The sequence below is a fragment of the Diospyros lotus genome, chromosome 3 (assembly GCF_014633365.1).
Source record: "Diospyros lotus cultivar Yz01 chromosome 3, ASM1463336v1, whole genome shotgun sequence".
NCBI classification, from domain to species: Eukaryota; Viridiplantae; Streptophyta; class Magnoliopsida; order Ericales; family Ebenaceae; genus Diospyros; species Diospyros lotus.
Window position 1 is genome coordinate 23676535 of NC_068340.1, and position 70305 is coordinate 23746839.

General features: G+C 34.9%; 4 protein-coding genes across 5 annotated transcripts; all 4 read left to right on the top strand.

Annotated features, from left to right (window-relative positions):
* The first annotated feature begins 31110 nt into the window (after positions 1-31110).
* Positions 31111-32406, top strand: LOC127796886 (uncharacterized). Its single transcript, XM_052329290.1, has 2 exons — positions 31111-31981; positions 32105-32406. Exons 1-2 carry the CDS (start codon positions 31111-31113, stop codon positions 32404-32406), a joined length of 1173 nt encoding a protein of 390 aa, XP_052185250.1.
* A 1070-nt stretch (positions 32407-33476) lies between these two features.
* On the top strand, positions 33477-35733 carry LOC127796887 (uncharacterized). Its single transcript, XM_052329291.1, has 6 exons — positions 33477-33716; positions 33810-33897; positions 33986-34664; positions 35087-35377; positions 35482-35670; positions 35720-35733. Exons 1-6 carry the CDS (start codon positions 33493-33495, stop codon positions 35731-35733), a joined length of 1485 nt encoding a protein of 494 aa, XP_052185251.1. The 5' UTR covers positions 33477-33492.
* Positions 35734-41309: 5576 nt separating this feature from the next.
* On the top strand, positions 41310-42749 carry LOC127796888 (short-chain dehydrogenase reductase ATA1). The gene is made up of 3 exons (XM_052329292.1): positions 41310-41362; positions 41812-42356; positions 42493-42749. The coding sequence occupies exons 1-3, from the start codon at positions 41310-41312 to the stop codon at positions 42747-42749; spliced, it is 855 nt and encodes a 284-aa protein (XP_052185252.1).
* Positions 42750-43671: 922 nt separating this feature from the next.
* LOC127798113 (SUPPRESSOR OF GAMMA RESPONSE 1) lies at positions 43672-53534 on the top strand. Of its 2 annotated transcripts, none has more exons than XM_052331432.1 (6): positions 43672-43835; positions 49409-49550; positions 51531-51717; positions 51791-52290; positions 52668-53060; positions 53173-53534. In XM_052331432.1, the coding sequence occupies exons 1-6, from the start codon at positions 43828-43830 to the stop codon at positions 53227-53229; spliced, it is 1287 nt and encodes a 428-aa protein (XP_052187392.1). In that variant the 5' UTR covers positions 43672-43827; the 3' UTR covers positions 53230-53534. The 2 variants fall into 2 exon arrangements, with proteins under 2 accessions (XP_052187392.1, XP_052187391.1); XM_052331431.1 differs by lacking the exon at positions 43672-43835 and adding an exon at positions 46344-46402.
* The last annotated feature ends 16771 nt before the right edge of the window (positions 53535-70305 follow it).

Below are 70305 nucleotides of genomic sequence, written 5' to 3' on the forward strand. Positions count from 1 at the left end.
ACCTAACCAAGCTAGAATGTTCGTGTCCCAAGCATACTCAATAAATGAATATCTCAACATGCAACCCGTACCCATGTGCATATCAAATCATGAACAGTAATATAATGAATCTAATCGTGCAGTAAATCACATACTGGCAGAGCTAGTCAGCAGTGCCCGGCACCGGTCAACGGCCAGTGACTAGGAGTGTCCACCTGACGGTCCACATCAGAGCCGTACAATAGTCTACCCCAACGTCACCAACAACCGACCCCTGCCCTACTGCTCGATAGCTCTAACCGAACCATAAATAAATCCTAGAAAAACCATAAATAAACCTGCACGTCTAGGAACCTAATCCCCAAACTGGGTCAGTATCATTCTGAAAGGAATGGGGGCGGTACAAACCCCCGTAGGCACACAATAAATAAAACTCTAGAAGTCTCAGATTTAATTTAAATTAAAACAATGAATAATCCTCAATAAATAATGCCAGACGCCGAATTAGAGTAAGGGAGGGATATAAAATACGAGAAATCACGGAGTTTCTCACGGGAATTAAAGAACACGAGGAGAGCGTTAGGAGCTTGCCTGTAATCGACTGATTTCTGCCTCTTTTGTGCTCCCGTTGTGAAGTAAAACGTTTCTCTAGCAATTAATAAAATCACGAGTCACACTAATTAAATCTAACCGTTTAATATAAATAATTTAACCGTCTAAAATCCCACGTAGGCGCACCGCAAATAAAATCCCAATAAATCTCATATTTAATTTAAATTAAATCACGCTAATAAAATACTCATTTCGTATAATTAATACGCAAAATCGAAACGAATTAAGGGAATGTAAGGGGTTCACAAAATGGAAAGAGATTGTAAGGGTAGATGAGAGCTTGCCTGTATCTAGTCGTTTACAGCGTTTTTACGCTTAAATGCCACCAAAATAATACACGCTGTAAAATAGAATAACTCCCAAAATTAACAAAATTGGACCCAAAACAAAATTTCAACTATAGAGAATGTTTAATACATAATTCTTTACGTACCTGGCTAATTAAACCTCGATTATACCTCATTAAATCTTGGATTTTTCCTCCCAAATCTCCCATTTCTTCATCACGTCGCGCTGCTCTTTTTTTGTTCAATTTTTTCTTTTGATTTGTAGCTTCAGAAACTCCTGAAATGGGCTTAAAAAGGGAAAAAATGGATGGCCAGAACGCGGCCACATGGCATCCTTTGGGCTACGCTGGGAGGCCACCGCCTCAAGGGCCGAAACGACGTCGTTTCGGTCCCTCCCTTGGCCAAATTAAATCAGCAAAACCCAGCCTCACATGCGCCCACGCAGATTCGATCCCGCGTCCCCCGCATGGGGACCCTCGCGCGCGACCGCCTGCGCCACACACGCCTTCACCATATATATACACATGGTTATATTTAAGGTGACCCGTGACCCATTTTCGACAATTACTCCAGCGCCTAGAACTTTCAAAAATTGACACTTTGCGCCCCCACTTCACATTTACCCCTTATTTCACTTTCACCCTGACATTTTCAAAATTCCACCAATTTAATTTATTTTCCTATTTCATAAATACCCCCAATTTAATTAATTAAACCTAAATTTCCTATTTCCAAATACCCAAATAAATTATTATTTCCTTTTAACCCACAAATATTTAATAATCACCACAAATACAATAATTAATAATTATCAACCATTTTTAAATAATTTAATTAATTACCTTTAATTCCTTATTTTCCTCATAACCACATAAATAAATACTTCCTCTTAAATTCCCAAATATTCAATAATGTCCTCAAATACCGGTTCGAATAATTATTATTTATTTTCAAATTTTGGGATATTACATTATCTTTTATCCATATTCATACTCCAAATAGAGGCAAACTTAATCCCCATGCCCTCAAATGTATCTTTGTTGGATATTCTTCCACTAAAAAGGACTATAAGTGCTATCATCCTCTTACCAATAAGTTTCTTATCTTAGCTGATGTTAGCTTCGTGGAGGATACTTCCTACTTTGATCGTCCTTATCTTCCAAGGGAGACTGCCTTCTTGGAAGACAAGGACAGGCACATATTTCTTTTGGACTTCCTCCTCCTTCTTCTTCTTCTTTTCCTCATATGGTCTCTACCTCAAAGGACTCATAGGGCATGATACAAGGGGAGAAACTACCAATTCCCTCATGTCGACTACAAGTGTATTCAAGGAGAAAAACACCAATTCCTCCACTTACGTAAGCTACACCATCTGAATTGTCATGACCCAAAATCCAAAGCCGTGATTGGCACTACGCCCTAAAAGGCCAAAGACTCCAATAGGGGATAGCAAGCCTACAATAAGCATATTCCTCTGACATTTGAACATCCAAATAAATTATAGAAATATTGTCATCCTCTTAATGTAGAAATTGAGATGCCCATTCAATGCTTACAATATTCAAAATAATTTACCTATTCACATATGAAAAAAAACATTTAACCTCCCTATACTCAACCTGCAAAATGAGATGTATGTGTTGTAGCTAGAGCGTGACTAAAGTAAATGTAGTAAAATCGTTTACCACAATTCCTACCATCAAAATTGATGCCAACCTATAAAATCTGAAACATTAAAGGGTAAACCTACCACTAGCTTAGTGAAGGGTAAACAAAATTATAATGGGGGAAATATAGAATCAATACAATGAATATAAATCATCATGCCATGACATTCCAAGTAATATTTAATATCGAATAGGAGATGATGAATAAATATGCACATTAAGAGTTACCATTTAGAACCAAAATTCACATATTTCATTCTCTTGGTGCGGATTATCTCTACACCACCAAGATCCACTTCAGCGGACTCACGCCCATCTAGGGTGGTCTATCTCACACCCTAACATATACATGGTGCACCAACGGCTAACATTTACTATAGTTAGCAATACAGGGTTATTCGATTTAACACACATTTCATACCATCATTTAGTATCATCAAATGCCACATGTAATATATCACTTATAAGTACCACCATCCACAGTCCACCATAACATGAATCTTATCTTTCCCAAATGTACATTAATAGAGATGCAATCAATCACAAGTGTTAATACGCGAAAAACAGACAATATGGATTCTAATTTCTCATATGCAATTAAAGAATGAAATTGTGAATAATATATATAGAATACCAAAACAATAAGAGATATGAATGCAACAATCACCACCATAATACAATATACCTATTCACAGTGTAATGAAAGATTCGAGATTCCCTCAAATGCCCCTTGGTTGGGTTGCATCAATGTCACTTAACAAAATTATCAAATTACATGAGAATTAAATAAATACGAAATTAAGTCCCCTAAGAATTTAACCAACCCAAGGCTGCCACAACTGGCCAAACCCCCCCCCCCCCAAAAAAAAAAAAAAAAAAAAATAGCTTGAACCAGCCACATCACTGTCACCGCCAACATCCACTTCCAGACACCGTTAGCCAAGTATTCACAAGATCAGAACCTACCATCAGAACCGTCAATCTAAGGAGGTCAATATATCCAAAAATGGGTTAAATCTAATAGCTGGATTTTCGTAGATTTGGTTTTTAATTTCTGGTCAGATTTGAAAAGCACGTGGTCAGTCTCCGCTGGCCACTGTGACCGGCATTTTTCGGTGATCCGAGGAAACCACTCAACTCCCCTACCCCCAACGACCAACATACCCAAAAACCAGCAAGATCCAACAGCTAGATCTTCGTAGATCTAAACTTAAACTTTCAAGCAACATAACCACACGTATATACATGCACATCTTACAAATCTATGCTAAAAATAAAGCTAATAAAACTAAAAGACTTGCCTTCTTGTAGATCAAGGTTGCTTTCATGGTGAAAATGTGGTCGGATCTAAGATCAACAGTTGGATTTCACAAAAAGGGTGATTTATCGAAATGCTCTTGGAAGAGAAAATAAGATAGAGAGATTGTAACAGGAAGAACAAGGGAGGGGGGAAGAAAGGAGTTGGGAGCCCTAGTGTCTTTTTATTGCCACATGGCCTGGCTCCTACTTGAGCCTTCTCAAAAATAAGGCCCAAATGTTGGGCCTTACATGAACCAAGTTCTGAATGTAATGTTCCTATTCCAGAACCTAAATCATCCATTAAACATGAAACTGATCCTAACTTGAGTGACTATGATCAGCCTAATCTCAATGATCTTGATTTTTCTATTATCATCAAGAAATGAACAATGACCTATACTAAACACCCTCTACATTTGTTCATGTCCTATTCAAATTTGTCTCCTAAGCATAAAGCTTTTCTTACCAACCTAAACACAATCCCTATACCAAAGACCTTTTCCAAAGCAATAGGCAATGAGAATTGGAAGAGTGCCATGGAGGTAGAGATGGCAGCACTAGAGAAAAATCAAACTTGGGAGTTGTCAAACTACCAAAGGGAAAGAATCTCATAGGATATAAATGGGTGTTCATTGTGAAATATAGATCAGATGGGTCCTTAGAAAGGTACAAAGCAAGGTTAGTTGCTAAGGGATATACTCAAACATATGGGGTGGATTATCTTGATACTTTTGCTTTAGTAGCAAAAATGAATACATTAACGATGTTATTGTCCTTGGCTGCTAACTTAGGCTGAAAATTACAACAGTTTGATGTCAAGAATGTTTTCTTGCATAGGGACTTAGAGGAAGAGATCTATATGCAAGAGATTTTTGCCACAAGCACAAGCAAATGAAGCTCGTTTAACAAGCTCTCAAAGAAGATCCTTGCAATCATTTCCTGGTGTGCATTGTGGTGTGAAAAGGAGAAGCAAACTGAAACCAAAGCTTTCATCCTTCCAAGCTCTCTTCACTCCATACCAATAGGTTTGTAATAACTATTTGGTAAGGTGTTTATTTAACATTCAAATTGTTGGGTTGTAAAAGATAAGTTTTATTTATCTTGTTGTAAGGTTTGAGTTATGCCCGTTAAAAACTCATTGTGTAAGGTTTTAGGATGAATCGTGGTAAAACCCTTGGTGTTGTTGATCGCTAGTGAAAATGATTGTGATTTGCAAATCCTTCAAGTGGGTAAGCTTCAAGGTAGTGGAGTAGGCAAGTGTTGAACCACTATAAATCTTGTGTGTACTTGATTTCTCATTCTTACATATTGTTATACTTGTTCGTGCTTTTAAAAGAATCATATTTGAAAAACTAAAGGAGTTTCAATATTTGTAATCAGAGAGTAAGGTTTCGAAACATACTATAAGTAGGTTTCGAAACATACTCATCTATATTTTGAAACATACTTAACAGAAAGGTAAGTTTCGAAACATACTTCCTCAGGTTTCGAAACATAGTGTCCTGAAAGTAAAAGTTTTTAAGTTATTAAAAAAATTCCTATATCCCAATTCACCCCCCCTCTTGGGATATATTTGCCATTATATAGAACTAACAATTGGTATCAGAGCACAAAGTCTCTAAGTGTTTTGTAGGTTTAACCACCAAAGAGCAAAGATCCAAATAGCATTCAACACCGACTTCAAGTTGGAAGGATAAAACTGTAATGACCCTAAATTGGGTCTAGGTGTTTTTAATATTCAATGTTAATATGATAACACTCTAAATGTGGATCTAAGTATTTTAACAATTGATGATAATCTATTTTGATGGCGTAAAAATAATGTTGGATTAGTATGAAACTTTCTTCGGGTCATGAGATCATGAATTTAAATGAATGGGCCACAATTAATTAGTTAAGGAGTTCGTGGGCTATCAGATGGGCTAATAAATTGTGAGTTGGGCTTGGGCCCAATGGTAAAGGAAACTTAGGTTTTATTATGTTAAATAAGAAAAAGAAAACTTAAATAAAAATAAATGTCAAATGTCAAAAATACCCTAAATTGGGGCAGATCTATCAATTTCTAATGCGGGCGCAGCCTGGAGCGTGTAGCCTTTTCCTCTCCCTATTGTTCTTCTTTTTCTGTGCGTTGATACTCCTATACCTTTGCAACGATTTGTTGCTGATTCTGTCTCCTGTTCCATTGGCCATCACTTTCTTCTCCTTCTCCAGCTGCTACATAGCCTCCTTCTTCTCTGTGCTCTTCTTCTTCATCCGTTTTGTTGTTGGCGACTGAATCTCATTGAGGGAGTTTCAAGTTCTTCTGTTGGAACATCTTCAGGAAAGTTCTCTTACCCATTTTTATTCCAATTCAAGTTCTTCTCTTCATCTATCTCGTCTTTGTCTTCTGTTGAGCTTCTGTGTGGAAGAATATGTATATATATATATATTGGTTTGCTACCATTGTTTATTGTTATATTATTGCATACACTTAGATCTTTGATTCTCGATGAGTTGTGGGTCTAGTTGATGTATCTAAAGGGGATTTAATCATCTCCAAGTTCTTTCAGTGAATGGCATTTATTTGGGTTTGAATCGATACAGAATCCTTGTTCGTTCTGTATCTGTGTAAAAATAAATTTTAAGCTATAACCGAATGTGTTTTTCCCCCCATGCCTTATTCGAATCATACACATATACATATATCTAGTACCCCATTCGAACTACCCACTTATATATATATATATACATACGTATGTGTAACCAGAGAAGCTACAAGTCTGGGAGCTCTCCCATGTTTCTAGCAGCCTCCTATAATGTTGGGATAACCGTATGTATACTCCCTATTTGATTTTAATAGCCATCTGAGGTATGCATATATACCCATGATCCAATAGCTCCTCACCCACATATATATCTATACATATATACATACCCAACTAGCCTTCGGATACCCAGGCCCCTGTGCATATTTGGAAGCCCACACACACACACATATATATATGTACATATAATTACCCACACCCAAGTTACTGGATGCTTTGCTCAAAGCAAACCCATTTACATTCACTTATATATATTCAAAACCCACATACATAGTCACTAGAGAAAATTTCATAGTCGACAGATCATAACCCATAGTCGACTATCCATTTAGAAAATCTGAACACTTAACATTTTCTAACTTCGTTTCTTTTGAAAGCAAGTTGAGATTATCAAAAGAATATTAATTTTGAATCTTAACACTCAACCTTACTTCCTATAGAATTCAAGAAAGATTGATTTTCATAACTTTGCTTCAACTCAATTATAGATTTGAAGATTGATTTTCATATAGTCATTATCAAAACTATTTTATTCTCCAAGAGTAAAACATCAATTGATTTAATGAATTCTTGAATAAATTACTGTAGCGTGTGCATGCTTGATGTGAGTGAAAAGCTACCTAGTATTGTGGGATGGGAAGAAATTATTTGTATAAGCAAGGCAATTATTTGTGAGATGAGATTTCGTGATATTTATATATATGTGAAAGGAATGCATGATATGTTCCGTACACGTTTAGCATGTGCATGTTATGATACTTTGTATTATTTATCTTTGCACACCTATTATTTTCGTGGAAGGAAAGGGTACCCCAGAGCACCTAGCTCGGGACGAGGTGGCCATAGCCCGATAGGTTGGCTCCATATTTATTTGTGAGGTTTTATTGAAATTATCACTTTTGCATACATTGATTTATGGCTTGACAGCCGGGGAGATCGATATTGATAATGAGATGATGCACTCTTGCATGTATTGATTGATGACTTGCGAGCCTTGTGAGAATTGATAATGACATTGAAATTTTATGCACATTTGCATAGTGATACATGGTGACATGATATATTAAGTTGAATTGATAAATTCATGAATTATGAATCTTGTATATAATTGTGGAGTCCTTGATTACTCTTCTTGGTGTCATCATGTTCTTGGATCCTATACATTGTTCCTTGTTTCTCAAACTGGCTGAGTCTTGTGGCTCACTTGATCTTCTTTACCATTCCAAGTGAATGAAAGGATGTTATTTGGGGTGAGTCCAGTGGGACTACAGTCCAGGGATAGTGGTGTACGGAGACGTATCCTAACTTCAAAGATCTTAGTTAGTGATTTGGTGAGGTTTTATAGTGATGAGAATCTATTATGTTTATTGGCACTTGTGCCTCTTATTATTTTGTATGGCCATCGAGCCTAGGGTTATGAGATTCTGAAAATGTAATTGAACCTTAATTTAATTTTCACTACTATAAATGAAATGAGTTGTTAATTGAGTTCAGTTTTGTTCTATATCATCTCTGTAATGACCTTCTTTCGAATTTCCTATGTTAAACAGGAATATTCGGAAGCGGGCCCTTACAATTTACACCTCAAGACCACCCTATTTCGACGGTTCGAACTACACCTACTGGAAAACAAGAATGAGGTATTTCTTAATGCAAAATACTGAACTATATACATGTATATCTAGTATGGTTACACTTCCGAAACCTCCTACAGAAACTTGGAATGAACAACAAAAACAAACTAACGAGATAAGTGCTAGAGTTGTCAATATATTACATTGTGCATTAAGTCCAGCTGAGTTTAATAGAATAATTTCATGTACTACGGCAAAAAAATTTGGGATCACTTAGAAGTAACACATGAAGGAACCAAGAAAGTGAAAAGCACTAAAATTGCAATCCTTACTAGTAAGTATCAAAATTTCATAATGAATGCTAGTGAATCCATTAAAGAGATGTTCACAAGGTTTAATGGCATTGTAACGAACTTGCAAGCTTTAGGAAAAACAATAACAACTGAAGAAAAGGTTCATAAGATCTTAGGAAGTTTACCACCTAGTTGGGAACCTAAAGTCACAGCCATAGAAGAAGCTAGAGACACATCTACACTTATAATGGATGATTTATTAGGCTCACTATTGACTCATGAGATTAAGTTAAATAGAAAAGAATCAAATGAGCTAAAAATGAAATCCTTAGTATTCAAGGCCAAAGAAGAAGATGAAAGTGAAACAAGTGATAAGATGAAGAACTTACTCTACTCACAAAACGTTTTAACAAGTTTATGAGAAAAGGAAAATTTCCCAAGAGAAAACCATATGAAAACAAGAAATTTTCTAAAGATACTCCTTATGAATTAAAATGTTTTGAGTGTAAGAAACCAGGACATATCAAGGAAGATTTTCCTCAATACAAAAGCTGAAAAAGAACAAGAAGAAGAAGTCATTAGCCACATTGAATGAAGAAGATTCCTTCTCCTCCGATTCAAGTCAACAAGAAGAGGCTGCAAATTTTGTCTTATGGCACAAGAAGAAAATGAGCTAACTTCATGTTCATCTAGTAGCAACTCTCTTTCATTTAATTCCTTACAAGATGAATACAACTTACTTTTAGAAACATATAACAAAGTGTTGGCTAAAAACAAAGTTCTGAAAAATGTCTTAATAGTCAAAGAAAAAGAATGCAATGATCTTAAGATTGCTTATGATGACATAGAGCAAATTATTGAACAAAAGAATAATGAAAATGCAAACTTAAAGATTAAACTTTCAAAATTAGAAAAGAAAAACAATGACTTATTAGACTCATTTGAAAAATTGCTAGAAGGAAAGAAAAAGCTAGAAATAATTTTGGGAAATCAAAAACCATTTGGTGATAAAAGAGGTCTTGGATATATAAACGATGTACCATCTACCTCAATAACTAAGTTTGTTAAAGAAATGGCTTTGAACAAACCCCACTCATTTAGAAAACACGTTGTTCAACATAATCAAGGTTTCTATAGAAAAACAAGTTTAACTTGTCATTATTGTAACAAGAAAAGACACCATATCAAGCAATGTTTTTATAGAAAAAATGCTCATAGATTAAATTTGAATTGGATTCCAAAATTTAACAATGATGTGTTTACTAACATTGATGGACCCAAAAAGACTTGGGTACCAAAAGTACCAATATGATGTGTTTCTTGTAGGTAAGCTTGGCATCCAAAGAAAGAAAGAAGAAGTGGTATCTTGATAGTGGATGCACCAAGCACATGACAGGAGACAAGGATCAATTCTTCTCTCTCACCTATAAAAAAAGAGGTAATGTTGTTTATGGAGACAACTCTAAAGGTAAAATCCTTGGATATGGCATAGTTGGTTTATGTAGAACAAAAGTTGAAAATGTATGCCTAGTTGAAGGTTTAAAACATAACTAAGTATAAGCCAATTATGTGATAAAGGACATAGAGTCACTTTTAAATCAATCAAATGCAAAGTCTATGATTTGAAATCAAATGAACTTATCTTTTCTGGAAATAGACATGGTAATGTATATGTTATTTGGCTTGATGATGTTGTGCTTAAATATGAAAATTGCCTTATTGCATCAAATTCAAACTTGTCTTGGTTATGGCATAAGAAATTAGGACATGCAAGCATGAGCTTAATTGACAAATTGGCTAGAAAACAACTAGTTAGAGGCTTACCCGACATCAACTTTAAAAAGGATCATGTATGTGATATGTGTATGAAAGAAAAACAAACTAGATCCTTATTCAAATCCATAAATTCAGTTAACACAGCTAAACCTCTAGAATTGCTTCACCTAGATTTGTTTGGTCCTATGAGAACTCAAAGTTTAGGAGGAAAATCCTATACCCTAGTTATAGTGGATGATTTCTCAAGGTTTACATGGGTGTTATTCTTAGGAAATAAAAGTGATGATTTTAAAGCATTTTTTAGATTGTGCAAAAGACTTCAAAATGAACAAGAATTAAAAATACAGCAAATAAGGAGTGATCATGGTGGAGAATTTGAAAATCAAGAATTTCAATCATTTTGTGAAGAAAATGGAATTCATCATAAATTCTCGGTCTCTAGAACTCCTCAACAAAATGGTGTCGTTGAAAGAAAGAATATAATTCTTATAGAAATGTCTAGAACCATGTTGCTAGAAAGTAACTTGCCAAAGTATTTTTGGGTTAAAGCTGTAAATACAGCATGCTATGTTCTAAATAGAGTATCAATAAGACCTATCATTAAAAGAACCCCATATGAACTATTTGAACACAATAAACCCAATATTTCATATTTTCATCCTTTTGGGTGCAAGTGTTTCATTCTAAACAACAGAAAAGATCAATTAGGAAAGTTTGATGCTAAAAGTGACGAAGGCATATTCATAGGTTATTCATCTCAAAACAAAGCTTATCAAGTCTTTAACAAAAGAACACTAGTTATAGAAGAATCAATTCATATAGTGTTTGATGAAAATCCAAGAATAAGCAATAATGATGATGATCTAAAAGTCATTCCAAATAAGATAAATGAAATTCAAATCATGAGGAAATAGATCAAAGCAATATTCAAGATCAAGAAAATCAAAAAGAAGTTTCATTTCCAAGAGAAAGAAATTATGTTAAAGAAAATGAAATCTCAGGAGATCCTAGTAAAGGAGTATCAACTAGATCTTCCCTTAGATTAAACACTAATCTAGTTCTAATCTCTCAAATAGAACCCAAAAATGTTCAAGAAGCTTTAAATGATGATGAATGGGTTAAAGCTATGTAATGTGAGCTAAACCAATTCAAAAAGAATGAAGTTTGGTGTCTTGTACCTGAACCATCAAATCATCCTATCATTGGAACAAAATGGGTCTTTAGAAACAAGCTTGATGAAAGTGGTAACATCATTAGAAATAAAGCTAGATTAGTTGCTCAAGGTTATAGTCAAGAAGAAGGCCTTGATTATGATGAAACCTATGCTCCGGTAGTAAGATTGGAAGCTATAAGAACCTACTATCTTTCTCATGCTACAAGAAATTCACATTATATCAAATGGATAATAAAAGTGAATTCTTAAATGGTTTCATTTCGGAACAAGTGTTTGTAAAACAACCACCCGGCTTTGAAAATCCAAAATATCCAAATCATGTATATAAGCTTACTATAAAGCCCTATATGGTTTAAAACAAGCTCTTAGAGCTTGGTATGAAAGGCTAAGTAAGTTTCTTACTGAAAATGGATTTCAAAGAGGTAAGGTTGACACAACACTTTTCATTAAGAATAAGAGAAATGATAGCTTGTTCAGATTTATGTAAATGACATTATTTTTGGATCATCAAATTTGAAGTTGTGTGAAGAGTTTGCCTCAATAATGCAAAATGAATTTGAAATGAGCATGATGGGAGAATTAACATATTTCCTAGGTCTTCAAATTAGGAAAACATCTCAAGGAACTTATTTAAGCCAAGCTAAGTATGTAAAAGAAATCTTAGCAAAATTTGGAATGAAAGACTGTAAACCTATATCATTGATAAAGATGAGAAAGGAAAATCAGTGGATCAAAAGCTATATAGAAGGATCATTGGCTCTTACCCGATATTGTATTTAGTGTTGGTATTGTGCTAGATATCAAGCCGATCCAAAAGAATCTCACTTGAAATCCACTAAAAGAATCTTAAGATATATTAAAGGTTCTGAAAACTTAGGCCTATTCTATTCAAAATCAAAAACGTTTGAACTTACGGCCTATACCGATGCTGACTATGGTGGATGTAAAATTGATAGAAAAAGTACAAGTGGAATATGCCACTTTCTAGGGAAATCATTAGTAACTTGGGGTAGCAAGAAGCAAAATACTGTTGCTTCCCTATCCTCAATCGAAGTTGAATATGTAGCAACTAGTTTGTGTTGCACACAAGTTTTATGGATTAAGCATCAACTAGAATATTATGGCATTCACCTAGAAATAATTCCAATCAAGTGTGATAACATGAGTACAATAGACTTATCCAAAAATCCCATATTCCATGCAAGAACAAAGTACATTGAAATTAAACATCATTTATTAAGGGATCATGTTCAAAAAGAAGATATCATAATAGAATTTGTAGATACAAATAATCAAGTCGCCAATATCTTTACAAAACCATTGGATAACAAAAAGTTTGAACACTTTAGATCGTCCCTTAACTTGTTAGAAATCAAGTTCTAGTTTCGCCTCAATCAAAATTTGAATCAAAGTGTTTCTGCTTAAATAAGTTTTGAAACATATCTTTCAAGTTTTGAAACATGTGCTGTATCGAGTAAATCGTGTTTCGAAACACCGTATCTTTTTATTTCGAAACACAATTTCCAGAGAGATGTATTTCGAAACATGTTTTTCCATGTTTCGAAACCTATTTTCCAGAGAGTGTTATTTTGAAACATACTTGATCTATATTTCGAAACCTCATTTCCAAAGAGATATGTTTCGAAACATAAGTACCATGTTTCGAAACCTAATGTCGAGATTATAAATACCTGAATCGTTTCATATCCCCATTTCTTTGGAAATATCCTCCTTATTTCGAAACCCTAGCCTCCGAAACCTCTCTCCTTCTCTCACCTACTCGAAATCTCTCTCAATCTTTCTCTCCATTCTATCAAATCCATCATGGTAAAGTCGAAGAGATCCGCCGGCAAGAGTCAACACATCCAACTTTCGTCGTCTCAGCCTCCTCAAGAGTATCACGATGACTTTCCTACCATTCAATCCTTCCAAATCTTCAAATCCTTATTCAAAAAATGAGAGGTAAATCCCGGTCACCTCTTTGATCTTGAAGTATTAGGAAAGGCTAACTTCTCGTATCTCACTACTCTTAAAGATAGAAATTGGTTGCAACTCCTAGAACTAAGAATTTCGGTTCTTCAAGATTATATTCATATTTTCTACTCTAATGCTCAAACTTCATTTGATGGGCATGATTATACCAATCATTTCAAAACCTTTCTCGAAAACACCGAAATTGAATTAAACCCTAACAACCTCAATACTTTTTTGGATATTCCCAACACTGATGATATCTATGTTCCTTATACTTTCAAATCCTTAGATGCATGTAAGAAAATCTCAGGAAATGCTAATCTTAAAAAGGCTTTCAAAACCATTAACACTTTATCTGTTGACTTTTGTATCTTACATCTTATCATTTGCCAAGTTTTGCACCCTAGGAAGGGCAATTATCCTCAACTCTATCAAAAGACTTATGGTTCATGGAAAAATTTATCGATAATAGGCTAATTAATCTTCCTTTCATTATGTGCAACAAAATGGTAAATGCCCATGCTCACCGCAAGTAATCACTTCTGTACGGTTGCTTACTTTCAGCATTTATCAAATCCAAATTTCCTAATATCCAATCTTCATCCATTCTTCCTAAATCAAAACTTACTATCTTCAATCACACATCTCTTACAAAAATGGGATATCGATATGATGATATGAATCAAAGATACACCAAAATGATCCATCGTGACCAACGATTCAGTTTTGAGATGGATGCGCAAGCTCAGGAAGAAGCTGAGGGAGAAGATTGGGAAGAAGTCGAGGAAGAAGAAGATGAAGACGCTCCAATCGCCTCTTATGCCAGACCATCGACTCGAGTCACAACTAATATGCTAGCATCACTTCAGTCCACCATGGTTGAAGGCTTTGCCTCCATGACTCAGAAGTTTGATGACGTTTTGGCTATACAAGCTTCTTTTGGGACTCAACTGCAATCCTTAAATGACAAGGTCAACGACAATCATCTCCAAACCAAAGAATACCTTGACAATCTTAGGGATCAGATAGGAAACTTAGAAGAGCTGGTAGTTAGCCATCCAAGGGATAGTTCTCCTCATTCCCCGACCCCTTAGGTTTTAGATGTTTTACATTAATGTATTTCTATTTTGGATAGTTCGGCATACCTGCTGGATGTTTTGGTATTGAAATTCCATGTGCCTCATTTGTTATCTTACCTGTTTTCATAGATGTTCTTAACTTGTCTACCATATTTTTTGCTTATGATAAAAAGGGGGAGAAAAATAAGAAAAATGTATGATGCATGCAATGTAGTAAAAATTAGTATAAAAAAAAAAAATGTTTTCATGTCCAAGTTAACAATTGGAAGTCTATTCCTGAAACACTAACTCTTGGTATCAAGAAAACCTTTGTGATATGTAGTTTCAAACAAATACTAGAAAGGATGTGCCACTTCAAAGGTTTGTACTTCTATCCCAATATAAGTTTATGGGGGAGTTATGTGTATACTATATGCATATTGATTTTTTCAAAAGGTTTTCATCATTACCAAAAAATAGGGGGAGAATTGTTGTATTATATTTTTTGGTATATGAGAAAATATGTGTAATACCCCATGTTGCAAAGTGTCAAGTAAGTTCAAGGAACTGAAAATCAATTTGAGAATTTAGTTAACTAATTGTCGAATCGACCAGAGGGAGTACACTGGACCTTAGATTTTTAAGGGAAATAGTATAGTAAGGACGAGTGATTCGAGTTATGATTTTAGGCATCAAAAGAAGTTGGATGGGAAACAGTTTTCAGTGTAGCTATCAACCAGGTTGAGAAAATCGAATGATCGTAAGGGATGTAATACTCGAGGTTTTTAGATTTAGATACTTGAAGAAATATGATATTTTAAGGGATTGTGGATATTTGGAGACAAAAGTTCAATTTCGAGCCAGGGGCAAAATCATAATTTTCAAGGTTTGGGTAAAAGTGTAATTTATCTAAAAATCAGGGGTATTAGAGTAATTAACCCATTCTTTAAGGACTAAAATGCAATTAAAAAATAGTCCGGGGACCATGTTGAAAAGGGTCAAAGTGCAATTACCCAAAAGTTTGGGCCAAAGTGTAATTCTTGAAACCTTTTTATTAGGGACATTTGGGACATTCAAGAAAATCCTCATAAATGACTTTAGAGATAATGATGAAGTGTCATGATGACATTAGAGATAAGATGAAGCCTCATGATGACGTTAGAGATAAGATAAAAGCTCATGATGACTTTAAGGATAAGATTTGATTGGATAAGATAAGATTTGATTGGATAAGATTTTGTTGGATATGATTTGATTTGGATAAAGATTTGATTTGAATAAGATTTGATGCGGATATCAATGATTATATAATATCTTAGAAGATTTATAATGATTGCAGAATATCTTAGAAGATTTGGTAATGATTATATAAAATCTTAGAAGATTTAGAATGATTGCAGAAGATCTTTAGAAGATTTGAAATGATTGCAGAATATCTTAGAAGATTTGGTAATGATTATATAATATCTTGGAAGATTTACAATGATTGTAGAGGATCTTTAGAAGATTTGGAATGATTGTAGAATATTTTAGAAGATTTGGTAATGATTATATAATATCTTGGAAGATTTACAATGATTGCAAAAGATCTTTAGAAGATTTAGAATGATTGTAAAAGATTTTGGAAGATTTGAAATGATTGCAGAATATATGTTTCTTGGTGGCTAAGTTTTCAAAACCTATAAATAGGGGTTCATAATCAAAGGTTTCTCATTCGAAATTGTGAGAAGTTCGTGCTAGACAAGAGTGTTTTGGGTTTAGTGGATAGAGGGATTTTTAAGCATACGCGAAGCATCACACGCGCAGAGCACTTGGGCAGCGCATGAGGACATGTAAGGAGGTGGTTTGGTTAAAAGACTTGAGGCATTGCACGAAAATTGAGGTTGGGCACAAGATTCGAGGTGTTCTGAGTTTCGTTCAAGGTGAGTGTTCATCCCCAAAACTTGATTTATTGTTCTTGTTCTATCTAAACATATGGTGATTTCATGCAAAATGGTTTTGTGCATTGAAATGGTAACCGGTGACGGTTGGTTTTTATGAGGGAGGTTCGTCCCTAAACGTTTTGAACTTATGCATTGCATTTTATAAAATGTTGTTTATATGATGCATTGAATTGTGAAATGTGGCATTGTCTTGCGTTTTGTGCGTACGTATGGAATGTCAGCCTAAGATGTTGTCTGGATAGTGTAGCCATAATTCTCCAAGGGCGTGACGGAATAATAAGGGTATCTGATGCTACTGTGCATGTTAGGATAGCCTCCTTGGTTTTTGTGCCAGGTCGTTTGACCAGAGAAGTTGCACTAGGATGACTAGGTGGTCCATACAGTGTTGGTCATGTGGAATGTCAGCCTAGGATGTTGTCTGAATAGTGTAGCCATAATTCTCCAAGGGCGTGATGGAATAATAGGGGTATCTAATGCTGGTGTGCATGTCAGGATAGCCGCCTTGGTTTTCATGCCAGGCCGTTTGGCGAGGGAAGTTGCACTAGGATGACTAGATGGTCCATGTGAAATTTTGGAGTTAGGATTGTATGGTAGTTCCTGGATACTTAAGGTGGGAACGTATTCTGGTGAGATGCCTTAGCATCCCCATTTAAGCTAGAATCACATCGTGTCGTCGAGTCGGTATGGTGGCATAGCTTTTAGAGAGATTGCTCTTTTCCCGTGGTAGGGTTAAGCGCGTGGGATTCTCTTGGGCTAGGCTTACCGGGTGTATTGGTTTATTTCATGTCTTACATTCATTCATGAAAAATGTGATTTTGAACTCTCGCTTAGATGATTCAGCATCTAATTTGGACTATGTCCCTGGAATATTCAAACGTTCCAGGTGAAGGCAGCGGTGCGAAGGGGAAAGCAATTGCCGAGGAGTGATGGCGATTAGAGGATGTTTTATATTATGTCCTTTTAATTATGTTGTTTATTTTGAGAACGTCATGTAAACGTTGGTGTAACTTTATATTATAAATAAAGTGGATTCGGTTATGACCTGTTAAGGTTTTGATCTAGCTTCCGCATTTGTGTTGGTGAACCTGTCTTAGTTTATTGATGCGTCATAGTTGATATACTAAGAAGGTGTAACGGGATCTTCGGGGAACAGTTCTGTGTTGGGTTTCTGTTGTTTGTTTGTTGGAAAAAAAAAAATATCCCCGGAATCTTACGTTACATAACTCCCTTCTGGGAGAGTGGGGTGTTACAATGTGTGTGATGCAATCCTATCTTTGTGAAAATCATATTTCAAAATAAGCTTTCATATTTCGAAACATGCATGAATAGTTTTTGGCTTGAATGCTTAAATGTTTGTAAAAATCCAAGTTCATATATGATGTTTCGAAACCAAGTATTCATGTTTTGAAACATTGTTCTTATATGTTTCGAAATGCACTTTGTCTAGGTTTCAATGTTTGTTAAATTTGCATATCATATTTTGAAACCTATCTTAAATTTAAGCAGTATGTTTCGAAACTTACCTTATCATATTTCGAAACCTATGTCTCCGTCTGCAAAGTATTTTAATGTTTTGAGTTGCATATGTTTTGAAAGAAGTTTCTAAAGTATGTTTTGAAATCTTCATATCATGTTTCAAAACATCTGACTCTGTTAGAAGAATATTTGAAAATTTGTCATGCCTTTACACTTTATTTCAAAAGCTATTTGAAAAGATAATTTTTGAAATAATCTCCATACCCTGATGTTTTAATTTCAGATATGATTATAAGTGGAGAATAAAACCAAATCATTTTGTTTTTAAAAGATGTCCTCCACTCATTATGTCTCTTGGTGCATATCTAGTAGTAAAGGTTATATGTTTCGAAACATGGTATGTATGTTTCGAAACATCTGTGTAAAAATGTGTTGTTTCGAAACCTAAAATGTGTGTTTCGAAACCTACTTTATTATCTTGTCTCTAACGGTTATAATTAGCCAAAAAGCTATCTCTTTGATATATATATCAGTTTTTGAAGATAAGAAGCAATCTCTTACAAGCATACACAAGTTTACACATCTACAAGAGATTTTTGCCACAAGCACAAGCAAACGAAGCTTTTCTAACAAGCTCTCAAAGAAGATCCTTGCAATCATTTCCTGGTGTGCATTGTGGTGTGAAAAGGAGAAGCAAACTGAAACCAAAGCTTTCATCCTTCCAAGCTCTCTTCACTCCATACCAAAAGGTTTGTAATAACTATTTGGTAAGGTGTTTATTTAACATTCAAATTGTTGGGTTGTAAAAGATAAGTGTTATTTATCTTGTTGTAAGATTTGAGTTGAGCCCATTAAAAACTCATTGTGTAAGGTTTTAGGGTGAACCGTGGTAAAACCCTTGGTGTCATTGATCGCTAGTGAAAGTGATTGTGGTTTGCAAATCCTTCAAGTGGGTAAGCTTGAAGGTAGTGGAGTAGGAAAGTGTCGAACCACTATAAATCTTGTGTGTATTTGATTTCTCATTCTTACTTATTATTATACTTGTTCATGCTTTCAAAAGAATCATTTTTGAAAAACTAAAGGAGTTTCAATATTTGAAATCAGAGAGTAAGGTTTTGAAACAAACTATAAGTAGGTTTTGAAACATACCTGACAGTAAGCTTGATTTTGAAACGTACTCATCTATATTTCGAAACATACTTAACAGAAAGGTTAGTTTCCTACTTCCTCAGGTTTCGAAACATAGTGTCCTAAAAACAAAAGTTTTTAAGTTATTAAAAAAATTCCTATATCCCAATTCACCCCCCTCTTAGGATATATTTGTCATTATATAGAACTAACAAGATTGGTATGTTGGGAAGCAAGGTTGTTGATACTTTTATTGAACCTAATCATCGATTAAGAAATATTCTAGAATGTGGTGCAATAGTCCTATCAAAGGCTAGTAAGGAGACTCATTTACCTATCACATACATGGCTAGACATTGCTTATGCAGTGAGTGTGACCAGTCAGTTCATGGATAATCCTAAGGAGACTCACTTAAGAGCAGTGTACAAGATCTTACATTATTTAAAAGGGACACTTGGTAAGGGTATGTTATTCAAGAAGGGGGATGAGCTAGCTATCTCTTAAAGCCTATGCAGATGCTGACTATGTTGGGTTAGTTATTTATAGAAGGTCTACATTAGGGTATTGCACATTCCTATAGGAGGTAATATTGTGACTTGGAGAAGTAAGAAACAAAGTGTTGTAGCCCCGTTAAGTGCTGAAGTAGAGTTTAGGTCTATGGACCTGGGAATTTGTGAATTACTTTGGATTAAAATACTACTAGAAGACCTAAAAGTTATGTGGCCAACACTTATGAGACTCTACTATGACAATAAATCTATTATTAGCATTGCTCTTAATCCAGTTCAACATGATCGGACAAAGCATGTTGAAGTGGATAGACATTTCATAAAGGTGAAGCTAGATAGTAGACTGATTTTCACCGCATTTGTATCTACTGGTGATCATCTTGCAGATATCCTTACAACATAACTACCTAGCCCTGTGTGTCCAAGATTAATAAACAAGATTAGAATGCAAGATAGTCATTCACAATCTTGAGGGGAGTGTTAGAAAATACCAAGATTCCTATCCATATTCAATAATTGATGTACATGATTTAGGTTTTTATATTTCCATTCTAAATCTTTCTCCTAGCAGATCCTATCTTGAATGTATTTTCCAATTGTATTCTAGGTTATGAATATTTCTTAATTTAGTAAGTCTTAATTAGGAAACTCCCAATTATGGGAGATCAATTTGTATATATTCTTATAACCCTACAATGAGGAAGAATATTGGATTTTCGACTACTTTTGCCAATATATCTAATAATTTTTATTATTATAATTACTTTTATGATGTAAAAAATAATGCTTATTTTATTATAAAATAAAAAACCCTTAATATAATGGGAAAATTAGAGACGAAAATTTTTCAGTCTCTATAAAAATTAGAGACAGAATATTTTCCATCTCTAATTTCTAAGATGAAAAATTTCCCTCTCTAAAATTAGATACAAAAATTTTTTCATCTATGAATCTATGTTTAAGGGAAAAAATTTTAAAGATGAAAAATTTACATTTTTTATTCTGTCTCTGACTTAGAGACCGATATTTTTCGTCTCTAAAATCTTTTTTGCTTATTCAGCTCAAAATCTATCTCTATTAGAGACGGGAAAAAAAATTATCTTTAAAGTCCGTTGATTGATGCTCAAAAATGCCAAAAATTTGTTATATTTTTATTACCTCTTAATCCATTTAATTAGCTAAAAAACATCAAAGATTGCTTGTTGCAGCCCAAAGGAAGGGAAAGAGATGAAGGGTTGAATCAATTCTTCAAAGGCATGATCAAAAGAGGAAAAAGAAGCCAAGAAATGAATATGTTCTGACAAAGTCAAACACATTGGAATGAAAGCTGAGTAATTCGAATGAGTCTTCAGAAGAAATTCAAACATGGAGCAATTCGGATGGAAGCCAATCAATCATTCGAATGAATCATTCAAACATTCGAATATGCAGACTATCGGGAATGTATTTGGATGGGGTTGGCCCAATTCGAATAAGAAGCAGCAAATCAAGGACTCCGGGAAAAATTATATATATTCGAATGTCCCCTAAGTCATTCAAATAAGCAGAAAATGAGAAAATATTCGGATGAGCATATCGTATGGAAACATTGAAGATATATCCGAATGAAGACCAAGTCATTCGAATGTAATTGAAGAAGAAAGAAGAACCATTCGAATGAAGGCTGAGTAATTCGAATAAGAAGAAGCATCTCAAGAAACTCAATGTGATTCGTATTTGCCAAATAGCATTCAGATGAAAATAATAGCATTCGAATGTTTCTCCAGTCATTCGAATGTTAAGAGGAAGTTAAGAGGAAAATTAGAAATCCATTCGAATGAAAGTACTGTTGCATTCGAATGACAGAAGAAATCACCGTGCAGTGAACAGTAAAGCATGAAATTCATTCAAATGAGCTTAGCATTCATTCGAACGATCCAAGCGGCCAATGAAAATCAAGCATACATTCGAATATCCCCGCTCACACATTCGAATGAAGATCTGATAATACTCTGACATGCACAAATGAACACGGTGGCTCGAAGGTAAATTCAACAAACTTTTTGAACAACTTTTCACCAAGTGGTCCCCTCTTCCATGCTCGACAAGCTTAAAAAGAACCTACATTCTTTGGAATCAGAGGTGTGGAGAGCAGAGGATACTCATAAAAAAGCACAAAAAGAAGAGGATCATTCGAAAGTTTCAAGTCTTTTCATTCTTTCTGTTTTTAGTTTTGGTTCTTGCCTATACTTAACTGGTATCACTTCAATTATTGTTCTTCGTTCCTAGTTTTGAGCTTTTGCTCTAGATATATTACAAGTCCATTTATTTTCTTTTCAAGTTGTAGTTCGTTTCAGTAATCAATACAACAGTAGTTTATCTATTTCTTATTGTTTGTTCCCGTTTATTTTCTCTGTAAATCTCGTAATCATCTGTTGAGAATAGTTTTAGTCGTGCACTTCCTATGATGTGTGGCTAATTCAATCCTTACGTTAAGGCAAGGACGATGCCCAAAGCCACTGATGAATCAAGATAGCAAAACCTCAAATGTTCAAGTAACAAAAGCAAAAATAGTTTGAGAAATGTTCTTAATGAAAATCTCAGGCTTGGATTGGTCCGTATGCCTAGCTTAGAGTTCCCATGCCATGTATGGGAATTACTTGACCTAGAAACATTCTCATACCCAAGCCCCGAGTGACTATTTTGATAAAACGTTATTTATACACTGATTTATGATAGCTACTTAAAATAGAGTCTCCATGCCATGTATGGAGGTTGCTTGAACAAAGCGTTATCATCATCTCAGTAGTATATTTAATGATTAAGATCCAAGCTATTTGAACTTTTAGTTACATCAAAGAAAGCTATATGGTGAATCAGTTGGGTTTGGCACTAGATTTGTCTTGACCCAAGACCTCTCCATATCCAGATTACAGTTATATTGCATTTAGTTTGATCTCATCTTATTATCTTATTAATCAAGAAAACTGGTGTGGTTATCTTCTTCCATGAGTAATCTCCCTGTGAATCGACTCGGTCTTGCCGAGAAAAATATGTAAATTTTCTACTACAATCACACTCGTGCACTGGCGAGTCTAAACGCCTCACCCTTTCTGTGAACATAAATAGCTGCTAAATAAGTTGAGTTAATCCAAAAAGAATACAAAAAGTGACAAATGCAGGGTGAGTGATGCAGCATTCGTCTTTAATTTTTTTTTTTTTTTTTTTTTTTGTAGTGTATAACACCTTATAGCCCTTAGTTTGACAGTTATAGCCCAAAAAAAAAAAAATCCCTTTTCAACTTTGTCTTCCAACTTGTGTCTTTTTTCAACAGGAATATGCACATAACTGAGAGAGTAGAAAATCTCAAGTGCTTGATAATTGGATTTTGATTACTCCAGGCTTCAATTGGAGTTTTTTCTCTTACTACTCTTTTAGGGAACTTGTTCAACAAATAAATAGTTGTATAAACAACTTCAACCCAAAATTTCTTTGGCAAATCCTTCTCGATCAACACGCACCTGGCTATTTCCATGACCGTGCTGTTCTTTCTTTTTGAAACTCCTTTTGTTGTGGGGAGTGCCTAGCTATTTGTTAGTGTTTTGTGCCTTTTTCACATAATTTGTCAAATTTAGATGAGTTGTATTCTTTACCTCTGTCATACTTAAGAACTTTTATCTTATTGCCACTTTGAATTTCAAGAGCTTTAAATTTCTTAAACATAGTAAAGACATTAAATTTTCTTCTCATGAAATAAACCCAAATTATCCTCCCAAAATCATAAATGAACTGAGTAAAATACATGTTATTACTAAGTGATCAATTTCTCATGGGTCCACACATATCAATATGAATAAGTTCAAGTTTTTTCTTAGCCCGCCAAGTACTTACAGAAGGAAAAGATTGCCTATGTTGTTTCCCCATCTTGCAAGGCTCACACACATTATCACAAACATTAATAACAAGTATATCTCTTACCAAACTATCCTTTTGCATGAACTGCATTGAGGGTAGATTGTAGTGCCTATATCTTCTATGCTATAAATCAATTTCATCTACTCTACTTTTGAAAGAATTAACTAAAATAATAGGCCATTGCAAAGGAAAACTATTATTTTGCATAGCAATATTAGCAATCTCTATACCACATGGGTCATAAATCATGTAGGAATTCTTCCCAAAATGCACAGAATGTCCTTTGCTCATCTATCCCACACTTAATAAGTTTTGGTCTAAATTAGGAACAAACAAGACATCTTGAATGTACTTCATACCTTTCTTTGTTTCCACTAAAATTATGCCTTTGCCTTTCGACTGAACCACAACTCCATTTCTCATCCTTATTGAGGCTTTAACTAACTTGTCATGATCACAAAACAACAGGGCCAGTTTAAGGCATAAGCCTCAGAGGTCGATGCCTAGGGCCCCCCAAAAAAGGAAGCCCCAAAAACATTTCTGATCAGCTTCAGGTACAGGTGGCCTGCCAGCAACCGACCGCCCAAGAGGAGGCAACGATAGAGACAGGATCGGCTAGGGGGCCCCAAAAAAATTTTGGGCCTAACCTCAGGAATCAGGTGGCTGCCGATAACTGACCACCCAAGAGGAGGCTGCAACGGAGACTAGAGGAGACAGCAGCAGTCACTGGTCGATTCATCGTTCGTGCAAACACAGACGACAACTGGAGAAAAAGAGAGAGAAAGGGTCACCTCGCCTGCCTCTCGGCCCCGTCGCTGCCCACTGTTAACCATCGGCTACCAGACTACCATCTCATCTCTTCCCTCCTGCTGCCGGCCAGGGCCTACCACTCTAAATTAGTTTTTTCTTAGGGTCGCCCATACCTTTGAGCTGGCCCTACAAAACAAGTTGGAGTTGTATGTCATGTGATTAGTCTAACCGCTATTAATATACCACAAATTTTGTTATCTACTAAAAGTATTTGATGGACTATGAATACATGATCTTTGTGTGGATCATTATCAATAAAATTCATTTGTTGATTTGATTGCGTCTGCTGCCTTTGTTTTGCCCTAGAAAATTTCTCAATATGGCCAAACCTTCTACAAAATCTGCATTGAGACTTCCCTTTTTGCCAACAATCCTTCTCCTGGTGATTGTTTATGTTGCATACTTTAGATGGTGGAAACTTCCCCCTTTTGTCTGCATCATTTCTGGTTGAGTTTTTCTTGGTGCCATCACCTTCATTTCTTATATCTCCATAATGCTTCTTACCTCCCTTGTAACCTAATGATAAACCTTTCTTCTTTGGTCTTTCCTGGAAAGCACCTTCAGTTTCTTTTTCTGCTTTCTTATCCAATCGATGCTCACATGTTTGCAACCATCCCAACAATTCTTTAGCAGTAAGTTTGGATAAGTCTCTAGACTCCTCTATAGTTGGAATAACAATTTCAATCTTATCCTGCAAAATATTCAAAATCTTCAGCACCTATCTATCTTTTGGAACTGATTCTCTAAGAATTTTAATTTTATTCACCATCGAGTATTCTTTAATGTTTTTAGTATCTTTCATTTTTAATTTTTCAAAATCCCTTCTTAAATTATGTAGCCGTAGTGTTCTGACTTTTTCTGAGCCTTGGAACTCTTGCAAAATATCCCATGTGTCCCCATATTTCGTAGTGTTAAGTAAGTTCATGGAACTAGAAATTAGTTTGCGAATTTAGTTAAGTAATTACCGAACCGATGGAAGGGAGTACCCCAGAACGTAAATATTTAAGGAAAAAGGTATGTCATTGACGAGTGTCTTGAGACAGGATTTATAACACTGAAAGCAATCGAAACAAAGATAATTTCTCGATACAACTAATTTTAGCCTAGAAAATCAAATGATCATAAGGGATGTAATACTCGAGATTTTTAGATTCAGATACTTGAGGAAATAGGATATTTCAAGGGATTGTGGAAGTCTGGAAACAAAAGTTCAATTTTTGAGCTAGGTTTAAAATCGTAAATATTAAAGTTTGGGTAAAAGTGTAATTTACCTAAAACCTTGGGGTATTAGCGTAATAAATCATTTCACCTGGGGCATAAGTGGAATTAAAAAATGGCTCAGGGACCAAGTTGAAAGGGGTCTAAGTGAAATTACCCAAAAGGTTTGGGCCAAAGTGTAATTCTTGAAACCTTTTTCCTAGGGGCATTTGGGAGATTCAAGAAAAGCCTCATAATGACTTTAGAGATAAGGATGAAGGCTCATGATGACGTTAGAGATAAGATAAAAACTCATGATGAAGTTAGAGATAAGATGAAGGCTCATGATGACTTGGAGATAAGATAAAGGCTCATGATGACATTAGAGATAAGATGAAGCCTCATGATGACTTTAGAGTTAAGATAAGATTTGATTTGGATAAGATTTGAAATGATTACTGAACCTCTTAAAAGATTTATAATTATTGCAAAAAATCTTAGAAGATTTGGAATGATTATAGAAAATCTTAGAAGATTTAGAATGATTGCAGAAGATTTTAGAAGATTTGGAATGATTAGAAAAGATTTTGGAAGATTTGAAATGATTAAGGAATATTGTATTATAATGTAACTTACTTAGTGGCTAAGTTCCCAAAGCCTATAAATAAGGTGTTCATGGCCAAAAGTTTTCTCATTCAAAGTTGTGATAAATTCGTGCTAGACGAAAGTGCTTTGGGTTTAGTGGATGGAGGGCATTTAAAGAATACCCGAGGCATCACATGCGTAGAGCACTTGGGCAGCGCATAAGGGCGTGTAGGGAAGTGGTTTGGTCAAAAGATTTGAGGAGTTGCACAAAAATCAAGGTTGGGCACAAGATTTGAGGTGTTCTGGGTTTTGTTCAAGGTGAGTGTTCTATCGAAAAACTTGGTTTTGACTTATGAGTGTTCCTACTTTAAACTTGATTTTGTTGTGAGTGGTTCTATTCTAAAAATTTGGTTTTGGCTTGTGAGTGTTTGCCCCAAAACTTGTTTTATTGTGAGTAGTTTTATCCTAAAAACTTGGTATTTGTTCTACCTAAATGTGTTGTGATTTCATGCAAAATGGTTTTGTTGCATGCGAACGGTAATCTGAGACGGTTGGTTTCATGTGGGAGGTTCGTCCCAAAACGTTTTATACATGTGCATTGTATTCTATAAAATGTTGTTTATATGATGCATTGAGTTGTGATACATGGCATTGTCATGCGTTTTGTGTTGTTCATATGGGATGTCAACCTGGATGTTGTCTGGATAGTGTAGTTATAATTCCCCAAGGGTGACGCCGGAATAACATATAGAAGTATCTTGTTCTAGTGTGCTTGTCAGGATAGCTGCCTAGGGTTCCGTGTCAGGTTGTAAGGTTAGGAAGTTACACTAGGACAACGGGTGCCCAGATGAGACGTGAGTTGGGAATGGATAATGTGTCTAGAATACTTTTGAGTGGGAACGTAATCCTTGACGTGATTGTGGTGAGCCGGGTTCTTGGACCGGGAATGGTAACGATTGTTCCCGAGGTGTTGGAGAGATGCGTTGATTTTGCCCCTCTTAAGCTATGACCGTGTTGTGTCAATGTGTCTGTGTGGTGATGTTACCTTTAGAGAGATTGCTCTTTTCCCGTAGTAGGGTTAAACATTGTGAGGGATTCTCTTGGACTAGGGCTTGTCGGGTTGTGTCGAGTTGTATCATGTCTTGCATACATTTATGAAAACATTCATGAAAACGTGTTTTGAATTCTCACTTAGATGATTTATCATCTAATTTTGACTATGTCCCTGAAATATTCAAACATTCCAGGTAAAGACAGCGGTGTGAAGGGAAAAGGGATTGCCGAGGAATGACAATGATTAGTAGATAGTTTATAATATGTTGTTTTCAATTATGTTGTATATTTTGATGACGTCACGTAAAATGATGGTTTAACTTTAAAGTTATGAATAAGATGATTTCGGTTGTATACCATTTGAGATTTTGATCTACCTTCCGCATTTGAGATGACACTACAAAAAAAAAAAGGCTTTTAATGAGGAAAAATTAGCAAGAGGACAAATACCCCGTCGTTAAAAGTATAATTTTCATAATTATAACGAGGACTTAGTTATACTCTCACTAAATGTGGTTTAAAATTAATTTTTTAACAATAATTTTCTGAATTTTTCACTAGTAATTAAAAATCCCGTCTTTATTGAGTTTAAAAAATCAACAAAAATATTTCCCTCCAAATATATATATAATTCTAATTAGGTAATATTTTTTTATTAATTTTTCTCTTTACACTTAATATTCTTTTTTCATAATCTTCATTACATTAAAAATCTTCCTTCCCCTCCTCTTCCTGTATCCTAATCCCCGCCTCTCTTCCCTTGCTACCAAATCCCTAGCTACCAAATCCAAATTTGAAGTTGCCTCTCCTGTCAATCCAAATTTTCCTCTTTCTTTGAGCTTCAAACTACTACCAGGCCAGCGATTCAATAGCCACTCTCTCGTATTTACGGAGACACAGAGATTTCGACAAACATTCAAATCAAGAGAAACTCATCGAAGGCGAAGGGTTGAACTCTTTTCTCTTCCAGGTAGGTACATTCCGAGTTGTTTATTTACATCAATGCATATTTATATATTTTTATAAATTCTTCTTGACCTAAGCTTCAACGTTGTTCTATTATAATATGAAGTATTGCATTTGAGAAATTTAAAATTGTTTTGGATGTATTGAACTCTCCTGTGGTTAACGTCAATCTGATTGCATTTTTAATCATGTTTCATGATTTACTTTTGAAGTATTTATATCATAATAGCATAATAACTAAGATTTGTCATTAGATTTGTGTTTAATATTGGATCTCTGGTGTGTTTTTGTTCTTGAAGAATTTGAGAAAAGTTTTCCCGTTTTGGAGGTTTCGATTGAAGGTGATTTCGAGATTTTTTTTTTTTTTTTTTGGCGGGGTTATCCATTATTGTCGTTGCTATAATGTGGCGTATTTTTTGGATCCAGAAATATTGCTTCCTGGATCTTCGTTTTGTTTTATTTCTATCTTTGGCAACTTCGTCATGAGAAATCATTTCTGCTCTCTGTTTGGTTGCTGGGAAAATAAGATACCTAAAGTCTATACTGTTCTGCACTCTGTTAATTTTAGATCCTGAGAAACTAAACTCATTTTTTAGTTTTAGCTTGCTTCTGGCTATATAGTTCGTCAGTCATGGACATAGTTTTTCCCTGTTCTACACAGCTATTCGACGTATCTTCAATTTTACAATAAGGTGTGAAAACATTTATATACAGTAATGTGTGAATATTTTATATGTATATATAATATGTTGTAAGTCCAAGCAGAGGAATTGCAATTGGAATGGAAAAGTGGGTGACTGAGGATTGCCGAATGCCAGATATATATAGATATAATATTGGATTTTATTGCTTTAGTAAATACATAGATGGAATAAGATATTTGTATGTGAATGTAAGTAAAGGGAAGATGGAGGCTGTGAGATGTGTCTAGAATATATATAATAGCTTGCTTCCTATGCTCTCTTGTTCAAATTGTATTATGATCTGATAAAGCTTGACTCCTAACATGACGACTGTTTTCACACTGATGATGGATTTACCACCAGCCACATCTTAATATACACTAATCCTTCCAACAATACTTTTCTATTCACGAGTGAACAAGACATATTTGAAAGAATAGAAGTAGTAATACAAACAAATTAGCCCTTAGGTTTGGGGCACTGCCTGGATGATTAAAGTTGGTTGTGGGGTAGTTGGTCCTATCCTCCTTTACCCAGTTTTTTTTTAGGACATGCATGCTGTAGACAGTAGTATGTGTGTTTCAGTGAGTTTGTGGCGTACCATGAAGAAAATTCCTTCTTAAGTAATTAAGGTAAGTGCTTTGGTCCCCAAAGGAAAGAAAAACACTTTGCTTACTTAACAAACTTGTTGTCTTTTAATGGGGGATTGCTTCAACTTCAAGCCAATTCCCATGGAGGGGAGGGGAGGGGAAGGGAGTACTGCAACTGCAAGGCTTTCCACGAAATTAGATCTCCTCCTTGAATTGGTCCCTGCAAATCAAAGCCATGATAAAAAGAATAGCACGTCTTGTTTTGTTATAATTTTGTATTATTTTTATTCTTCTAAATTTGGCATGAAACATAATAATAATGTTATACAAGATATAATAGTCATTAATAAGAATGATTAGAGGGTTACAGTTTATGTCCTTATATCTTTTGTTTTTGGATATATATATATAGGAGTATTTCTCAAATCAATTTAAATAGCTCATGTGTTTTTTTTTTTTTTACCAACATATTGTATTGAATTGTTGTGATTTTAAAATTAACTATGTATTTTTTGAAACGAACTCGTTGTTTTTCATTGCACGTGAACAACAATTCATTCAACTTTTTCTTTTCTGATTTTAGTGGTTGTATTTTGATTTATAGGCAATGTTCGTTAAAATAAGCAATATAGAGTTATATTAAAATAAAGTTGTAATGTTTTCATGATCAATATATGGTCAAGTAAGGCCGAAAAATATTTCAAAATTTTTATCAGATTATTTGTTAAATTTTTTAGAATATATTGGGAGGCATATAGGTCATTTTCTTTTTATCTATAAGGTATAAAATAAATTTATCTGAACAATTCAAATTAAAAAGTCATATGATTATTTTTAATAAATAAATTTAATAACTATAATAAAAAATATAAAATACTTTCTATATCTTATTTTTTTCATCCAATATATTAGTCAACAAACACTATGTTAGGGGAAAAATAATTAATACTTTCAATGATGTTAACGTTCAACCATTGCTTCCCTTCCATGATATATTTTTGTGAGCCTTTCTTGTTTTTGTTTTTGGTTTTGTTTTCCTTTTGTTTTGTTTAATAATATATATATATATATATAATATAAGATGATGATGGGTGAAAGAGAAGTTGGTTGCTATAATATGTTATAAAATATTGGTAAAAAAAAAGCTAGAGATGGCAGACAATCCGAAGGATTTTGTTGTTAGGTGTAAGGCTCAAAATGTTAGTCTAATGCCAATATTGTAACATTATGTTTTAGCTCTTTAATTTCCTTTTGGTGTTTTTAATTTTAACCTTTTATTAGATAGATTATCATAATGAACATTATAGTGTTAATATTAATATCTACTGTTTGTTTGTTTATATTCTGAATATTACATGCATGATACTATACTATGGCATATATATATTGCTATTAATAATAATATAAAATATTAGTGTGATATACGTTTTTAAATAGTTTTGGGGCATTAAATGTGAATAAATGAATGAAAGCAGCATTACAGTAGAAGAATTTCAATTTGAACCGAGCATGAATCATGATCATCTCCACCTGTCCCTTTCTTTCTTTCTTTATGCATCTATAACCATGTGCCCATATGTACGTACATTCCCATACTAAAAGGTTTCTGCTTTCTGGAATTGAATATAAATTAGTGAAAATACTATTTTTTTAGATTGTTGGCAGATTTGAATTAGACATACTTATATACATATTTGATTCTTATTGATATATTAAAACTCATTATGTTTTTGTTTGATGTTGGAACTCTCAGTTTACTATCATTCTTTATATTTGCAATGGCACCCGATAAGCAGTGGATGAATCTTGTTAATGATCGACTAAGTGAAACATATCAGTTTGGCATTAAGGAATTTTTAAGATATGCTTCAAAAAAGTTGGGAGATCGTGAAATTCGATGTCCATGTGTCAAGTGTAATAACACTTATGAAAGAAGTCATGAAGTGGTTGAAACCCATATAACAATTTATGGCATAGTCCAAAATTATACATTTTGGTATCATCATGGAGAAAGGAAAGGTGAATCTGAATCTGAATTTGAATGCGAGGGTGAAGAAGATGAGGTATTAGAAACCATAGGAGATGAAGAGATTCATGGGATTATGAGGGACTTCTTTCCTACTTTAGATTCTTTCAACAAAAATAGAGCAGATTTTGGTGGCTCGAGCCATAATGTGCAAAAAGAGGATCCTAATGATGAAGCAAAGAAATTTTATAGGCTATTGACAGATTTGGAGCAACCATTATATGAAGGTTCTAAGAGTTCAAAATTATCTACTATAATCAAGCTATTACATATTAAGAGCCTTGGTCGCTGGAGTAATGAGTCATTTACTATGTTATTACAAATATTACAAGATGAATTACTCCCTGATGGTTCGACTTTGCCAAATTCATATTATGAGGCAAAGAAGATTATTCAAGATCTTGGACTCTCGTACAAGAAGATTGATGCATGTGTCAATAATTGTATGTTATATTGGAAGCGAGATGAGAAGTCTGACTTTTGTAGTATATGTGGAGCTTCGAGATGGAGAAATGATAATTGTAATGGAGAAATCAAAGTTGGAAGGAATGGCAAAAGAAAACCCGTAAAAATATTGCAGTACTTCCTTTTAATGCCGAGGCTTCAAAGGCTATTCATGTCCAGTAAGATAGCGTCATTTATGAGATGGCACCATGACAAAAGAGTAGATGATGGAGTAATGAGGCATCCAGCTGATTCTTTATAATGGAAATCTTTTGATGAAATGCATGAAAATTTTGCTTCAGAGCCTCATAATGTGAGACTTGGTCTTGCAAGTGATGGGTTCCAACCATTTGCACATTCCAAAACTTCATATAGTATTTGGCCAGTATTTCTTATTCCATACAATTTACCTCCTTGGATGTGCATCAAAGACTCTAATTTGATTCTGTCAATGATCATACCGGGTCCTGAGGGACCAGGGGATGCTATTGATGTCTATCTCCAACCTTTAATAGAAGAATTACAAGAGCTGTGGGAAGTAGGAGTTGAAACATTTGATGCATCAATTCACCAGAATTTCAAAATGCATGCAGCTTTACTATGAACCATTAATGATTTTCCTGCATATGGAAACTTGTCAGGTTGGAGCACCAAGGGTAAATTAGCTTGTCCTTGTTGTAACAAGGATGCCTTTTCTATGAGGTTAAACAATAGCAGAAAGCAATGTTTCATGCGCCATCGTCGTTATCTTCCAATAAATCACAAATGGCGCATTGACAAGAAATCATTTGATGGCACGACAGAGTATAGATTACCACCAAAACATCTTACTGGTCAGGATATTCTAGATCAGGTGAAAGATCTTGAAGGGGTCATTTTATCTAAAGATGCTAGTAAAAAGACCAAAGTCTCACATGATAATAGAAGGGATAATTGAAATAAGAAAAGCATTTTTTTCAAACTTCCATACTGGAGTAGTCTTTTGTTGCGGCATAATTTGGATGTGATGCAAATCGAGAAGAACATATGTGATAATGTGCTTGGAACAATTATGAACATTAAAGGGAAGACCAAAGATACTGTTAAGTCTCGTCTTGATTTGGAAGCAATGAATATTATACCAGAGTTGCAACCAATACAAAAAGGAGATAAGTTTGTGTTGCCAGCTGCTACTTACACATTAACTCAAGAAGAAAAGCATACATTTTGTATGTTTTTAAAGCAATTAAAAGTGCCATATGGGTTTTCATCTAACATTTCACATTGTGTTAGTATTAAAGAACCTAAGATTTCAGGCTTGAAGAGTCATGATTGTCATGTTCTCCTACAACACTTACTTCCTCTTGCATTATGTGGTCTTCTTCCCAAATCAGTATGTGAACCATTATTTGAATTGTCTTTGTTTTTCAAAATTTTGGGTGCAAAGACTTTACGGGTGGAGGAGTTGGAGCAAATTAAATCTCAAATTGCCACAACTCTTTGTAAATTGGAAATGAACTTTCCCCCTTCATTTTTTGATGTGATGGTCCATTTTCCTATTCATTTAGCCCTTGAAGCCAAAATTGACGGACCTATCCAATATCGATGGATATACCTTATTGAGCGAGAGTTATATGAGTTAAAACAACTCATTCATAACTTAGCTTGTCCTGAGGGCTCAATTGTAGAGGGTTACATTGCAAAAGAATGTATGACACTTTGCTCAAGATACTTCACTAACATTGAGACAAAGTTCAATCGCCTTAATCGAAATCATGATGCTGGAAGTCAAGAACACAAAAGTGATTTATTAATATTTTCACAACTTGGACGTGCATTGGGATCTGGCATGACTCGGGATCTTCACATGGATGAGTGGGAACAAGCTCATCTTTTTGTTCTAAAGAATTGTGATGCAGTTCAACCTTTTTTAGAGTATGTCATCATCAATAAAATAATTTCTTTTATGAACGTTCTTTTGTGCTAATATTGTTAATATTTTTGCATCTTATTCTTTATATGATATAGGGAGTATTTGCAACTCCAAGCTAGAGCAGCATTACAAATGTCCAATAAGGAAAGTGATAGAAGGTTTATTAATTGGTTTAAAATTAGAGTAAGTAAATTCATGTTTCAACATATTTATAATACTCAAAATAAGCATATATTGAAATTAAAATAGTACTTTATTTTGTGATTTGTAGGTTGCAGCGCTACATAAACATGACAATCATAAAATTACAGAGGAATTGCTCTCTTTGTCACGTGGTCCCTCCCAATCAGTTTGTTGCTTCAATGGTTATGTTGTGAATGGGTATAGGTTTCGTGTAGAATGTCATGACAAAGGATTTAGAACACAAAATTGTGGGGTGGTTGTGAGTGGTGACATTGGGTCTGAAATGGGAAATATAGATTACTATGGAATCTTAACTGAGATTATTGAGTTGCAGTATCTTGGTGGTAGAAGGGTGGTACTGTTTCGTTGTAAATGGTTTGATGTGCATGATAAGAAAAAGGGGGCCAAAGTAGATGAGTATGGTTTCACCACTATAAATTGTGATCGCTTGTTAAAGACAAATAAGCCATTTGTCTTGTCATACCAAGCATTCCAAGTGTTTTATGCCATTGACACTATCAACAAAGGTTGGCAGGTTGTTGTGAAAACACAACCACGTGATTCTTATGACTTGCCTTTACAAATAGATGACATTTGTGATGAAATGGATAATGTTAGTGAAGCATATCAACAAGGGGAATCATTCAATTATAAAGAGGCAAATCCCATTTCAACTACAATAGACAATGAAATCAATTGGGCAAGGGAAAATGTGGAGCCAATGGCCGTTGAAGTGGCAACTAAAAGAAAGAAAAGAAAAAGAAGATGTTAGAAAATTCATTTTGTCTTTCATAAAGGTAAGCTATTATATATATATATGTGTGTGTGTGAAAATGTCCTTTAAAATCTTTTTTTTTTCTAGCACTTTAATATTTTCTCTGTATTATTTTTAAATCAAAGTGTTTTTTTTTTTTTTTTTTTGTCCTATTCCAAGTTTAAGTAAAAGATGCAAAAGATCAAAGCTGGAAAAGGGTTGCCATCCAAGGCAAACAAGTTTATAGCCCCAGGTGCATTGACTAAGAGACAAGTACATGGATTAAAACAATTAAAGCCAAGAAGAGATATAAATGGTGCTAAAGATTTGCTAAGAGGAGGTTCAAGTGGTGCTAGTTTAGGTAAATATTATGCAGCTTCTAATTTCTCTAAATTGCTAAACTTCTAATGATTGCATTGCATTTATTTTTTTTAGGTGAACTCACATCCCATCGTCTTTTTGTTCACTTTGGTGAACTACATTATATAGACAATGACTTCCAACAAGATTGTAGCTCCTTCATTGACATTTTAAGTATATGTGGAAAATTCTTGGACATATACTCAGTTGGTGTCTATGGGGATGGGAAGCAACTAAATGGGGATGCTGATGTCTATGCTATGTTTAATGACCACAAAGGTATAAGTGACATCCATGTCTATGTTGAGGAAGATAGAGAATTGGATGTTGTCCCTTTTAGATTGCCACATGATTATGCAAGTCCTGGTATATATCTTTCTACATTATTCTCTACATTCTACCATTATATTTACCATGTTTTTTAATTTATCAAATGTTTATTGATTGTTTATGCATTTCATAATTACTAGAACCTCCAAAGGCAACAAATTTGAAGATACAAGGTGATCTCAAGGTAAATAATAAAATAATCATTACTGGCACTGTTATTGGAGGGGCTGAAGTTGCTAGTGTAGTTCAGTGGTATAAAACCACTACTACACAATTAGATATTCAGGATGGTCTTGAAGAGATCAGCATGTCTAGCACTAAAAAGGCATGTATTATGCAATACTACTTTTTTTTATTTCAAATTAATTTGTTGTGTAGATTTTGACTTGTAATTTTGATTTATAATATTGAATGGTTTTGCAAAATTCTTTAGGGATTCCTATTACTAGTAGGAGTTGTTGGCAATTACATTGTTGCAAAGTATACTCCTATGACTTATGATGGTAAATCAGGTGAACCAGTGTTTGCTACCTCAGAAAAAGTTGTTGAGAGTAAGTATATGGTATTCAAGTTTCAATTTGGTTTATATTTAATTATAATTATTTTAATCTTTCTTTATTTTCCAAATTCTAAAAGGTGAAATTAATACTCAAAACAAGAAAGTTCGAGGAAAAAACCAAAACAAGAAAGTGGCTGGGCTCAAATCTGGGGAAAAGCTTCCAATTATTTTCTACAACAATCGAGCAGTGGGGGAGAACCATCAATTTTGGTCAAGGCACTTGGGAAGAGTTGTGCGTGATCGAACCATTTGTCCTGTATGAGTGAAAGCTTGGAAAGAGATTGGGGAAAATGAAAAAAATCACATGTGGGAAGCGATTAAGGTAAATTATTCTTTTTACTCTATCTTTTATTTTTATTTGTTTACTTAAAACATTGTCATCCTTTTGAGGGATTTAGAGAAGCCTTAGAGTCTTATTAGATGTAAAGAAATTTAATATCATATTAATATAGTCTTCGATGTCCTAACAATTTTACTAATTATACATCATTTTTAATAGGAAAAAATTGAGAACCCTAACATAGAGTTGTATCGTGACCACACCTTGGAGCATATGAATGTTTTGTGGTCAAATTGGAGATCAAGTTTAAATACTATGTATGTTAAACCTTGCAAAACTGTAGCTGAGGCTTTGAAAAATAAGCCACAAAGTATGGATAAGGAGGATTGGGAATGGCTTCTAACTAAACACTTTTTAATTGAGGATTTTCAGGTATGATCTAATTTTAAAAAAAAAATGCAAAATGGCTTTATGTTGTGATTCTTTACTGTTACATGTCTCTAATGATAATTATTTTTTGGTTCTCATATAGAAAATAAGCTCTCAAGCCTCTCAAAATAAAGCTAAATCTTCAATGCCTCATCGCACGGGTAGTAAGCCTCATAGAGAAATCATTTATGAAATGGTAATAAATACCAATTTATCTATTTACAATGTTCAATGTCCAATGTCCAATATAATTTTTTTGATAATTTTCTATATAATTGCCAAAAGGGAGGAAAAGAAGGTAATCCACCTAATATGGGAAAGATCTTTTTTGAAACTCGAAAGAAGATTGGAAAGTTGGTTGAGCTTGAAGCTGAAGAAAAATATGTATGTTCTACTATTAACTTTTATTAAAGTTTCTTTAAGTACTATTTTCCCATTCAATTGTAAGTCTTTAAATTTTGCAGGATCAAATTGTAGAGACCATTCAAGCAGATCCAACAATTTCTAATATTGAGGTAGTTGAAAAATGTTTTGGAGCGCAACGTCATAGCCATGTGTTTGGGTATGGCCGTGGAATCAAACGAAAAAACTTTAAAGATCCTAGCAAAAATAAGATGGAAGAGCTTCAAACTAAACTTAATGACAAGGATGAAGAAAATCTCATCCTAAAGAGGCGCATTGTAGAGTTTGAAGACAGATTGCAAAGGCTTGAATCTTTTATGCAAAAACCATCTACTCTTGACGAAAATGTTCAGGAGGTTCTTTTCACTTAATAGTTTTGATCCTAAAGTTTCTTTTCTTTTTTTTTTAACTAATTGGTTTAAACTTTTTGCAGGAAAATGTTCAAAGCTAAACCATATGACAACTTTTTTTGTAACTTTTTACTAAACAGGTATTACATTCTTAAACTTCCTAATATCTGGCTTTTGTGTATTTGCTTCCAATACTTTTATTAAAATAAAGTGTCATCATAGTGTTGGTTACTTATCATTCATAATTTATTGAGTCTAATTATATATGCAGCTGAAAATATTGCTTTGATTGCTAATATTGCTTTTGTTGTTTATTGTGGCTGAAATTTGAATTAGTTGGGTGAAATTCCTGCCTATTTGTTGGGCGAAATAAGTTTGGTTTGCTGCCTATTTGTTTTGATAATGAAAAAAAAGGGAAGAATGCTTATGATGGTATATATATAGTTGAGAGTTTGGTTGATTGAGCTTATTTGATGATTAGTGAGAGTTTGGGTGATTGAAAGTATGTTGGAATTTTGAATGAGTTGAACAATTTGATGATAATGGTATATATGTGTTGATATATGCTGAAATAGTTTGGTTGATTGAGTTTAAATAGAACACTTTCACTTTTGAGTCCAAGCATCATGTTCACATAGTGACAGGGGCGGACGCAGGGGGTGGGCAGGGTGGGCTTCAGCCTCCCCAATTTTTGTTAAAAATGGGTTTTGTACACTAGAAATTTTTTTTTTTTTATTTTAAGCCCCCAAATCCAGCCTAATCCCAACCCCCCCACCCCTCGCTCCCTCACCCTTCTTCTTTTCTTTTTCAGATTCTGTTAAAATCATAGTTCTGTCAATGACTTTTGTGATTGAAAAAAAAAAAAATATTAGTGAAGCTCACGATTGGAAAAAAAATTTGAAGCCCTCTCGGGTAAAAATTCCTAGGTCCGCCCTGCATAGTGACACTGCTACTTGAACAAAGTGACATACATAAGTAGGGGATGCGGTGCACAGAAAGGTCCACATTTTTTACAGAACATTTGAGATGCTTAAGCGGTGTTTTCATTTGCATGTAAGTTGGAACCTTACTAAAAGAAGTCCACAGTTTTTATGAAACATTTGAGATGTTTACATGGTGTTTTCATTTGCAGTTAAAGACAATCCTTGGAGGGGTTCACTTGCTCGATGTTGTCTATAGCAACAACTGCAGTGCTCATTTTATTTCATTACATCTGTTTCCAAAGAACAGACATAAGTCATAGATGAGTAAGGGGAACAACGATAAAATTCTTGAAGACATGGAGTGCTTGACAATTATGCTGTAATAGGTAACAGGGGATATAAATTTTATAATCAACTTACTAAAAAATGCTTAAGAAAAAAAACAAAAATTGCACCTTCAAATCATGACGATGCTCTTGAAGCAATTTTGCTGCACCAAGAAGCATCGCGACATGGGCATCATGGCCACAACCATGCATCTTTCCTGAGATTTTACTCTTGTGTTCCCACTCTACCTTCTCCTACAACCATTGATACCCTTTTCATTGTCAACAAACTATTCAAACCAAATTTTCATAATCGTTAGTATCAATTTCTAGGTCCTCATACTGAAGATTTCAATATTTTCAACAATTAATCTGTATGCCTACATCAGCACAAGTGAATTCCCTCCTCATTCACCAGATTAAATTAATAAATTGGTATCAATTGCTAGGTTTTCATTTGTTCAAGCATCATGTTCACATAGTTTGAAGTTAATAGAAATAGAAATGTTTTTATTTTTTTATTTTATGTCTGGTTAGACCATGTTATTGGTAGTGAAACCATATAGCAACGAACAGACAGACATCTCTATTCTTAGAGCTGATGCATTATATAAGTTGTTAAATATTAGCTTTTGAATTGAAGTTTATTTTGTTTTTACTTTTATATTTGATTACATTATGACTTATGAGATTTATGTAATTTAGATCATCATACAATGTTGGAAAATGGCGAGTAGTATACTTTTTTTTTCTTTGCAATTTGCAGGTATTTGAAGATACAAGTCGAGCAGGAACTCTTGATATTAGTTGTGAATAATACGTGAATTCTATCCATACTTGTAATAATTTTTTGATTTTCATTATAGGGAGATATTAGAATAATATGAAACTCATAGTTTTTTTTTTTTTTCTCATTTTTTATGATTGTGGAGGGTATAGAAGCTCTTATGATGATTGTAATCAATACATTTTGAATGTAAATGATCATTTTTTGTATATATCTTGTTTTCTACTAAATTCATGTGATCATATTTATATTGAATGTTTATCGTTGATATTATATTTAGTGACCAGTAAATATTGCAATAACGACGGAAATATCCATTGTTGATATTATATTTAGTGATCGGTAAATATTGCAATAACGACGGGAATATCTATCGTTATATATTATTATCAACCACCACACACATTATTATAGCGACGGGAATATTCGTCGTTATTATGAGTTTTAACGACGGGACTTTGCCCCTCACTATTTATATTAACGACAGTATTTTTTTTCCATCGTTAATACTTTTAACGGCGGAAGCTTTAACGAAGGGCGACGACGGGATTTTTCCCGTCGTTAAAACTCTTTAACAAAGGGAAATTGACTTTTAATGACCACTTTTCCCTTCGTTAAAACCCTTTTTTTTTGTAGTGTGATTTACCTGTCTTAGTCTATTAATAATTCTGAGTTGATATGCTAAGAAGATATAACAGGATTGTCGAGAAACGATTTATGTATTGAGTTTCTGTTGAAAAAAAATATATCCCCAAAATCTTACGTTATCTATTGCCCTGGGAAAAGTAAGGTGTTACACCATGCCTGTTTTGCTAATGGAGCTGCAACAATGCTAGGAAAAATGTTATCTGCAATAGCTAAGTGAAGACATGAAAGAGCCTTGTAGTTTTTCTTGTATTCTTCCTTGTGAGATTTGATTTCAACCACTGTTGGATTTTCTCCCAAAGTAACTTCATCAAATCCTTTTTCAACTAATTCCCATAAATCATATGCCATCAAGAACGCATTCATTTTTACTTACCAATAGTCATAATTTTCTCTTGTTAAAACTGGTTCCGTAGAAAGACTAGTTGGTGTAGCGATTCCCAAGACTGTTGTTGTAAACAATGAAAAAAAAAAAAATTGAGTTGTAACTTGAGGCCCCGTTAAGATTAGAAGGTTTCTGATACCAAGTTGGGATTTTTTTTTTAGGAAGAAAGGAATTTCCTGATGAAATTCTTCTTTTTTTCCATTCATTTTGAAGAGTATTTATACAGAATACATAACTTTTTGATTCAAATATGACCTTCAAATTCCTAACCTTTAACGCAACATAGCTTTCTAAGTTTTTAATGTAACACATTTCTTGAAGCATCATACAATGACATTCAAATTAATATAACCAAGAAACGTATCATAAATCATTCAAAATAAAATTGAGTTTTTGTGAGAAGCTTTATCTTCATCATTGTCCACTCAAGATTGGATTATATATACAACTATAAATGTATCATCTTAATTCTTTTAGCTTAATAAAGATAAGAGTTGCTTAACTCATATGTCTCAAATATATAGAGATCTACTCTGATCATCTATCTATAGGACTTACTAAAAAAAAAGAGAGAGAGAGAGAGAGAGAGAGGGAAAATTTTGGTATTTAATTAGTTGAGAAGTGGACAACCAACTAGTGAATATACATATACACACATATAACTAAAAATAAATTCCTCCAATGATGTAGGTGATAAGTTACAAGCACAAAGACGTTGGTAAGTAGTTGTAGGAAATGAGAAAAGTGTGTGAAACTTACAAGAATCGAACTCTTAAAGATTGCTCTTTCCTAATCCCACTTCAATTTATATGATCTTTTTACATTATCAACTCTCCACAAATATCCTTCCAAATATCTCCTCAAAATTATTTAACGCATCAGATGGAGCCAAATGATCACATGGTTCCCAATGGAAGAAGGCTTTCTGAGAAAAGGTTAGTGTGTATGCAAGTATAACAATCATATATTCATAGCTGCATGGCCCAGAATTAACTATACCAAATTTCATCTTGATATATATATATATATATATGGTCGCAGTATATAATTAAGCACTCCAATTCTAGGAAGTTCGAATATTGGTCACAGAAGAGGCCACTATAATATGTTGTTAGACAACTCCTCTTGGGTACATGTGAGAGAGAGAGAGAGACAGAGAGAGTGATAATATTTTGCTCAAATGATGAGCTGACTGGATGAAATGCCATTCTGCCCTTTTTCGGGCATTTCAACCATTTGACCCACTATTTTGAGCTGAACTTCAGTGTTGTTCATATATATGTTTGTGTGTGTATATATATATATATGTATGTATACATGCATACATTATCATTGAGACTTCAAATGGCACATAAAAGCCTAATTAATATTGAGCTGTCAGTAGGTTGGCAGGCAAAGTTGTAGTAATAACCGGAGGGGCAAGAGGGATCGGAGCCAGCATCGCCAAACTATTTGCCGATGAGGGAGCCCACGTTGTGGTCGCCGACCTACAGGACGAGTTAGGCAAAACCCTAGCCAACTCAATAGGAGGACGCTACATACACTGCGACGTGGCCAAGGAATCGGACGTGGAATCAGCGGTTGAGCTAGCACTAGCATGGAAAGGCCAATTGGACATCATGCTGAACAACGCTGGCATTGCAGGCCTCGACAATGGTAGCATCACCAACCTCCAAATGGAAAACTTGAAGGCTCTGCTTGCCGTCAATGTTAATGGAATCTTGCACGGAATAAAGCACGCTGCAAAGGCGATGATTGCCAGAGGAAAAGGTGGCTCCATCATCTGCATGTCGAGCTCCGCTGCGCTGATGGGTGGGCTGGCATCGCATTCCTACACGCTCTCCAAAGGGGCCATTCTGGGGATTATGAGAAGCGCGGCGTGCGAGTTGGGCGTCCATGCAATTCGGGTTAACTCGATTTCGCCACACGGTATTGTTAAGAAAATATTGGTGGGATTTCTGTAAATAGCCAGCTTGCTAGCTATAACTCTTTCACGAAATAATCATGTTCTCATCAAGACATAAATAAATGTATTTAAATTTTGTCCCACTTGATTATTTGACAGGCGTGGCGACAGAGATGTTGGTGAGCGGGTACCGGAAGGTGACGGGGAAGGCGGATTTAACATGCGAGGAGGTGAGCAAGCTTGTGGGCGAGAGCGGGAGTCTGCTGCGCGGAAGACCGCCGAGCGTGGAGGATGTTGCCCGCGCAGCCTTGTTTCTTGCCGGCGATGAGGCAGGATATGTGACCGGACACAATCTGGTTGTTGATGGGGGCTATACTTCTGCTTTCAGCCGACTGAGTTTCATCTACCAAGGCTAAGTATTAATGAACTAGCGTTTCAAGGGAGCAGTACATACTATAATAATTATCAAGAAGCAATTTGGAAGCTTAGGCCATCTGACTTCAGTCATTGTGGCCGTGCAGAATAAGTTCTTGATTTAGAATTTACCAAATCATGCGCCTTCGAAAAAGTTTTATATTTTTTTATTTAAAAATTAAAAATAGAAAACTATAATGAATTCAAGCGGGATTTACTCTTGATGGCATGGCCATATTATTCACTGTTGGAGACTAATAGCAGCTGCCCGCAAGCCAAATGGATTTATGGTTGTGGAATTTTAGGCTTTATGTGAGTTGGGCTGCCACAACCATTAGTGGCCCAACCCAATCTTTGCATAATAAAAATACATCTCATTTCACCTCTCCCAGCTTCGTTTTATCTCAACCCACCCACTTGACCTAATCTCATGGAGTCTAAGTTCAACCATTAAAGAGAACTAAAAATTAATTTCTTGGACAAAATACCATAAAGCAGCTTCTCTAAAGTCTAAAGCAAGAATTTCAGCAATATTTGGTCAATAATGGAATATTCTGACAACATATTATTATGAATCATCAGATGAGATGAGACTCACTTAATTATTAGATCAATATTTATGAAAATAAAGTCAAACTCTTTAAATTCAATTGGGTTATAATAGATCAATTTCAATGTAACGTAACATTGGTCATTATGTTATGAATATATTTATTTTATTTAAAAATTAAGCTAATTTTTTTTAAAGAAAAATAGAATGTGCAAATAAATAGTTATAGAAGACGGAAATGCAAATGTTCTTTAAAGATAATTTTTCCTCTTTAATTACTAAATATAAAATACAATTAAATTGCTTCTCTTTGTAATATTATAATAATATGAATATATCTTTTTGTACTATGATTGGTCGTCACTTCCATCCCGACTCACTGTTTACAAATTCAAAAATCAACAATACATTAAGAACAACTATAAAAGATGATCTTTTTTCATGTCTTGTATCATGCCCTGATACCCGGAAAAGGGCTAGACGAAGAACTCTGGAAGATAAATTGGTGGTTTTGATCCTATCACTCTGCCATGGCTGGGTAATGCAACACCCCCTCCCGGTTCTCTCTAATTATATATATTATATATTTTCTTAATCTCTAATGAGTGTGGTTTTTTGATATCTTGCAAAATGCAACCCTAAAGAACCTTTTTGTTGATATCGTTGTTAATCTGTATACGAAGGCAGTAGCTTTATTCAGTACTGGGTTAAGCTTCGAAGTTAATTCTCCTTCGATTTGGTTCCTGATGGTGTAGTAGAAACTTCCAAGTGGTAGTCTTTCTGTAGATTGATTTGGTGTTGTGATCCGAAACCAACAGTCTACTTTATTCATTTGCAAAATTGACCCCTTTTTTAATATATTGCACCAGATGGTTTCTGGGCTCGAGTATCAGTTCGAAATTTTTGGTTTTTGTTGTTCTGGTTGATTTTTTTTTAAAGGTTCTGATTTTGTAGATTATGTTTCGCATTTGCTGGTTGATTCACTTTGTCGGATGAACCAAATATTTTGTCTTCATTATTCATGTGTACAAAATTCTGATGGTGTTGACTACTTTTTGTTTGAGCTGGAGAAGATCTAATGGCCCGTATAAAGTGTGCCTCGGTGGCATGTTGGTGTTCTTGCTCTTCTTTTGGCCAAAACCGTATGTTATAAGCCTTTAGCGATTTAAAATTGAACCTCGAACCTCTAGAGCCCCCTCCATTTCCTCTTATGTATGATAGTAGTGCTTAGCCATTCTTGCACGAGGGTTTGCGTTATTATGTCTCATTTCATTGCTAGATGTTGCCGTTGATAGCTAAAATGGTTTGGTGTAAACTGCATGAGAATCAAGTCCTTGTGGTGCATTCTCATGTAACTTGTGCTAAAATTTGACCTGAATAAATTTGGTTAAATAGATGAAGGCTGCAAAATCTGCAGCTTCATCAGCTAATGGCTTGAAATCCGTGATCTATGGCCTCCTAAGATACTCTGTGAATGAAAAATTAGGAAACTAACAAAAAAAATATAAAACTAAAAAATCATGAAAGAAAATTATGAGGATTTCCACTGTCCATAATTAGTACTCAATGTTGCAACTTCCCAGTGGGCAAAAGTATAGAATTAATTCCCAGTCACAATTGGCTCCTTGAGAGTTCCTTGATCGGCACGTTAGTAACTTTCTGTTGGTGCCACCAACGATATTATCATGAGAAATGTCACAATCATCCTTCATCAGCATCCAGCATAGCTAGCTTACAGCTGGGGCCATGTCTACCTTTGTTGCTCTTTTCATCGTAGTCAAACAAGTAATATTTTGTTGGTTGAGATTTATCTTTAAAATATTTTGGTTGTGCTGGCACTTAATTAGGTGCTCCAAAGTAGGCTTGTGGAAAGTGGACGATCACTGTAATTTGTTGTTCACATTGTAAAGCTGTTTGATATGTCTCCTCCATACTTAAGGGCTACAACTTGTCAATTGTTTTCTAGCTGTTTATTTTGCTGAAGTACTTAATCTTCATGCACCCCAAATGCAAAATACATATAATTTCTTTGTTATATTTGATACCTCATCAGCTACTTGTTGAATTTGTTGGAAATTGACTAAAATGTTTTTCATGCTCCTTTTGTTGGAAGAAATTTGCTTCTTGTGTCTGTCACACCCCACATTGCTGCTTCACCTCTGTCACTCCTATATGTTTGTTGTGTCCTTGGCCACTACATTCATATGTCACCTCTAGTTTTAGGACTAGCAAATTGAATTTAACAATCTTTGATTGTAAAAAAGTGATCAACATAGCAAGAAAAAAATGAACACTTAGACAATGTAGAAAAATTTCTAGATTCGATTTTGAAGTAAAAGCAGCCACTTGTTTTAACCAATTTCTCTTGTTCAAGAATGTCTCTTCATATTACTATTACCTGTGTAGCCCATAGGAATATCTGAAGCAATTTGAGGTTGGCTTTTTGAAAATCTAGTGGCCTCTAGGATCAGTCATTATTGTTAGGTGTCCATAAACACCAAACCTTTATTCAGCTCACTTTATGAAAAATCATATAGTGGTTATCCCTTATCTTTTGAAATTATACCTTGTTGTGTAGGACCTTCAACATATATGTGATAGCAACCTCGTCGCCTAATATTGTGTGTCTTGTTGCGGCTGACAGTGTTAGTTGGCTGCTTGTGTTCTTGCCCACCGTGTTGGTATGACACCTGTAGTTTTAGGACTAGTAAATTGAATTTTCGATTGCAAAAAAATTTTAAAAAAATGAATAAGACTTGCTAGCCAATCTAGAAAAACTTCTAGATTAGTTTTTGAAGTAAAATCAGCTATTTCTTTTTAAAACTTTTTCTCCTGCTCATAACTGTCTTTTTAGAAATCTAATTTCTCCCTCTATCCACCTTTATTTCTTGATGTCCTAAACACTTATAGTTACCCTCTGTAAAAGATTATATAGTGGTTATTCCTTATTTTTTGCAATTATACTTTCTTGTTTAGGACCTCCAACAAATATATGAGAGCAACCTTATTGCCTAATATTATGTGTTTTTTTGGCATGCATGTGTATGCACGAGTATGTTATATGAACTCTTTCAAAATTGTGCAGCATACAACTAGGAGCTTCAGGTAAGATATGAGAGATGCGTTTGACATGTCTGATTGGATTTGGAGTCAACTAATAGTGTGATTTCCTTAAATAAGCACCAAATAAAATATTTAAAAGTTATGAAATTTAGCCATATCTTCTTCTTGAACATGAGAGTGTACACTTAGACACACATTCATACACACTTGCCCACGCTCATGTAACATGCACATGTTAAGAGGAAGGGAATCTAAAACTTTTTATGAGTGTATTGTATGTGATGAAGGTTGATTATCACTGTTACTTTTTTATGATGTTCATATAATATTTTTTTGATCACCAAGATGTTATATGTGGTCATTTGAATCTCTTATAATGAAATTAAGATGTTCAATCTTTTCTTCATGAAATTCTAGTTTCCAATAACCCTCAACTTTGTTCACCATGTTGAAGAGTTTGACACTTGGATCTTGTCTCTATGACAGACTAAAATGACTTGGACTAGAAATTGACTCAAATCAAATTTGAATCAAGGTTGAACATTGCAAAATGCAATTCATAGCGGGTGATAACTCAAGCTCCATGAGCTATGATCTCCAAAGAGTCTTGAGGAAGCACAAATAAGAAAAAGTAAAGCATAAAGTATAGTTTGAAATGTTATTGACTTAAAAAGCTTTCCGCCATACTCCATTATAGTGGAGATTTGTAAGGTTCTAGTCTACTTGGGCCTGTCTACCTTGATGCACTCACTTGGGTCCAAAGTCTCTTTGACTTTGACCCTCTCACTCGAGTCCCAAGGTTTCTAATGGAGGAATGGAAACTGTGAGAAGAGAGAATTTGCTGAATGTGTAAGAGCAAGAGTCTCAGTTTCAATCTATATTTATAGTAATATAGAACATATTTACAGCAGAAAATTAGGGAAAGAATTATGTCTGAAATACAACGTATAAATCAGTCAATCCAATCAGCTAATCAACTGGGTCAACTATACAATAATTACAAAACTCAACAGAAACAAATATTGTAGGAAATATTGTTTTTGGTGCAAGTATAAGAATTAGCATGTTTTATTTATTTCCTAGTTAATATTTTATTTACTATGTACCCGTTAGAGTCCTAATTAGAGTTTGCTTGATCTTTCCTAACTAGGATAGGATGCATAGCTTATATAAACTCTTCTGAATGTATTTTTGGAGGGCAACTTTGATGCCAAATTGATGTAGAACCAACAAAACTAGATCAAATTGAAAAGAACTCAACTGAAGAATCTCAACCTTATCTTTTTGTGCTAGTAATGGATGAACTCACTAAACATATCCAAGCAAATGTGCCTTGGTGTATGCTATCTTTAGGTGACATTGTCTTATTGGGTGAGACTAAAGGCATGAATACTAAGCTTGAGAGAGGAACAATTTAAAATGTAGAGGTTTAAAGTTAAGTAGATTGCAAACTTGGGATGACGCCCCCTTGCGAGGGCCCTACCACCTAGCCCCAAGGGATGGTAGAGGAGATAAATCAGGGAGTCCGTAACAGCTAAGAGTCGAACACGGGCACACAACAAACGTGAGGGCGAAAAGCCTTTCGTGCACGCCCCGGACCACTGGGCTCTGCCCTTGGGGGCAAGTAGATTGCAAACTAAACATATGAATTGTGAGTTTAATGCAAATATAATTGTGGATAATGTTGTAGTGAGAGACTTGAAAATCAAATCATCCAGAGAAAATTTTAGTTCAGACTTCTTGGATCTATCGTCCAAAAATATTAAGATTAATGAGGATGTTACCCATGGAATTAAGGCAAGATGGTTAAAATGAAAAGGCGTGTCCAGCGTTTTATGTGATAGTATCATAGTAAGATTTCATTAAAGCCAAAAGGAAATTTTTTATAAAATAGCTATAATGCTAGCTTTGTTCTATGTCATAGAATGTTGGGTAGTGTGGCATCAATGTCTGCAGAATATGAGCATAGGGACGAGGATATTATGGTAGATTACAGACATACAAGAAATGAGGTTATTTGTAATAAGGTTGAGGTGTGCTAAGAGACAATTAAGATGGTTTAGTCATGTAAGAAAAAGATCAATAGATGTTTCTGTGAGGATAGTGGATGAAATTAAACAAATCTTTAGGGAAAGGGGTAGATGAAGACTGAACTTTGTAATTCTGAGGTAGGATACATGTTATGAGATTCTTATAAGAAGATATGGCCAATAGAAATGATTGGTGAGCTAGAATTCATGTAGCCAACCCCATTTAGTGGATTATAGCTTGATATGTCAGTGTTGTTGTTGCTAGCAATTGAGTGTCGTGTTGGTTTCTTTAGAACATTGTATAATTGGGTCTTTCCTTGTATGCATCTATGCCTGGAAGCTTATATTCAATTAAAAACATACAATCTTCATAATTATGTCTTTGATCAAGTATTTGTTTCAATAGAAAGGCATATACCTTGAACAGACTTCATGACAAGCAAAATGCTGCAAGGAATTATATTGCAAGAGTGACTTTCATTACTTCTACAAGGACCGTAATTGTTAGATGATAGTTAGGGGAAAGAATTGTACACATTTAAGAAAAAATAAAACATAAAGAAACTTTCAATAGCTGTCACTACTAATTTGGAGCACTACAATCATCAACACCAGAAGTGATATGTGAAAGCATGAATTTAGTAAGCAGTTACCTGGTCTCCTTTTCGTGTTCAGTGTGGGCCACAGACCGTAGAATCTTCTAATAAAAGGCAAGTTAACCAATCAATTAGTGTATATCTATTGGTTTTTGACAATCCCACTCTTCTGACTTTATAGTATAAGAAGCTTGACTTTGTAAGATATAAGGCCTCTTAACAGTTTTCATTGTTGTGCTTTTAGTAATCCAACTTTATTTGCCCCCAGTCTCTTTATCCTTATATATCTTCTTGTATTTGCAAGTCAGATTCAAGAATCCAATTCTGAATTTGGTTAAGCAATAAATGTTTGGCATTTACATTGTGATTAGGTAGATGAACAATTCATGATTTTTATTGAATTATTTTGTGTAACTATGCAGGCCGTCATGGTTGGTTGACAGTAATAGAATAGCAACAAAGATCAAGAGTGCATCTAGCTTATGTGAGCCTGGAAAAGACAACTGGAAAAGCAACCCATCTAGACCATGCCCTAATTGCAGATATATTATTGACAACACTGATGTATAAATTCCTCCCTCGGGTCTTGTATAGCTTTCATTTGTTGGTTTATGAAATTGAAAATATTGTGTCCTCACTCTTGGTACTTCCACGCTTGTTTTTCTCTCACATTAAAGGTTTTTATCTTTGGTTCCAATTTCATACCAGTAGCTGTTGTATTAACTGGAATAAAACTTAAACTTGTAAAGTAAATTTCAGTGCTCATTATGGCTTCAAAAAAATAAACAACTAGCAACTCCTTTCCAAGTGTGAGCCATAAAAAGTACAAGCACCATTCATCAAAAATAAATAAATAAATAAATAAATACTTTATTCATCCTAATATCGGCTTGTCCCAGATTAACAAAACCTTGTAAACAAATAACACAAAGAAAGAAAACTAAAAATAACTATAATCGTTTATGATTTTGCAACTAAATTAAAATTCTGTTTTTTTTTTCCACCCTCCCCCTTTCAAAATGAATTAGAAATTAACTAACTCTTAAAATTTGTTTAGTAGTCATGGTAGACAGTAACTCATCTTGCAATTTGTTGTGTTTTATCTTCAGTTGGATAAGATTGTTGTGCTCTTAGTTTATGGATCTGTATGATCCCGTTTTCTATCTCGGATGCTTTCTGAAGTCTCTAATGCTTCTGAAGTGCATTTCCATCAGTTCTTGGTGGTTTTCATCTCTTTCTGAGGCATGGGAATCCGTATGTATTTTCTTATAATTGTTACTACAGCTATGTTGTTCAGGTGCAACTTGAGTTTGGCCTCCAAATGGTATGTTTGTCAACTTTCCATGGCCAGCGCACTTGGTTTCACTTAGCTGGCTGTATATATTTATAATTGTCTGATTGTTAATATAAATGCATAAGAAGCATCATAGAGAACAGCAAATATTTCAACATAAAGATGGAAGAACCTCGTGGGACTTTCTAGCTAAGGGGGTGGATTCCTTTTAATTGTTTGTGTGCACTACTGTTTTCTAGACAGGTGTCTTAATGATGAACTTTTAGTATAGAGGAATGTTCTAAATTCATTATTTGTTTCAATATATATAAATATGTCTTCTGCATCAATAAAATTTGCCAAAGCAGAAATCATATCACAGAACGAGGATTTTATTTGAGCAAAGTCAACCTTGAAACACATATTCTACCAACTAGTACATTTTCATGCACTTCAATGTTTTGTTGAGAGAAGTGTTTAGAACATGACATTTTTAGATGTGTCTATTTCATCAGGGAGTAGATGTCTGCTAGTATTTCCATCATTCTCTCTAGCTATACCACTTATGCCTAGTGATACGATAAACTTTGAATTGAACTGGCATTAAATATTTCCAAGATGCTCAAATATGTCTAATTTGGCAAATGAATAACCTGGGAAAGTACATTTCTATTCAGTGTATCTGTTAAGCAAATAATAGGTCCATCCAGAATAGTGCAAACTAAAGGAAAACATGCTTGAGTTTGATTGCTTGAGTTGCTTTCTCACACGCTTCATCTTGTCCTTGGCTTGAGTTAGTCATATATTTGGGCATGAGAATAATATTTATGTCACTAAATTTTATTTTAATAATATTGTACCCAATTTTGTATTTTTATGTTAATGTTTTTGGCAGTTTAACATATGAGCATGTGTGTGCGTCCATGTGCATGTTTTCTAGGCAAATGTATGCTAAGGTTTATGTTTATTTGTATTTTTTGTGATTAATTTCTTGTGGATACCTCAAATATAATCTTTGGGAGTAATGTCTGTGTTTAAAGTAGTCATTCTGGGGTTTCTTTCAGACTTCGATTGAAAATTTCTTTTAGGCTTTTTTCAGTTTTCTTTTTCCAGAAAATTGAAAACCAGTCAGGAGAAGATAAAGTTAGACAGAGCTCTATATTGTTCCTGTAGATCTTAATGTTAGAACTAGTGCATATGGCTTGATAATCATTATTAGGACAAATTGTATGGTAATGGTAAAACTCAAGTTTCCAGAATCCCATTTCCAGGTGACGCAAGAATGGCCAGGATTACCCAGAGGTGTGAAATTTGATCCATCTGATCAAGAGATTATGTGGCATTTGCTTGCGAAAGTTGGGGTTGAGAATATGAAGCTTCATCCTTTTATTGATGAGTTTATTCCAACTTTAAATGAAGATGATGGAATTTGTTACACCCATCCTCAGAATTTGCCAGGTCAGTAATAGAATTTAGCCTTTTCTTTGCTGTTTTGTCCAGTTAAGTTTCAGCTAACCATAGAAATTTTTAGGTGTTAAGCAAGATGGAAGTTTTTCTCACTTCTTTCATAGAGCAATCAAGGCCTATAACACGGGCACTCGGAAGCGTCGAAAGATACATGGTGATGACTTTGGTGATGTCCGTTGGCACAAGACCGGAAAGACCAAACCTGTTATCTTGGACGGGGTTCAAAAGGGCTGCAAAAAGATTATGGTTCTTTACGTGAGCCCAGTCAGGGGTGGGAAATCGGAGAAAACCAATTGGGTGATGCACCAATATCATGCAGGAACAGGAGAAGATGAAAAGGAGGGGGAGTATGTTATTTCCAAGGTGTTTTATCAGCAACAAGTAGTCAAGCAGACTGACAAATTTGAAAATGATTTGCCTGAAGGTGCTGATATGATGATTACAAAAGTAGATCCAGTCACTCCCCAGTCTGTGACTCCTGATCCACCTCGTACTGAAAGGCGATTTTCTGATTTTGATCCAGGACAAGTGTCCACTACCACTTGCATTGATCCTTCTGCTCAGGTAAACAAGCTTTTTGCTGGCTTCTTGGCTGTACATTTTTCTTTTTAGTTATATGAATAGTATAATACTATAATAATTACCAACTATGACTTTGCTCTTTGTATTTATCGTTTCCTTTGATGCTATTAGGTGATGGTTTGTTTCTGTTTATCTATTAATTGTGATGCATGTATGTTTCCTCAAACAGAATATTTAATTTGGCAATCATTTGCCATATACAATTTCAGATCAATGAGCTGGTTGCAAATAATTTATTTTCTTCACGAATTGAGGGGTAGGAGGGGGGGGAACCTTTCTATTCATTTTATCTCCTCGCATTCCAGAAAGGGCACTGATACATTCATTTTGCTTTGGTTCATCCTTTTGAACTCTGACAGCATGCGATGGGGCATGTTGAAGATGAGGTACTAGCTGAAAAACCCAAGCATCAAGCCCCCATAATGGCAGAAAATTATGCTGACCCTGTTGCAGATAACAACGACAATCAGATTGGAGAAGACCAGAAATGGTGGGACAGCGAGTCACAGAATCTTTTAGATTCACAACAGCTTGTTGAAGGCTTGTCTTTGTGTGATGAGCTTCTCCAGAGCCAGTCTCCAAGTCGTGATGCAAATGAAAATGGAGAATTAAAGGTCAAGGCCTGCCTCTCTGACTATGCTCAATTGGGACCTGAACATCTGAAGAAGGATTTAGAAGAGTGCCAAGATTTGGTCTTTGATCCAGCAAACATTGAACTGGACACACCCCCTGATTTCCGGTTAAGCCAGCTTGTATGACCCTTAATTTTCTCTCCTGCATTGCTTCCCATAAACATAATATCTACTTGGCTTATTACTTCAACTTCCTTTTATTATGTTAAGAACTCGCCTTGTACTTTTACAGGAGTTTGGCTCACAGGAGAGTTATCTTGCTTGGGGCGGAAGCAAGGTGGTCGACTAACCTTGGTCAAGACACCCTCATCATTGCAGCCGTGGACAAGAAATTGCTTACTAGAGACTTGGTTCTGTATATCGACTTTAACAAAAACTAAGATACTCTTGGTGGTGGCCTAAGTGCATTTTGTCTGACCTATCCTGGCATTCATGCCTTTTGAAATGCATTGTTTTTTCTCATCCATTTGCTTCCTGGAAGACATTTGAACCGAACTGAGCTGTCTATCTGGTTTTGTAATGTGAAATACAGCTCCAAGGGTTACTACAACCAAATTCCAAAAATACCAGCTACGTTGTAAAGCTTTTGAGACATTCATCTTATACTTTCTATGCTTCATGGAGATCAATGATTAGGGGTGGCATTTTATGTTCACAGGCAGATCATGTTCAGGTCATGTCATGTCTGACTCTGTCAACCTATGAATATATTTCAAACACAATCCGTTTATTACACATATAACAAAACAAGACTAGTATAATTTACTAATGTCATGTTATTTTTTATTTCTCGAATGGGGGTGGTGTTGACGGGTGGTGTAACTTTTTCTAAAGGACTATTGTCCTCACAGGACATGGAAGTGCAGATGGTTTCCACATGACGCGGGGCATCTATCTGGGTATGGGGACAATAATTGAGGGATTCTGGTGAATGCCAGCAAGAAAAGCTTGGTCGAATGGCAACAGGAGAAGAAGAGGCATTAGACAAGTGCAGAACAGAAACATTCATGCACCTGAAATGGCATTATTATGGATGGTCTCATCTCATTTCAAGTGTCTCTTCTTCTTAGGGCAGTAGTAGTATGGCTGGCCCTAAATAAATGGTGGGGAAGAAGGCCAGTTGGTGTCTTGGCTGGAACTGGAAGTTGCCAATAACAACGTCTCCAGGTAAGCAAAGAGCTTCCTTTATCTTTGGTGGATGAAGCACAGAGAAGAAAGAAATGATATCCAAGGAAACAAGACAGAAGCAGCGCACGTGGGCACCGTCGGGGCTGCCCGATTTCAATTGGTCCCTATGACCCAACATATAAGTTTGATTATCTAGTTCCTTAGCATCAAGATATTCTTTGGTGTCAATAATAATAATTAGTCGGGGTTTGAACTCTCATGCATATAGTTGCTGATCTTATCATCCCTGCATCTCTCTTTTTAGCATGGTTCATCAAAATAAAATAAAATAGCATGTTTAAGTATTGTTTGGGACATAATAAATACAAACAAGCGCTGTTGTTCCTCAAATTTTAAAGAACTGAAGCAGGGACCAAATGATAGCAAGACCATGTTTGGATGTTATAGGAATCTTTGAGGTACAGTCTTGGCATGCCTGTGAGTGTTGATGAGCACGCGGAACGAAGTGTTATCAACTGTGGCTTTACAAAGTGTGATGATTTGGTAATCGCTTATCACTTTTTAATTGATGAAATAAATATTAAATATTAAAATTTATTAAATAAATTCTATTTATTTATTTATTTATTTATGAATTCCTTTAACTTTTGCATTTGGATCCATAAGCCCACTTTGATGACGTCGCTATCAATAGGTTGAATATTACTTTGAGGGATTTGGGTGTTTGAATAATAATAATAATAATGAGAGTCACCATAACAAACCAAATGATAAAAATGATTGCTGAGGATCTTATTAGTAAGATTTTGGCATGCTAAGTTGAACGGGCACGCCGAATTAGGCACTCTTAATTGTCATGCTTTAATGACCCCCTTTTTTGACTTGTCCTTGGACAATTCTCAAAGGTTAGAAACTATTCATGCTAAGAGTAAAAAATAAAAAATAAAAATCACTTTTTACGTGATTGATCATTGATGTGCCGGCTTCATTATCTAAAATATGTTTGAATATATGGTTTTTTGGTCACTTTGTGTGAAATATTAGTTCCAAGTACAAAACTTTATATACCACTGGCAACGAATTTTTTTACTTTTAATTTTTGTCAGTTTGCTTGGGCAATTGTAGTTAATCTATTGTATGATAATGTAATTTTGGGATTTAAATGATTTAAGGGATGCAAAATCATTAGGGCCTATAAATCCTAATGTGCTTTTAGACTTTACTTTTTAGAAAACGTGATATTCAATAGTGTCAAAGTTAGAAAAAAAAATTAGAATAAGTTAACTAGTCCAAATTGTGTGATTATAGGTCGATTATTAGGAAGACTAACTGCTTTTATTTGATTAGTGGCCCTACCATGAGGTTTAGAGTGTGTGCCCCTTTTTTTTATTTCTTATTATTATTTGTCTCCATCTAATTTGATATCTGGCAATTAGATTGCAAGAGGAAAAGTTACCTCCGGATGATTTGGTCAAACATTGTATGAAAAAGGTTAAAGAATAATGATAAAAGGTAATAAATTGTGGGTCCACTTTTTACTAATATATCTATTTCTTACTTATTATGATTTTGTGTTTTTATTTATTCTTTGATGTTTTTTGAGACAAAAATTCTGAAAAGTTTAAACGTACTTCTTAGTTCATATGATTTTGACATAATTTATTTATTTATTTATTTTTATAGCTATAAGCAAGTTAATAAGTTTTTATACTAAAGATTTTTCTATCTTATTAAGTAGTGGTGGTTGGTTGGTTGTTTAGTAATTAAAAGTATTTTTAGTGAATAATAAGTAATAAATAATTTAATAAACATTTTTTTTCTATAATAACTTTTTTACAGTTTATTATGGAACCTAATTTGGTATAATAATTCTTAAAATAAAAATATACTAAATATATTTTATTTAAAAAATATGTATTATTGCATCTTATTTTTATCCATTAAAACACGCTAATTAACAAATTTGAGGAGACAAGAAAAAAATGAAGAAATTTGATAAACAAAAAATGCTGATGACTTCTATTATATTATATAAACAAATACTTTCAAATCATTTTATTATTATATTAAATTTTATTTGATTTAAAGTTTTATTTTATAAAAAATAAAAATTAAATTGTAACTGTCAAGGCAAGTCAAGAAATTTTTATTTTTTATTATACTTGAATAAGAGTCACTCTTAGTGTGTGTGTGTGTGTGTGTGTTTGCAGTCTTGGTGATGATGAGAAGCCCAATTCATCATTCATGCCCATGGAAATGATTGTAGAAATGAAGGGAGAACAACTCAAAATCTTCAATTCCCATTCCAATTTCATCATGGAAACACATGTGTTCGCATGAACAGACAGTGGGATTTAATTTCTTAGAACATACAATAATTAATTAATAATCAAACTGGCTACAACAACAACTCCAAAAAGTTCCTTGGAGATCCGAGTCCTCTCCGACGACATCCGCGCGCCGATGCTATATACAGTCCTAATTAAAAGATGAAGAAGAACGGAGGAGCAGGAGAAGAAATTGGTGATGGATTGCTCTCGCCGGCCATATCTAGTTGAATTGAATGAATCAATCAATCAATCAATCATGCCAGCAAACAAGCATGACCACGCATCTCCTTATAATGTAGAGCCGAGTCCTCTGTTCTCTTAGGACACCTCCGAATCGTCTGCTTGACATCCTCCTCCTTTTGGTTGCTGTGCTGCTCAGCTTCATCTTCCTTTTAATTTTGCGATCTCAAGAGAAAACTTAATTTGCAGAAAGAAGAAGAGGGAGTGATTCTGATCACTTCCCACAGAGACGAAGAAGACGAAGATTAAGATGAAGATCCTTCAAATATTGGATGCTTCAAGGCGAAGTGCCAGGAGGAATGACTCCTATCGATATATATATACACGCACCCATACAGGATGGAGGTGGTGGTGGCCCCCAGAAGAAGGCGCATCTAATGGCGGGCACAGCCCCCCCTAGCTCACCAGCCTACATATACCCCCCAACAAACTAATATTTATTTGAAAAATTAACTTAAAATGATATGCCCAATAATATTTTTATAACAGCACTGATCATGGTCATATCATAATAATAATAATAATACTCACACTATCTGATAATTCGGTTGAAAATTTTACTTGAATTATCAAACATAATTATCTTTATAATTACAATAGACTATTATTCTTTAAAAAAAGAAAGAAAAACCTCAATGGCATGTCATTCTCCGTGGGCTACGGCGTGTAGGCATCACTCACCAACACAATGGGTCACCAATTGCCTCGCAACAAGGTGGCATACATGTACGTGTATAAAATATAACTGGGAATAGTTTGTGTGGGCTACGTAATCTTCAATGTTTTTTTTAGGAAGAGTAATTTTACTGCTTGTATTGATCTGTTTTTAGTCTTTCGTTGGATCCACGTAAACAGTCACTACCAGCTATAGGACGTCGATTGAGTTGAATCCTACAGGGAAATTTAGCAACCCACGTCATTAATTAACCATCTTCGCTGAGTTTTCTTTTAAGACTCGGTTCTGGATTAATAAATTGCTAATGCTTTTTGTCTCATCAATAAATCAAAGGCTTCATTGAAAATTATCTTCGACTAAATCATCTTATTTAATAATAATAGGGTTCATATTTTTAAACTAAATCATCTGTCAGCTAACGAGGGATTTATGCAAGAAATAGAAGACCTAATTTGTCTGTATTATATATCCCCTTTTATCTCTTCTGAAATATCCAATCTTATTTTAAATTCTCAACCATGCTTTGATAAGGATATTTACTAATATTTTGAGAGCGTCAGACATAAATGAAATGGTTAATTAATTTATTCAACAAGTTTATGATGGATCACGGATGGTGGATGCATCAATAGATGGTGACAATAAGCAGTGGATTTTGCATAGATAACTTTTAGGATCCATATTGTTTTATCTACTTCACTCCTCAGAATCAAACAAATTTTGGGTACTCATAAAATAGTGTTATATTAATTAAGAGCCCATGGTATTTCACAAACTTGACATTGCAACCCTTCAATTTCGGAGAAAAATAAATTAAAAAATATCAAGACCTCATCATAAGCAATGACCATGCCCCCCTCCCTTAACCCTTTAGAGCCCTTGGAGGACAGTCAAGTGTACATTACACTAAGTATGATTTTGTTTATGAATATGAGGTTTTACGGTTGATGGTTTGACTAATCCTTGAGATGAGATGACATCCCCAAGTCGAATAATAAAATCCTACCTTTTTGTTGAAGAAAAATAATTCCTTCACAAAATGCTTTATACTGGAAATATCATGCAGGTGATGTAATATTAATTATTATTTTATTAATGAAATTAATTAGTATTTGGTGGCAATGAGCAAGAAGGTCTGGGCTGCACCTGAAGGTCACGTGAAGACAGGAGCATTATTGCCGTTGGTATACTCGACAGACGAATACGATCTCATACATTTGTCACCGATCTCAATGTTTGCATTGCATGGACTAATAATAATAATAATCACATAGTATACCCAACCACCCGCCAATCTTTCCATTCTCATTTTTTTTAAGACTAAAAGTTTTATACCAATTCATAATATAGGCACCAAATAACTCATTCCTTGAGATGGCTAGATAGGGATGGCAATGGTGGAGAATTGGAGCTAGTTTGCTCTCCTCATCCACCATTCCCTATATCTTGTCCTACCCTTATTTTGTACACCTATAAAATAGAGATATCAAACTTCATTCTCATCCGTCGAGAAGCATGAATCCCTTAACTCACATCATGTAATACCCCGAGAGCTCAGAAAAATTAGGATATATCGAAAATAGTATAAGAAAGGAAACAACACCAGCTGGATACCTTTTGGGCTGAATGTTGGCAAAGAACTCCCAAGTTAAGCGTGCTTGACCTGGGGTAATCCAATGATGGGTGATCCCCTGGGAAGTTCGTGTAGGCCCATCAGGGTAAGTTGTTCCGATTCTTCCTATCGCTCGATGCGGGATGTTACAAGTGGTATCAGAGCTGACCCTTGGTGAAGGCGATCCGATGAGGGCGGGGAATGGCGCCGGGGCTCGAGGGTCTGTACAAGGAACGGTTTCTGGCAGGCTTCTAAGGATGGCAGCCCCCAAGGGGAGAAGGTCTGGGACCAGTTGTAAGGTCGCATGACGAGGACGTCATGTGCTCAAGGAGGGGAAAATGTAATACCCCGAGAGCCCAGAGAAGTTAGGATATATCGAAGATAGTGTAAGAAATGAAACAACACCAGCTAGATACCTTTTGGGCTGAATGTTGGCAAAGAACTCCCAAGTTAAGCGTGCTTGACCTAGGGTAATCTAATGATGGGTGACCCCCCGGGAAGTTCGTGTAGGCCCATCAGGGTAAGTTGTTCCGATTCTTCCTATCGCTCGATGCGGGATGTTACACATCATATTTAAATAATAATAAATAAAATATTTTATAAAGGATTAATTACTAAAAATATGAAACTTTGATTGGTGTATTAATTTTATAACAAACTTTAAAAGTTATTGATTTTAATTTTAAATTTTAATTTTGTAATAATAATCCTACAATTAATACCATTAAAATTTACATAATTAATACTTTTTTGGTGTATTAGTTATTGATTCTTCTTATAATTTTTCATACTTGATCATGTACATAATTAGAGTTTATCAATAGGTGGATGGCTAAATTTGAAAAATAGAAAGAAGATCAATCATTAATGCATCAAAAGAGTACAAATTATGTAAGTTTTAGTAGTATTGTAGAATTAAAACAAAATTAAAAGTTCAAATGTAAAATTAATAACTTTTTAAGTTTGTTGTATAATTGATACATTCACCAAATTTTAGGTGGTATTCTCTTCATATTTCAATTTTGAGTTTTGAGTTTTAAGTTTTAAATTTATTTTTACTTTTGTATTTTGAGTATTTATTTTGAAATTACTGAAAATGTTTTTTTTTTTTTTTTTTGTCATTCAGAAAAATTGTTTCTCAAAATAGAAAACTGAAAAACGTGTTTATTTTGAAATTTTGAAAAAAAATTATTTTCTGATATTTTATTCAATAAATTTGATTCAAAGTAAATTGTAAATATTTATTAGTAAATTGTAAATTTGATTCAAATATTTTAAATTATAATACAAAAGATAATTGATAATCTAATAGTAAGTAATATATTAAAATTGCAAAGTGTGTTTTAAAATAATTTTTTATTTGGTTCAACTATTAGTTCCAAGATAAATTTATTTTTGATTGATGTTAATTTTGAGATTTAGATTACCACAACATGAGACACTAAAGAAAGGAATTATAAATTACAAAATAACATAACATTGGTTTATTAAAACAAAATCTAAAATCTTAGAAATATCATTAAAAAGAAAAATCAATACAAAAACATCATATTACATATTCAATTTAATATTCAAATAAAATAAAAAAATCAAATCACAGAAGATTAGCAATCGTAGTAGTAAGAAATCAGGAAGAAACGATTAGTGAAGGGGAGGCGAGCCGCAATTCGAACCGCAACTGGGGTTGTTGGTCAACTGCGGTGGTAGGCGCAATGCTCGATCGTTCGGCAATCAATTAATGGGGGCGGTGATGTCAAACGTGATACAAGGGGAGTGATGGGGGGCGGTCAACGGTAGTGGGCGGTGGCAAGCACGATGCTCGGCCGTTTGGCGATCGAACGATGGGGCGCGAGGGTAGGTGGAGATGGTAGTGGCGAGAATGGATGGCGGTGGCAGCTAAGTCTTGAAGAGAAGAGAGAAAAAAGAGAAAATAAGAAAAAAAAGGATTACATATGTTTTCTATGTTTTGGATTCAAAGTGGTTGTTTTGCCTGAAAACAACTAAAATGTAATTTGAGCGTTTTGAGTTTTGTGTGTAAATTTTTTTTTTTTTGTTTAAAAAATAGATTTTTGAAAATAAATAAAGAAACGCGTTTTGAGTGTTTTAAAAAACTAACAATAGAAAACGAGCTGAAAATAACAAAAATAACTAGTCCCTTATATTTTAATAGTTTTCACTTTCTACTTTCTAGTTTCGATTAATCCAATTACACTTTTAAAACTATATTAAAATTTTATAAATATTTAAAAATTATAAAAAATCCAACATTTCTGATTTAAGAAATTTATATTTAACCTCTATTTAAAAGTTATAAAAAGAGATTTCTACATAAGGTATTTACAGTTGATGAAACACTTCCACCTGATTCATTTGATAATGCTAGTAATAATAGAGTTGTAATTTGTTGAGCCAACTTGCTTATATTAATTAAGTTTTGATGATTAACAAAAGTATTTTTATCATATAAATATTTTTTTTACTCATACAAAAAGTAAATTTATTTTGAATTAAAAGAAAATTACTTTTAGACATGTTTTCTTGTTTTAATCATTTATGTTTTAAAAGATTATATTTGAATTTTTAAATTTTGAATTAAAAGATAATTATTTTTAGACATATTTTCTTTTACTCATACAAAAAATAAATTTATTTTGAATTAAAGAAGATTACTTTTAGACATATTTTTTTGTTTTAATTATTTATGTCTCAAAAGCTTATATTTAAATTTTCAAATCTTGATTTCTTATACAAAAAGTAAATTTATTTTGAATTAAAGGTGAAACATGTTTTCTTATTGTTTGAAAAAGTCTGAACATTTTTTGAATTTCAAATTTCATGTTAACTATTTTTTTAGTGGGTAAAATGTTTATAAATACTTCCAAACTCATTTTTTGAGGATCTAAGTACTTTCATTACATATCTAAAACACCTAAAAGCTCTCAAACGCTCTCAAACAAAGCATCCAAACAATCTAAGACTCTCAAAATATTATTACACATCCATCGAAGAGTCACAAGGTAAAAGAAAAAAAGTTCTTCAACTCTTCTACGACAAATCCGAACTTCTCCATTTGAGATTACAAATTTATTTATTTATTTAAATATTATTGTCTTGTATAATTTGTTCTTAATTGTTAATTTGTGTCCAAGTGTGGACAAATTATTTGTAACATTTAAATTACTATTGTGGATTGTATGGGTTTCTTAGAACCATTAAAATTTAGATAAATCTAGTTTTCAAAGTAAGTTAAAAAGAAAACCTTAGTGTAGTGGTTGCCTAGAACCTGTTGTAATCTAGGTGTGTATCTAGTTTTTAATGTGAGTTAATGTGGAAACCTTGGTGAAATTATTTTAGTGGAACCCCAATGGTGGTTAGACTTTGGGAGAGTGGACTAGGTGTATATAAAGACACGAAACCATTATAAATTGTCTTGTATCTCATTGTATTTATTTTTGTTATATCTTATGGCTTACATTTATTATCTCAAATATAATTTATTATATTTATCAAATATATATTTTTTAATAAAATCATTAATCAAAAATATTTATTAAAATTAAGTAAAATTTTAATTACTTAATTCACCCATCTTGAATACCATGCCAACGATATTAAACAAGGAAAACTTCACTTGGGCTTAATATTTGAGGGGGAAATTATTCCATAATAGTTGTGTGTGTCATTAGAAAAGGTAAAAAATTGTTTAGGTGTAATATGATATAGCCATTCTAAATTATGAGGATGGAAGAAGGTGGTGTGACTGGATCCAACTTTACATATTTATTAATACAATTAACAACAGAATATAGAAGACAAATACAAGTATTTTGGAATGACTTCGTGCAAGCAAGGCGAGCGAGTTGCCCTTCTTATAACATCACAGAAGTAGACTGGCCAATACTAGACATTTTTATATAATATTATCTCCATTTTATAATGCCACATTTACATTCTTTGGTTATAAATATATGACAATCAATCTCTTTTTACAAGAAATATACAACATAATACAAATGTTTTAAAGAATATAGAATTCACAAATTTTACATGTCATTATTTGCATCGATTGAGGGTAAATTTAAAAAATATTGGGAGGATATTTCACCCCTTTATTTAATAGCTAGTAAGTACATTAGTTCCTGCAGAAAAATAGAAAGGTTTGATAGAAGTTAGAATTATCAAGTAATTAAGGTTGGTAGCTCCTGCAAAAGCTACGAGGATTATTTTTAGTTAACTTCTTCAAGTGCATTTGACTTGAAGGGAGAGAAATAATCGGCGTATGTCCAGCTATAAATCTCTAGTCTCTATTTTTACTTTACTTTCTTGCTTTTAGATCTTTGAACATTAAACTTATAACAACTAGAAAGTGGAAATTTAAAAATTATATGTTAAATCCAATTATCTAAAAAAAATTATATCTCATATTCAATTATATATAATCATACACAAAAAAAAAAAAAAAAACCATAATCACTTTAAAAAGTGCTAAATTATATATTTCTTGCACGAGTAACCTTGAATGGTGCATGGTTGGACTTTTGTAACTTTTAAATTTTATAGAATTTAATATAGCTTTAAAGTGTAACTGGATTATTAGAAACTAAAAAGTGAAAACCATTAAAAGATAAAAGTTTGAATTTTCAAACTTTTAACTTCTAAGTTATAAATTTTTATTTTAAAAGTAGAATTTGTTTTTTTTAAATGTTCTTATATCTTATAATTTTTTGAAATTAATTTTAAAACTATATTAAAAACGGGCTAGCTCAGTATGCTTTTGCTTGGGCTTAGTCCGTTCAGGCTCTCATGCCTTGGCTCCGCTTGGCCCCACCCTAGGAGGTCTCATGGGTGGATTCAGGCCTGTTTTTCACTAATGGGTCGGGCCCAGGCTCGACGCATCCCATGAACGAGCTGGCTGGGGCCATCCCGTTATTTGATGGCAATGGACGGGCCTCGGGCGACTCGTTTGACATGCCCACTATTGCCTAATTCTATTTGCGTTTGGCCCAAGCCAACCCATGGTGCAGGGTTGTTGGCCGAAGGTACCGGCGATGGTTTCTACCAATTCGTTGTAGGCGATGCACCAGTGAGTCTTCCTTCCCTTCGTCTTCTTTTCTTGCTCAGTCTTTCTTCTTCTCTTCATTGCAACCATAGTGAATCTCTCTCTCTACTTCAGCTCTATTTCTTGGTCCATGCATTACACGCTTCCTTTCGGTTGGTATTTATAGGCCTTTGAATGACCCCCAAATCAAATTCTTCCATAATTTTAATATCGTCTCTCCATCTACTCTATTCCTTGAGGCTTGAATGCCATTTTGTTGATTGTACTTGCACACGCACAAGCAAACGACAGTTCGATCTTTGGTTTCTTTGACTTTCCATTGTTAGTGATAAGATGTTACTTGCCGTGTCATCTTCAATGCCTGAGGGCATCATTTGCCCACAAATTCAAGATAATCTGCAGGGTTGGTAAATTTACTCCTCCCCATATGTGTTCTTTTTTCGGTATTCTTCATGATCATTCTCTGTCAAGTCAAATGGGAGAAGTATGCGATTATGGCTTTCATTGGGACATGGTGAAATTGAAGCAACACTGCTTGAAATCAAGAGAATCCTGTAGACCTTTAGTTAAGGTCAATTCCTTTTTATTGCATACATCCTAAGGAGCATAATATAGGCTTGGATACTATTACCAGAAAATTCTAATGCCCTAGCCGTTTATTAATTAGTATGAACATTTCGAAATATGCTATATTTCAGTTTCCAAATTGGTGAATTTAGGGGCCATTTGACAGAGCTTTCGGTTTTTATTTTCAATTTTTTGTTTTGAGTTCCCGTTTTCATTTAAGAAAATAAAGACTTACATGCTGTTTGACAACTTTGTGTTCATTTTAAGTTTCGTATTTTATTTTTCTTATTTTCTACACTAGTGCTAACCTTGCCAATGCTTTCAAAAGCACTCAATGCCTTTAAGCTCAGAAGGCCCATGGAGCTTAAGTATAGAGCTTAAAGTGCAAGCGCACACTTTAGTGAAGTGAAGGGCACATAAATGAAATAAAGGGTATAAACTTTTATAAGCATAAAAAATATAAACTATTAAAAAGAAAATTATGTTGAACTCATTGAAAAATGAAAGGTCTGAAATCTTCTTCAGCTAGAAATTAGCCTATAAATAAGTCTATCAAATCAGCTATACATCAGCCTATAAATCAGCTAACCTACTGAGCTAACTATACAATAATATCATTATTCAACACCCTCCCTCAAGCTGGAGCAAACATATCATATGCACCCAACTTGGTACATATGTAAGTTATCCTTGGCCCACGGAGGGATTTAGTGAACGTATCAGCTAGTTGGTCATTAGAATTCACAAATGCAGTAGCAATATCTTTCAAAAGATCTTTCTCTCTAACAAAGTGACAATTTATTTTTATATGTTTGGTCCTTTCATGAAAAGCTAGATTAGAGACAATGGGAAGAGCTGCCTGATTATCATAGATCAACTTCATTTGCCTTATGTCTCCAAATTTCAGGTCTTGGAGCAATTACTTCAACCATATGAGTTCACAAGTTGCTACAACCATATCTTGATATTCTACCTAGACCTAACATCCACATTTTGTTTCTTACTTTTCCATGATACTAAATTGTCTTTGACAAAGACACAATACCCAGGAGTGGAGCGCCTATCTGATGGCGATCCAACCCAATCAACATTTGAATAACCAACAACTTGAGTGTGCCCTTTATCTTCATATAGTAGACCCTTACCTAGTGCACTTTTGATGCAGAAAGATGTGAGTCACAACATTACAATGACTATCACAAGGGGAATCCAGAAACTAACTAACAACACTCACAACAAAGGAAATGTTCGATTGGGTTACAATGAAATAATTTAGTTTTCCAACAAGTATGCAATACCTACTAGGGTCTGCTAAAGGCTCCCCTTATCTTGGTAGGAGTTTAAGGTTCAAATCCATTGGAGTGTCAATGGCCTTACATCCATCATGCTTGTCTCTTCGAGTATGTCTAAGGCATACTTTCTTTACGAAATGGCAATACCAACACTAGATTGGGCCACCTCAGTGCCCCAAAAATACTTCATTTTTCCTAAGTCGTTGGTCTAAAAGTGAAGAAGAAGATGTTGTCTTAGCTTTTGGATGCCCTATTGGTCACTACCCATAATAAATGGAGTGATCAGCCTCATTGTTGTTGAAGCTATTGGTATCGAAATGTTTTGTTGTTAATTAGTGGTAGCATTGTTGTACTGTGTATGCTAGTTGTAGGAGATTATTTGTAGGAGGTTATGTGTTATTTGGTGTCATGACCCTATGAGTAATAAAAGGGTATTATTGTAATAGCGTAGAATAGTTTGTTAGGGATATTCTAGCAATTAGTTAGGTGCACATGGCTGCATGTGCAAGGCTGTTAGGGGATAAATATGCCTATATAAGGCTGATGTAAATGGAGGGGATGTATGCTGAAAATTATTGATATTGAATCTCTATTTTCCTCTCTACATTTCTCTCCAATTCTCCTTCTCGTTTCTCTCTATTACTCTCTCACTTTCTACTGATTTCTTCCCCCATTTCTCCTCCTACAATTCTGATTTCATTCCCCAATTCCTCTTCTAACCCATCACGAACTCTAGGTTCGTGACAATTGGTATCAGAGCAGTCGCTCTTCGGCTGTGGTTCATGCAAGTTTTGATAAATTGATTCTGACGACTCTCGTTGAAATTGATGGAGCAGTGATTCGTGGATTCCGGTGAACTTACTTAACCGCAACAGAATCGTGGACTTCAGTGGCTGCAGTCGCGGTTCGAGAAGGCAACAGAAGTAAATCCAGCGAATCCAATTCCTGTGGTCCAAGCGAGGTACGTTTGGTGATAGGCGAAGTAGATCCAGTAGCAGAATTCGGAACGGGCGAGCATCTCCCAGATGGTATTTCGAGAGAGAGCCGAAGGTTGACATTGGCCGCGACTTTCGGTTGCATCACAATCGCTCAGGGAAGGCGAGCAAGCAAGTCTGACCTAGATGGTGATAAGCGATTCTGGGTGAGGCGAAGCGTTGTGAACAGAACGCTCGCGATTAGTGAGGACGAGACTCACTTCAGAGGCGACTTTGAAGGGCGGTAACGGAGCCGACATCGGCCATCCAGACAAGCTTAGGGAGCGACAGCAGTGGCGCGGGTTGGTTGGACGACTGGAGTGGGTGACGCAAACGGCCAGGAGGTCGCGATTTGGACGTGGGAGTGTTGCGATGCAGTGGGTTGGACTCGGGGGTGTCTCGATACAGCGGATGTTGCGATTTGGACTCGGGAGTGGGTGTAGCTATTGAACTAATAGTGAGTTCCCGTGATTTTGGAATCAGAGGCGATCGCAAAACGATTGCAAATTGTGCTGGGAGCCCTGGATGGTGATTGGGCAGTAGCTGTTCTTTGGCTGCAATTTTGATTTGAGTTGAAGACAGGAAATCAGTTTCCATAGTTGAAATCCAGGTTGAGACAGCTTGAAAGCGACTTGGCTTGGCTGGTCCGATTGTGTTTTCGGCAACTTCGGTGAATTGATTGAGCTTGGGCTGATAGCTGAGGTTGAACTTGGAAGTGCGAAGCAGATTCCAGTGAGCTCCAGCAATTCCGATAGATCTGAGTTGAAGACAGGGACAAACAATTTCAGTGATTAGAAGTTCAATGACTAATAGCAGCGAATCAGTGAAGAGCGGTATATATAGAACCCCTATCCCTTGGTCTTCCAAGTGTCATGTCCGTGAGATGTCGACCATGGGAAGCGGGGCACACATGAAACAAATGGGGTCTCAATTGCAGCGGAACAATGCTGCATTTTCAATGGAATGTCCTGCTCGTGAAGCCTTGGGAAGTAGCGCACGAAGGAATCTAATGGAGTCTCAATTGTAGCAGATGAATGCTTCATTTTCAGCTGAAATGGAGCTTCAATGGCAGCCAAAGAAGGCTGCATTTTCAGTTGGCAGCAACAAGGAACATAAGAAGGGGATCAACCAATTGGACAAAGGAACCAGCAGTGGGTTTGATGAAGAATGCAAGGAATTCGGTCGAATGTTTCGCGAGAAGTTACAAGAATTTGCGATGATACTTATTAAGAAGTATCATTACAACTTTCCGGTGGAATACTTTGATGATTATCACGGAAGTTTTAACAAAGATGAATTCCTTAAAATGGAGCAGCCGAAGGAGAAATTTAGGAGGCAAGAAGCAGATTCACTGCCTACCTCCAATACGGAGTGGAAGAAGTATGTCGGCCTAGGTGGAATGGACAAGAAAGGTGACGATAATGACAATGCTGGCAGCAATAGCAGACTTTGCGGGGGTTCGGTACAAGGTGTGTGGGCAAAAGGAGAATTAAAGGAACACACCGATTCCTTTGGAAAAGAAGTTCTTGATGGTGATGTTTTTGGGATTCTGCAACAAGAGCAGTCCAACTTTAAGGAAGAAGAGGAGGAAGAAAAAAGTGAGGAAAAGGGATTGGAGGATGACACTCAATCAATTGACAGCCTCTCAAGCACTCTTACTAGTGCTGAAACACTTGGCCAGGTGTCAATTATTGAGCAATCGTTGGCTGGAAGTGAAGTTGCAGCAGCTCCTAATGTTAATGCTCACAAACAGCCTTGGTATGAGTATTCGAGGAAGGAATACAAATCTCCATTGCTGCATTTTAAGGCTGTTGTTGATATTTCTGCAGCAAAACATGGCTGTGGGTTGAATGGGGATAGAGTAACAACATCAATGGCTGAAGATCTACCCTTTTTACTTGTTTTGGATGGTAATGAAGTTTTCCCTATTGAAATTCTGGGCCAATTCATACTTGGAATTGATCTTGAAAACCTAAGAATGAAGAAGAAGAGACCTAGAAGTAGAAAGAAAGAAATGAGGATTATTCGCATAGAGAAGGTTGGAATTGGATGAAGAGCAATGGCTACTTGCGGCAAGTTCTTGGGGACAAGAACTCTCTTATGGAGGAGGGAATTGTCATGACCCTATAAGTAATAAAAGGGTATTATTGTAATAGCGTAGAATAGTTTGTTAGGGATATTCTAGCAATTAGTTAGGTGCACATGGCTGCATGTGCAAGGCTATTAGGGGACAAATATGCCTATATAAGGCTGATGTAAATGGAGAGGATGTATGCTGAAAATTATTGATATTGAATCTCTATTTTCCTCTCTACATTTCTCTCCAATTCTCCCTCTCATTTCTCTCTATTACTCTCTCCCTTTCTACCCATTTCTTCCCCCATTTCTCCTCCTACAATTCTGATTTCATTCCCCAATTCCTCTTCTAACCCATCACGAACCCTAGGTTCGTGACATTTGGTTTGCTGTATTAGAGTGGTTATGAGAGTTAACAGTATATAAGTCAGTGTCTCGTTGTGTACTGGTGTGGATTTTCATTTTTTTGATTTTTAATTCAATTGCGCTTGAGGTATTGTTCTACTTTTATTTCTATTCTTTCCATCGTGAAGCTCTCGCTTCATGGTATTAGAGCCAAAGACTCATGTTAATGGCGTCGCGCGATTCAATCTCATCCAATCCTCCTCACTCCTCCTCTACCTTGTCTGTTGCTACTCAGTCGAACTTTACGACAACAGCAAAAGCTTTTAGTTTCGTTCCGACAAAACTCGATTCCAGTAATTATCTCTACTAGAAAGCGCAGATCATGGCTACGATCTGTGTGTTCGATCTGATGCAGTTCGTTGATAGAATTGCTCCACTGCCTAAGTATCTGTACTCCAATCAAGGAGAACAGCAGGCTGTCTATTTGGATTATCTTGGCTGAATCTGATCTAATCAGCTTTTGTTAGGCTGGTTATTCTCAACGATTGACAAGGAAGTCCTAGGTCAGGTAATACACTATGAAAGCGCATCAGAGGTATGGTTTTTCCTCGAGAATCTGTATTCATAACAAACCGTTGCTCGTTCTTTCCAACTTAAATAGCAACTTAAGTCTGTTAAAAAGAACGATCTGTCAGTGAATGATTATCTTTTGAAAATTAAGACCATAGGACATTCCTTAGCTGCTATTGGTGATCTTATCAGTGACAAGGATTTGCTAATGGCGATATTGAATGGATTAGGTGATGACTATGATACTGTTATAGGTCTAATCACTTACCAAATGGATGAGATTAACATAGATAAGGTGCAGTATCTTCTGTTGATGCACGAGCAGAGACTGTTGACTAAGAATGTCTCTCATGTGTCTACAGTAAATAACTTTGAGAATGCAATGATGTCTGTGAATTTTGCATCTCAAACAGCTAGAGACGGTAGGAATTCTACTGGATTTCGAGGTGGTAGTTACAGAGGAGGCAATAATCGAGGTCGAGGCAGATCCTCAGGC

Coding starts and splice junctions, on each gene's coding strand:
- LOC127796887 (XM_052329291.1), top strand. CDS start 33,493: ATGACACTTTGCTCAAGATACTTCACTAACATTGAGACAAAGTTCAAT. Junction 33,717..33,809: donor GCAGTTCAACCTTTTTTAGA/GTATGTCATCAT, acceptor TATATGATATAG/GGAGTATTTGCAACTCCAAG. Junction 35,378..35,481: donor ACATGATTATGCAAGTCCTG/GTATATATCTTT, acceptor CATAATTACTAG/AACCTCCAAAGGCAACAAAT.
- LOC127796886 (XM_052329290.1), top strand. CDS start 31,111: ATGGCACCCGATAAGCAGTGGATGAATCTTGTTAATGATCGACTAAGT. Junction 31,982..32,104: donor TCAAAGGCTATTCATGTCCA/GTAAGATAGCGT, acceptor ATTTTGCTTCAG/AGCCTCATAATGTGAGACTT.
- LOC127796888 (XM_052329292.1), top strand. CDS start 41,310: ATGGAGCCAAATGATCACATGGTTCCCAATGGAAGAAGGCTTTCTGAG. Junction 41,363..41,811: donor AGAAGGCTTTCTGAGAAAAG/GTTAGTGTGTAT, acceptor AGCTGTCAGTAG/GTTGGCAGGCAAAGTTGTAG. Junction 42,357..42,492: donor TAACTCGATTTCGCCACACG/GTATTGTTAAGA, acceptor ATTATTTGACAG/GCGTGGCGACAGAGATGTTG.
- LOC127798113 (XM_052331431.1), top strand. CDS start 46,359: ATGAACTCTTTCAAAATTGTGCAGCATACAACTAGGAGCTTCAG. Junction 46,403..49,408: donor CATACAACTAGGAGCTTCAG/GTAAGATATGAG, acceptor GTAACTATGCAG/GCCGTCATGGTTGGTTGACA. Junction 53,061..53,172: donor ATTTCCGGTTAAGCCAGCTT/GTATGACCCTTA, acceptor GTACTTTTACAG/GAGTTTGGCTCACAGGAGAG.